General features: G+C 42.6%; 2 protein-coding genes and 1 pseudogene across 2 annotated transcripts; 1 reads left to right on the top strand and 2 right to left on the bottom strand.

The window, feature by feature from the left end:
- Positions 1 to 21058: 21058 nt before the first annotated feature.
- LOC138146159 (small ribosomal subunit protein eS24 pseudogene) lies at positions 21059 to 21548 on the bottom strand (annotated as a pseudogene).
- A 3074-nt stretch (positions 21549 to 24622) lies between these two features.
- Positions 24623 to 31328, top strand: SLFNL1 (schlafen like 1). The gene is made up of 3 exons (XM_069068149.1): positions 24623 to 25717; positions 28618 to 29301; positions 30450 to 31328. Exons 1-3 carry the CDS (start codon positions 24857 to 24859, stop codon positions 30591 to 30593), a joined length of 1689 nt encoding a protein of 562 aa, XP_068924250.1. The 5' UTR covers positions 24623 to 24856; the 3' UTR covers positions 30594 to 31328.
- Positions 31329 to 34207: 2879 nt separating this feature from the next.
- Positions 34208 to 68879, bottom strand: CTPS1 (CTP synthase 1). Its single transcript, XM_069068137.1, has 19 exons — positions 68710 to 68879; positions 64732 to 64912; positions 61806 to 61976; positions 59065 to 59165; positions 57750 to 57866; positions 57419 to 57502; positions 56080 to 56160; positions 50510 to 50661; positions 48076 to 48208; positions 45189 to 45277; positions 44498 to 44592; positions 43683 to 43745; positions 42714 to 42757; positions 42353 to 42449; positions 41359 to 41414; positions 41181 to 41277; positions 37094 to 37238; positions 36357 to 36447; positions 34208 to 35072 (listed from the first exon to the last, which is right to left on the bottom strand). Exons 2-18 carry the CDS (start codon positions 64895 to 64897, stop codon positions 36363 to 36365), a joined length of 1776 nt encoding a protein of 591 aa, XP_068924238.1. The 5' UTR covers positions 64898 to 64912; positions 68710 to 68879; the 3' UTR covers positions 34208 to 35072; positions 36357 to 36362.
- Between the last annotated feature and the right edge of the window lie 2786 nt (positions 68880 to 71665).

Genomic DNA, 71665 nt, shown 5'->3' with positions numbered 1-71665 from the left:
CTTTTATGTTTATGCACAGGTTCTTGCATGCAGTTGGCACTTAGTAGATATTAATTGAATGAACAAATGCAGTCAGGATCCACAAAGGCTAGAACACTTAGCAGAATCTAATTGATGAAATTTAATTTAATAGGGTTAAATGTAAAGCTTTGTATAGACATAGATATGTATATTATGTATAATGTACAGATGATATACATATATACATACATATATGTATGTGTATATATACATATATATAGACAGAGTAGTTACAAAGTCCATGTGTAACTTAAAACTTTAATAACTATATGGATGTACATGATAGAAATACATGTTAAATTAGATGGAATCTTAAAAGTTTTAAAGCCATATACAGTTTGCTTTTTTTAACTTTAAGCATAACTACCATTATTTTTAGTGGTTTTTAAATCAATTTCCCAAATAAATTCCAGTGAAAACCTTTCTCAGTTGTGCCTCAGTAAAAATATTAAAAATTAACCCAAAAATTTACAATAATAATACATAAAATTTTAAGAATTCACCATACATGTGCTTTTATAGTTTGCCTCTATCATGTAAATTTCTAAAGAACCCTGTGCTTATTTTACACACAAAACACAAATGGAGAGAGCAGTGAATGAGTTCTATAGGTTGTTCATACAACTGTATGTATATCATAGTCTGGACAATAGATATTCTGAGTTGGGTCTCTCACCAAGCTTGCTTTAAACTGGTTTGTTTGGTTTTTTCCACTGCATGCTATTTTATAAGGTGATACTGTTCATAAATTTTCCACTATCCATAAGATTTTATAAATGAATTTTTATTCTTAATCAGTAATGCACTTGTGGCTCCTCATGGGTAACTAAGTCAAGCGTTTGCTGATTAAGGTCATTTTATAGACTCTTTAGGTGTCCTCATTCTGAAGAACAATCTAGATTGGTGAAACTTCTGTATGCAATTGTTGTGGTGATTGTCATTTCCTCCATCTTGTTCTCATTTTTCAGATCATGATCAAGAACTTGCTTAACTAAATCACATCCACCAGCTGTTCCTGGTTATGTCCTCTGATACTAAACAGAACAAACTTAATTCTTCTTCCACATTACTGCCCTTTAAATATGTAAAGAACTAATATCATGTATCCTGAATCTTTTCTTCTCCAGGCTAAGCCTCAGACACTAACTACCTGTGTGACCCTGGACAAGTCATTTATCCCTACTTGCCTCTGTTTCCTAATCTGTAAGATGAGCTAGAGAAAGAAACGGCAAACCACTACAAAATCTTTGCTAAGAAAAGCCCAGATGAGGTCACAGAGAGTCAGACATGACTGAAACAACTGAACAACAACAAACTTCCTCAGTCTCTGTCTGATTGTCATCTGCCATGAGTTTGAGGCCCTTTTGTATCCTGGCTACCATCCTTTGATCATTATCCAGTTTATCATTGTACTTCCTACTTTGTGGTGCTCAGAACTGAACACTGAATATGGTCTGATCAGGGTTTGGTACCACTGAACATTACCTCTTTATTCTGAGAAGCGGTGAATCTCATTGCAGTTTAAGTTTGCACTGGCGTTTTTGGCTACCACATCATGTTGGATGGAATGGAATTGAAACCCAGGTCTTTTGCAGACAAACTAATGTCTAACCATGTGTTCTCCATCTTCTACTTGTGAAGTCAGGTTATTGAACCAATGTAAGATTTTTTATATCTTTTCCTATTAAATTTCATCTTATTAGATTTGACCCAAAATTCTTGCCCATCAAAATTTTTTGGAGTACCCTTGGCAGAGAATAGAAGCAAGATTTGAGTATTAGTTCCTTCTCTTTTGCCAATTACCATTGACTTAAGTACCCCAAGCAATGGTCCTATCCAGTTTTGATCTCCTGTTTTCCCCAATATCTTTTTTTTTAATCTAAAACACCATTTTTATTGCCCCAGTTTTACTTGCTATCCTTAATCCTTTCTGCATTTTATCACTCCTGATGCTGTTCTTACAGGACTATTTCCATTTTTTTTTATTGATCCTCTGTTATATTCCCTTGCTTTCATCTTCTGTACACCTCCTTGAAGATCTAAGTTGGTTGGTAAGTTGATCTTAAAGGTGACAGGGAGACCCTGGAGGTTATCAAGCAGGGGGTGACTTGGTCAAGCCTGATTTTAGGAAGATCACTTTGACAATTGAGTGAAGGATGGACTGGAATAGAGAGACACTTGAGACAGGGAAGCCAACCAACAGGCTGCTGTAATAGTCTAAACATGAGGTGATGAGGGCCTGCATAAAGATGGTGGACAGTGTCACATGAGAGAAGGGTGCATAGTGAAAGAAGTGATGAGAATTAAACCAGTAGGTCTTAGCCATAGATTAGATATGGTGGGGGGAGGGGGAGAGTGGAGTGAGAGAGTACAGAGTTGAGGATGATACCCAGGATGTGTGCCTGAGGGATTTAGAGATCGATGGTATCCTTGACAAGTAATGGGGACGTTTAGGAGGAGGGATGGTGCCTGGGTGAAAGATGATTTCAGTTTTGGATATGTTTTAAGATGTCTACAGGATATCCAGTTCAAGCTGTCCAGTAGGCAGTCGGAGTTTTGAGACTGGAGGTCAAAAGACAGGTTAGGACTGGATAAGTAGATCTGAGAATTACAGCATAGAGATGGTAATTAAATCCCTGGGAGCTGATGAGAGTGAAGTAGTATATAGAGAGGAGGGCTCAGGACAGAGCTGAGAGGGATACCCGGGGTTAGTGGGTGTTATCTGGGCGTCGATCCAGCAAAGTAGACCGAGGAGTAGTCAAGTAGGCAGGAGGAAGACCAGGAGAAGGGAGTGTCCCAAAAACCTAGAAAGAAGAGATTATCAGGGATAAGAAGGTGATCAACCCTGTCAAATACTACAGAGTTCAAGTAGTGTGAGGACTGAAAAAAGGCTGTTGGATTTTGCAATTAAGAAATTGTTATGGGAGGGTGGCTAAGTGGTGCAGTGAATAGAGCACTGGCCCTGGAGTCAGGAGGACCTAAGTTCAAATCCAGTCTCAGACACTAACACACTAGCCATGTGACTTTGGCCAAGTCACCTAACCCCAGTTGCCCTCCAAAAAAAAAAAAAAACCAAAGAAATTATGGGAATTTTTTTATTTCATTCTATTATTCAGGACTCAGGGCCATAACCTCCTATAAATTTTGATTAACCAAAGGTCTGTCTTAATATTAACCCCAACTGATCAAAACCTGTTCCATAAGATATAAAAATTTACTAAGTGCTTAAGCATTCCTTAGATAAGAAGCTAGAGAAGAATCTCAACTGCCCCTGATTCCTTGGTTACATGTAAATCCTCCTCTTCAATCAGCCTATTTGTGAATCCTCTAAATGTAATCTGTAACCTCATTTGGTTTCCCTATAGAGTTTGTTTGATGAGGTTTGTTTCCTTATGACTGTTTAATTTTTATGATGTTCGAAAAAACATGGGATTATGGATCTTAATTTATATAGCCTAGTAAGAATGTATAGGATTGCAATATATTAAAAAAATCATTTTTCTGCCATTCTGATATAATTTTGTCTATAAGAAGCCTTGTTAGAGTCCCAATCAAGGTTCATGTTTTCTGAGGCCTGAACCTATGCTTAAGCATAATAATAAAACCTAAGTTTCTACCTTCATAATTTCTGCATTGTGGTAAGTATATATTTGGCAGAATTACCCACCATATGAACTCAGAGAGGAGATATTTCTCCCATTAGATTTGGCAATTAGGAGATCACTGATAACTTGAGAGAGAACTCGCAGTTTCAATTGAATAATGAGGTAAAAAGCCAGGCTGTAGAGAGCTTAGAAGAGAGTGAGTAGAGAGAAAGGGGAGGAGACAACCTTATTAAAGAGTTTGACCACAAAAGGCAGCAAATATATAGGATAGTAGTTTAGCATGGATCAAGTGAGTTTTTTTGAGGATGGGGAAGATGTGAGCATGATTATAGACAGTAGGGAAGCAGTCAGTAGACAAAGAGAAATTGAATATAAGTGAGAGAATGGAGATGTTGAAGAGGGTAGTGTCCTGGAGAATACAGGATGGAATGGGATCACTTGTGCATATAGAAAGGTTTGCCTTGGTCCAGAGAAGAGCTACCACATGTGAGACAGGAGTGAAGGTAGAAATGGTGGCAGAAGGCATCTGGGAGATTTGAGGAGGAGGGGAGGCATCTTGGCAAATGGTTTGTTTTTTCAGTGAAATATGAGATAAGGCTTTCAGCTGGGGGCCAGCTATGGGAGACTTGAGGAGGGGTGAAAAGGTTTGGAATTGCTGCTGGGGTGAAAAGGATATAGAATCGGTTAGGGACGTATAAAAGAAGCAGTGAGGGCCAACCCAAAATTACATGAAAAATTTGTAGTGGATTCAGTTAGCATAGGCTCATAATTTTTCTCTGGCTTTATTCAGCAGCATATGAGCAGTAAATGATGGCAGTAATCCAGGGCTGAGGCTTGGCGGGGCAAGATTGGCAACAGGATAAGGGGGCAAGGAATTGAAGAGAAGAGGACGGTGCTGGGTTAAACTGGGTCAGTAAAAGTCAAGATGGGAAAGGGAGGAGGTGTGATGGCCTGGAAAAGAACTAAGGGTGTGAAGGATTGAGGTTTCCTTGAAGACAAGGAACAGGGTTTGAGGTTACAAGGCCGAGGGAAAAGTGGAATAGCAGTAAGATTCTGATCAAATGGTGTGGTCAGTGGTGTCAAACTCAAATAGAAATGGATCCCTGGGGGCCACATATTGACTTAGAAAACCACAAGTTAACATTATCTGGCTTATGTTGTATTTGTATTCATTTTTGTTAAACACTTTCCAATTACATCTTTATCTGGTTCAGATTTCATTCAGGGAGGTTTGCTGGCAGCAAATTTGACACCTCTGGTGTAGATGTAGTTTACCTAGATTTGTGCAAAGCATTTGACAGAATATTTCGTACTAGTGATGTAGAACAGATGGAGCTATATAGGCTAGATTGTAGTTAACTTCAATGGACTAAGATCTAGGTGAATGGCCAGGTTCAAAGAGTAGTTTGAGACCAACTTGGTAGAATGTGGCTTCAGTGCAGTGTCCCCAGAAGCTCTGCTTGACTCTGCTATTCAACATTTAAATCAATGACTTGGACAAAAAGCATCAGATTTGCTGATGACACAAAACTGGGAGAGATAAACAACCGGACAGTAGAATCAGGACCCCAAAAGGCTAGAATACTGAGACCCTTCACTTTTCTGAGTGCCCTCCTCTCAATTCTCTCTCATCTATCAGTGTGCTTCCTAAAGTGCAGTGCTGCACATAATGGCCTTCACGTGTCTGACCCCAGCAGAGTAGAGTACAGTGTGTCTATCAACTCTTTCTCAAGAGCCCCCAATTCCTGTCGTGTGAACATTACATGAAAGGATTAGGGATATTTAGTAAGAGGAGACAAGCCTCAGGAGGAGACATGATACTGGTCTCCATGTGGAAGAAGGATTAGACCTGTTCTCTTTGTCCGCAGAGGGCAGAAGCAGCAGATAGAAGTTGCAGAGAGGCATTAATTAGGATCAGTGTCATGAAAAACTTCCAAAAAATTAGAATTATCCAGAAATGCAGTAGGTTGCTTTAGGTGTGAGTGGTCTCATCCTCACTGAGAGTTTTCAAGGGGAAAAAACCTGAATGCCTGCTTGTTGGGTATCCAATAGATGTCTGTGGTTTTGTTTTTGTTTTGGGAGGAGTTAGAGGGCTGATTGTGTTTTGTTTTTCTTTAAGCTATATCAAGGTCCCTTCCAACTCTGAAATTCTGTTATGTTGTGATGTCATATTGCTGATTCATATCGAGCTTGCACCTGCCAGACTCTGGTGATGGGATGGATGGTGGGGAGACAGGGGCAGATCCATAATCAGGGTACAGTGGTAGCCTCAGGCAGCAGATGATGCTCCAAAGCCTGATTAAGTTCTTCTTGCAGGGTCTCTAGAGTACCTTGAAGACTTCCCTTCCAGTATAATCTGCTGCCAACTCTGCGTTTTCAGTGTCTGTATTTTGTTCTTCCCTCAAATGCTTACCAGCTGTTGTGATCGTGTGCAGTCACTTAGCCTCTGCCTCAGTTTCTTCATCTATGAAATAAGAATGATAGTAGCACATGCTTCACAGCATTGCTGTGAGGTTCAAATGAGATAAACTGTGTCAAGCACTTTGCAAACCTTAAAGTGCTATATAACTTTTAGCTGTCATCACCAGATGATGTTCTAGGGCCGGGACAATTCCACTGCTCTGCTCTTACTTAGTGTAAATCCCTTCCATGAATATTGAGGCCTGGAAATTTTGTTCTGCCATATCTTGAAAAGTTCCTTTGCTTTCCTACACGTGTACCTTTGCTCATCCCGTTCCTTGTGCCAGGAAGGTCCTCCTTCCTTGCCTCTACCTGTTGAATTCACACCTATCCCTTACAGTCTGACCTCTAGAGAAGTGATCCCAGGAAGGCTTCTTTGATCCCTACTCCACCCCCAGTTTCGTGAAGGTCCTACTTGGTCCTCAAATATTGCTTTATTTGAACCTTCCTAATGCATTTGTTATGTAAAATTCTGCTGTAGTTATTTATGTTTCTGTCTTATTCCCTTACTAAACTATTAAACTTCATGTCTCCCCTAGCACAGTGTTCTGCATACTGTAGAAAATTATAAATTATACTAAAAGAATGGATGCCCTGTTCTCAGAGTCCTGGAGGGACAACCCCATGGGGGGGGGGGTGTTTCTTAGCAAAGATATTGGAGTATTTCTCCATTTCCTTCTCCAGTTCATTTTACAGGTGAGGAAATTGAGGCAAAGAGGATTAAGTGACTTGCCCGGGGTCACCCAGCTAGAAAGTGTCTGAGACTGGATTCAAACTCATGAAGATTCCAAGCCCAGTGTTCTGTCCACTGTGCCATCCAGCTGCCCCTTGGCTGGGAATACAAAATCTTTTCTCAGGCTGTTCTGTCTATGGCCATAAAATCTTAAATTTAGAACTGAAAGGGACCCAAGAAGACATCTAATTTATTTCTTCCCTTCCCCCTCATTATACAGTTTAGGAAAGCATAGACCAGAGTGGGGAAGTAACCTACCAAAGTTACATGGAGCCCAGATATTTTAAGTCCAAATTCAGCTCTCTTCCCTCTACACATTCCGGTCTTCTATGCCTGTATCGTTTAGGCATGCAATAATACCTCATCTTTAACATTTCCCTTCCCTGACTATGGACCCCCGACTCCCAGTTTCCTAAAATGAAAGTAAAATTTCCAAATGGAAAACAAATCCAACAGCCATCATTACTATGAACAGCCTTGGACTTGCTGAAGTAGGAAGTTATGCTTTACTTTCTGCATCAGAGGAACTCCTCCCCACCCCCCACCAGCTGTGTGGAGTATAGGAGATAGCCACAGAACCCAAGGCATTGTCACCTGGGGAACCAGCCTCAGGCATTCTGATACACCCTGGGGCTGGGCACCAGCCAGGGTGAGGCTGGTTTTGAGACACCAGGGCACCAAACCCCCTGAAATGGACCTCAGCAGTCCAGCTGGGGGTTCCAACGTTGCAGATGTTTGATGATGGCAGGGGATGGAGGTGTGGGCACTGCCAGGCTGCTGGGCTCTGGACAGGTAAGCAAGACCAGGTGCCTAGGACAAGTGAAATAGTCTGGGACTTGAATCTTTTGAGGTTTAGGCTTACACTATCCAAATGAAGGAATGTGGGCCATAAAGGAACAGGAGCATAGGACTGGGCTAACATTGGTGCTCCAGCTTTTGGGACATGCTGAGTTCCTTAGTGGCCTTTGGGCATTTACCTTCATGTAGGGTAGCTTTTAAAGGCACAGACCCTGCCTTTTCTCTGACCAAGCTCAGCCCAATCCTGACATTTCCATCTTTCTGTGAGATCACAGTAGGGGCCCTGACAGGGAGGCACCCACTTTCTATTTCATCCACTGCTGCCCACCAGGGAGCTGAGTGAGTCTGAGCCCCAACTGCGCCTGAGCACTTTAATTTCAGCTGGGAAGTCAGGGCAGTAGGAGCCCTGGCTGGACCCTAGGGACAGCTTGTCATATGTTTGGGAATTAGCCAAGCTGGGGAGGTTTGGGGTAGGAGGAATGATGAGTTAAATGGGTTCTGTGCTCTCATACTAGCCCTCCTGTACCTGTTTTTCTGCCCTGCCAGAAAACTTGCCCTAACCACAAAGGTCATTGGAGACTACTGGGTCCCTCCCACAACCCAGATGTCATTCTAGATGAGGCTCCCAAGAGCACTGCTATCTGGGGAGGGAGGGGAGACAGAGGCTGGAGCACTAGCAGGGAAGGGCTGAGTCTCCTTAGACAGGAGAGGAATGATGGAAACTTGTTTTCAATTCCATTCAACATTTATTAGCAGCACATACAAGGTCTTGTGCTTGTTGCTGAGATAAAAAGACAAAAAACAGACCACTACCTCCTCCCCAGGGTTTATATTCTACTGAATGAGGGAGGATATATAACACAGAAACGAAAATACTGTGTAATATGAGGAGGGAGAAAGAGCCTTAACAAATGGAGGGGTGAAAGAACACTTCACAGGAATGGTGGCACCTGAGCAGAGCCTTGAAGGAAGATTCTAAGAAGCAGAGATGAGGAGGGATGAATTCCAGGCTTAGGGAACAGCCCATGTTCAAAGGCAGAATGTGAGAAGATTGAATGTCAAGTTCAGGACACAGCTCGTAGGGCCAGTTCACCTGAATGTAGAAGCTTGTGAAGGGGACTGAGTTTCCAAGCTTCCAAAGCTGGAAAGGTAGGTTGGAGCCAGATTGTGGAAGACCTTAACTGCCAGGCAGGCTCAGTTTTGTATTTTATCCTAGAGGCTGTAGGAATCTACTGAGGGGTTTGAGCAGAGGAATGTCATAGAAGGTTATCTTTGGCAGCTGTGTGGAGGTTGGAGGTAGTCAGTATGGAGACCAATTAGATGCAATATTATAGTAGCCCATGTGAGAAGTGATAAGGGCTGTTCAAATAAGCCAGGTGAATGAGATGATACAAGAGATATTGTGAAAGAAGAATCAACAAGGCTTGGTAACTAATTGAATATGTTGAGAGTAGGGGGAGGGAGGGAGGACCTTTCAGGTTACAAAACTGGTTTGCTGGGAAGGTGGTGATTGCCCTCAGTTGAAAATAGGGAAGCTTGAAGGGTAGTTTTAGAGGGAAAGATGACCAGTTCCATTTTAGACATAAGGAATTTGAAGTGACAGGGCATCTGGGTGAAGATGTCCACAAAGGTTGTATAGGTTACTCTAGGTTATATACAAGACTGAAGCTTGTGTAAGAGAGTGATCAGGGCTGAATTTTATAGATTTGGGAGTTACTTTAATAGAAATGATCATTGCCAAGTTTACTTTTTTATTTAAAATTTTAAAAATAGGTTTTATTGTCAGCCTTTTGTTTTTATCTCACAATCTTTTCTGACTATAATCATATGGTGATACATGACAATAGAACTTCTTTTGTAACAAAGAAAAACAGTTAAAAACAACTGTTCTAGTGATTGTATCTAACAGTGGGTGCAACGTTCTGGTCCCATGGTCCCACACCTCTTTGCCAAGAAAAAGAAAATATATTATCTATTCTCTAGATAACTGATCGTTACTGTTACTTAGAATTGGTTTCCTCTTAGTTTTTTTTTTTTTTAACAATTTACATTATTGTTGTAAATTCATTATATTTATTGTTCTTGGTGAATTTTTTTTCCATTTTACTCTGCATTGGTTCATTTTAATCAGCCTGTGTTTTTCTGAATTTCTCATATTCATCATTTCTTTACTGTACAATAATAATCCATTATTCATAAATAACAGTTTGTTCAGCCATTCCTTGAACTGATGAGTGTCTAATTTGTTTCCATTTCTTTGCTACCAAAGAAAAGTACTGCTATGGATAGGCTGGTATGTTATTGGACCTTTCTTTTTGTACTTAATCTCCTTGGAGCATATATGGTAATTGGGTTATTGGGTCAAAGGATATGGGTAGTTTCCTTACTTTTCTCACATAATTCTAAATTGTTTTTCAGGATGGTTGGACCAATTCACATTGCTATCAGTACTGTATTATGTTTCCCTGTTTTCCCATAGTTGAGTCTCCAACATTGCTTTTTTTGTCATCTTTGCCAATTTGCTTTGTGTAGAGATGATAATTGAACCCATATGAGCTGATATCACCAACAGCAAGAATATAGAGAGAAGACAAGGACCCAGGACAGGAAATTTAAGAGGAATGAGGCAGAAGAAGAGATAGGGGGAAAAAAAGAAGTTCATGATGAGAAAAGGGAATTTCAGAGCTTAAAAAACTTGAGATTGAATGATATGGCGAGATAGCAGGCATAAGTGTGTGTATCAGATGTACTGCTTCGGTTTGTGTGCTGGTATGAGTCATGGTAGTTAAAGAGGTCCAACTGAGAGCAACATTTCTACAACTAGGAAGTCAGAATAAATCCATGGGGTTGTCCACAAAGAGAGTCTGAACCACAACCAGCTAAATTTTGTGGTGTCTTGAGAAAAACCCATGAACTTATATATTATATTTGTGAGCTGTTTGGCAAATTTGACCTCATAGGTTCACCTGAGTCTTGGTGGTTGAAACTCATAATTAAAATATGACTTTGAATGGAAAGAACTTAATTCCTTTAAAAAATAGTGTAGGTAAAGATGAAGATAGAGCATACTTGTGATGAAATCCACCAGAGAGAGGGGAGAAGCATAGAGCATAGTGTTTGGGTGAAGGTCAGTGGAGAGACAAAAATGATCTTATCATTGGAGTACACACTACATACTACCTGAATGCAAAAAAACCAGATGAGGAGTATAGGAAACAGATGGTGAGCCTGGCAGAGGAGCATGTGCAGCAATGAGAGGGGCCTTGGGTTATCTAGGCACCTTTTGGAGCTCGCTCTTTCTCTACCAAAAATATAAAAACAGGACAATTAATCACTTCTTGATGTATCTTAATGTTCATTTCATCCTACAAAAGGTGAAAAGGATATTCTATATCGTATCTGATTCTTGCTAACATAGAATTTAGTTGATGGGATATAAAGATGTGATGAAAATTTGTGATGTGATGTAAAGATGTAATAAAAAAAAAAAAAGGAACTTGGGTGGGCAATGAGGAGTGGCACCTCCCCCCTCAGCTAGATGCTGCTGTAGATAAGAGCACTGGAGTCGGGGAGACCTGGACTAAATTTGACCACAGACACTGACTAGCTAGTGTGTCCTTGTACAAGTCATTTAACCTCTATATGTCTCAGTTTCCTCGGGTATAGCATGGGAATAATAATGGTACCTACCTTCCCAGGTTGTTGAGAGGACCAAATGAGACAATATTTGTAAAATGCTTCACATAGTACATAGTAGATATTATAGAAATGTTATCCTTATTATCACTGTCATTATTATCCTCAAATCTGTGATAGAAAAAGAGAAAAAAGTTGAGAATAGTCTAACATACATCTTAGATTTTGTAGAATCCCAAGGATTAAAATTCTACAGGAGAAGTGAACCCTAGAGGGATGGGAGATGCTCAGAAATGAGCACAAAAAAAAACAATCATGAGGAGGAAAAAGGGGAGTTGTCTGAAAAAAACAGATATGAATGCACAGGGAATTCACCAAGCAACTTTAGATTTTAAAAAGAAATGTACAGAAGATAGAAATGAGAGCAGGAAATTGGGTGACTCTAAAAGCATGACACAGCCCTGTTAATAGAGCTTGACAAGAGGTCTTGTTCAGTAGATACTTGTTCAGTGTCCCAAGCAACTATACTTGACCATGAGCTGTTTTAACATTTTTATCAATGACTTGTATAAAAAAATTAGATGCTCATCAGATTTGCAGATGACACCAAGTCAGGAGGAAAAAAACTCACTGACTGATCCTAATAAGAAGAAATTTAGTAGGGATAAATTTAAAATTTTAATTTTGGATTTTAAAAAATGAATTCTGTGAGTACTGGACAGGAAGGCATAGTTAGAAAGCAGTTTGTGGTTTTTAGTAGACTAGGAAAGCTCCATGTGAGCCAGCAATGTGGTATGGCAGCCAAAGTGACTATAGTACTAAAAGAGGCAAACTTGTAGGGATAAGGAGGTGATGGCCTTCCTTTATGCCCCCTTTTCAGACCTAGGACACTGCAGTATTATGTTCATTTCTAGGCATCTCCCTGGTTAAGAAGGATTTGGATAGGCTTGAGAGCATATCTAAGACAGGGAGTCAACGAGAAAGGGCCTTAAAGCCCCTGCTCAGGAGAACTGGTTGGATGGATGGGAGAGGTTTAGCTTAGAGAAAAGAACACTCAGGACAGACCTGATAATTATGTTCAACTATTCAAAGGGCTGTCATGTGGAAGACCATTTATTTAGACTTGTTTTACTTGGCCCCAAAGGACAAAACCAGAAGCAATGGGTTGAAATCATAAATAGACATTTAGTGTAGATGCCAAGAGAAAGCTCCTAGCAATGAGAAATCCCCTCAAGTAGCCCAGGCTGCCTCTGGAGGGGGCAGCGCTCGGGTATGGGTGAGAGCTAAAGTAGACAGCCACAGAGGTCCTTTCCAGCTCTCAAATTCTAGGATCTGATATCTGTTTGTTGGTACACACACACACACACTCTCTCTCTCTATGACTGGTTTTTTATGTATCTGAATGTGTGTGTGAGTACGCTAATACCTCATCTCTGTAAGTAAAGATGATCTTTAAATAAGGTTTATAAGGTACCTTTTGTGCAACCACTATGTAAAATAGAATCATCATCATTTCTGTTTTACAGATGAGAAAACTGAGACTCAGGTGAAGTTATTTTTATTTATTCAAACCCACACAGTTAGGAAATTTATTTATATAAGAGTGAAGACTTAAAGCCATATCTCCTGAGTTCAAGTCCTGTGTTTTTCCATTGTATATGGATATATCTGTGTGAAAGAGTCAGGGTGTACATGTGTAAGAATATGATGGGACCAAGAAATGTGATGGTTTGAGAACCAACTCTTCATTAACCTGTTCTCATGTCTCCTCCCTCCAACCTTAGGAGCTCTCCAGCTCAAGTTTCTGTGTGACCTTGGGCTAGTCTCTTTCTCTTTGTTGGCTTCAGTTTTCTTCTCTATAAAACAAGAGGTTTCCCTAGATGATCTTCTTTTCAAGTATCTTCCCACACCAAAATTCCATGATGTAAAGGATTCCACTCTGCTACTTCTTGGCTATGACCTTGGCACATCACTTGCTCATTCAGGGTCTCAGTTTCCCTCTAGGGAATGGACTATCTGATATCCAAGGCCCTTTCTGCTCCTGCACTCTGTGGTGCCACTAAATCTCCGTTCTCAAGCAGTGGAAGATTATCCTGTAATTTTAGGGTTCCTGTTTTCTCCCAGATTATCTCCTCTGCCTTCTCTCTATTCTGCCCATTACTTCCCTTTAAGTTAGATCGTTGTTGCCAGAAGTCCTGTGCATATAGTCTATACATTGCCAGGAAAGCCAGGGCAGGGAAGTTTTAACAGGTTACAGGAGCCCATCCCAAGTCTTTTGACAATGGTGGTGAGAAAAATAGGTTGTGAAGTGCTTCAGATTAGCCTTGGAGGACAAGCACTAAGGGCATAGATGCCAAGACTTTGTCATTGTAGGAGATCAGGGGTCAGAAAGTATGGAGGCGTGAATGGCTTTCAGGAACCAAAAGTTAGGGAATCTGTGGATGTCTGGTTGCCACCTCCTCAGTCTTGTTATTTGTTATTAACTCCCATTTCTATTGGCTTTAAGGCTTATAAAGTACTTTATTCACAACCCTGTGAGGCAAATGTAGGGCAAGTTGTATTGTCCCATTTTATATATATATATATATACATCAGGAAACTGAGGTCTGGGACATTTAAATGATTTATTTATTTGCTTTTTGGAGGGCAATTGGGGTTAAGTAACTTGCCCAAGGTTACACCGCTACTTTTTGTGTTAAGTGTCTGAGGCCGGATTTGAACTCAGGTCCTCCTGACTCCAGAGCCGGTGCTCTATTCACCTAGCCGCCCCATTTAAATGATTTATAAGCTTATAGAATTTATAGCTAGAAGTGGCCTTATACATCTCTTAGGCACTTAAGACCCTGAAGTAGTAAAGTGGGCAAATCTGTAAATGTCTAAATTCTAATACATAAGGAAGGAAAAGGGGAAAAAAGGAAAAATAATTGGAAATAGATATCTACTTCAGACCTCAGAGACAACAGGAAGGCAGCTTTTATTTGTATAGAGCTTTGGCAGAAATCTGTGATAGTCGGGGCGGCCAGGTAGCACAGCGAGTAAGAGCACCGGCTCCAGTGTCGGGATGACCTGGATCAAATCCGGGCTCAGATACTCAGCACCACACCCAGAAATAACCGGCCATGTAACCTTGAGCAAATTACTTAACCCCAATTGCTTAAAAAAAAAAAAAGAAATCTGTGATAGTTACTGATCACAGGCAGCTATGTGTGCCACTATCACATCTGTGGAAATGGGCTTGGAGAGTAAGTCCATGTCAAATAGCTGTACCAGTCAGTTTGTCGTAAGAGTCCACCACGAGAACAGCAGTAAGGATCTCACTTCTAGAAAATATGGAGGGCAAGGAGAATTTTACAGTGACCCAGATAATGCTTTACGTTTGTGTTTCAGCCAATGAGAGTACTGCTATGTATGATCAAAATGCAACTTATTTTCCCTAATAGAGGAAAAGATGAAAGGGAGACAAGATGGTTTCTCTACTCTCCAGCCTATTAGAGAAAATGAAGTAGTCTTAGAAAGAATGGAAATGCTTCAGAGGGAAAACCAAAAGGGTTGAGAAAGGAACCAGAAAAAGCAGGGATGAATGTTAGTCTGTATCAGGAAGTTAGGACAGAGTATTGAGAGAAAGAAGGACCATTGATCCTTTGGAGCTGTGTGAAGGTGGAGGGTTTTTTTTTCCCCCGGAGAGGTTAGAGCTGAACCTTCCAAAAATGAAGTAGCCTCTTATGCTCCAAGGAATGATTATGTGGGTTCACAGAAGTCACTAGTGAGTAAGCTTCCATTAACAGAAGAAAAAGAGTTGGTGATTTTGTTGAGAGGCAGAGAGAATTTTTGTTGACTCTGTATGAAGAATAAAGAGGTCTTCCTAGGGCATTTATCCAGGATTTGACAGAAGCAACCAAGATACTTGTTAAACCTGACTACATTGCCCATCCCTGGTGATTCATGGGTGGGGCAAATTATACCACCAAAAGGATCCTAGAAAGCATTACTAGGAACTATGAATCCTGGGCAAAAAGAAAAAAATTTAAATAAACATCTTAGAATAAGAGGAGGCAATTTCATCATAGATTTAGATTGTTTCCCAAGAAAAAGTTGGATTTGGAAAATGAACAACTAGTTAAGATGATATCTCAGAGAGAGGATTTGAATTTCTTGGCCACAGCTTAAAATATAGGAATGGTAGGCTCCTGGCCTAGGGATGGTAGGAGCTCAGTGGGGCAGAAATGTGATAAATGAATGAAATAAAAAGAAATGTTCCTAGAGTCTTACGAATCTGATCACAAGGACTTTAAACTGAAAAGGAAGAGGAAAGGAGAAAATCTCCCACATACACCTGCCACACCAAATAGTTGAGAGTATATAACATACAATATAGAAAAAGAAGAGCAACAAAGAGGACCACTAATTTATAGGATACAGCAAGAAAAGAGCTGGCAGGGTTGGGGGCAGCTAGGTGGCTCAGTGAATAGAGCACTGGTCCTGGAGTCAGGACCTGAGTTCAAATCCGGCCTCAGCCACTTAACACAAAAACTAGCCATGTGACCTTGGGCAAGTCACTTAACCCCAATTGCCCTCCGAAAAGAAAAGAGCTGGCAATGTAGCCCACACACCTCAGATATCTATACCCTAATGATCTCAAAACACAAAGTATAGGGGAAAAAACTAGGGATCCTAATGGAAAGAGAGAAATTCAACCTCATAACTATCACCAATACTTGATGGTTGATACTTATGACTCAAATATTGCTATTTGTTCCATCTTCAGAAGGAACAAAAATAAATAGTTCATGAAGCACGTATTAAGAAGATATGTGAGGAAATGTACCAAATAGTGAGGAGAGGGAAAGCATTTGGATGAAGTTCCTAATATCTCAGAATTGAATGGACTCCAGCTGCCATCTCATCCAAACCATGCTTAGCCAACAATCCCCTATGCAGTATTCCCAACAAAGGGTCTACCTTAAAGCGTAGGGTCCAAAAACTGAGCACAATATTCTAGATGTGATCTAACAAGGACAGAATCAAGTGGAACCAGCATCCTCCATATTTTGGACACTATGCCTCCCATAATAGAATCTAAGACTGTATTAGCTTTTTGGGCTGCCACATGACACTCATGGTCTACTAAAATTCTTAGATCTTCCTCATGCCAACTGAGTCTAAGCATTTATCTTTTTGCATACCTACTCTTGTCTAGCTATGCCTCCCTCATGCTAGTTTGTTTTGCAGATGGCATAAAACTGAAAAGAGGTAGCTGATATTCAAGTGGCAAGTCAGAATCCAAAATGGACTCGATGGACTGACTCTAAGAAGATGAAATTTCATAGAGACAGATGTCAAGGTCTATAGTCATGCATTTGGTATTTTTGTTTTACCTCAAGTATAGGGGAGGCATGGCTAAGCAATGGTGTGGGGAAAAAATACCCAACAGGATACAGCAAGAAGAAAGCTGGCAGTGTAGCCCAGCAAAATACCCAACAGGATGCAGCAAGAAAAAAGCTGGCAGTGTAGCCCAGCAAAATACCCAACAGGATACAGCAAGAAAGCTGGCAGTGTAGCCCAGCAAAATACCCAACAGGATACAGCAAGAAAGCTGGCAGTGTAGCCCAGCAGCTGGGGGTTTTAGTGGACTAGAAGCTCAGTATGAGTTAACAGTGACATGATAGGCAACAAAAAAGCCGATGTGATTTTTAGCCATGTTAAGAGAGACATGATTTCTAGAAAGGAATGAGTATCCTGCTATACTCTGCCTAGGTCAGAGGAAATTTGGAATATCATGTTAAGTTGCCAGTCTCACATTTTAGGAAGGACATCTATAAACTAGAAAGTAGAAGATGCCTAGGAAGGTAAGAAGTCCTCAAGACTGTCAACTGAAGGCGGATACAAGATGGTAGAGTAGCAGAAACAATACAGCCAAGCTCTCCTCTACAAAATTCCTCCAAATAGACTTAGAAAATCGGCCAAACCCAATTGTAATGGGGAATACAGCAAAAGTCACAGTGAGTCATTTGTCCAACCTAGATCAGCATACAGATATGACAAGATAGGTCCCTGGACACTGGGAAGAGTGCTGGGGCAGGAACATTCTGCTCATGTAGCGCTCCAACACTAGGGGAGAAGCTGTGCACCAGGCAAGAAGAGGTCCCAGATCTCTGCTAGAGCATGCCTAGATCCATACCAGAGCATTGTGATTGAAAGAGGTGCCAAATGGCAGCTTTGTCACCCCCTTCGGGGACATAGTTCTGAGTCACATATCCAGGGCAGATTGAAAAGGGGGTCTGCACTTGGGGTAGTGTTCCTGGTTAGGGAGACCCTGGACAATGTACTGAGAAAGGGGAATTCAGAAGCAAGCAGCAGCTGTGTGACTCAAACCCCAGGAGCAGAGCAGGATCTCATTTCTAAGATCTAACCCAAACTGCAGAGGAATAACAGGAATCCCAGACCAAAGGGGAGCCTACAGTTCTGTTATTCTGAACCAACAGAGCTTCTGTCTGGCTGATAGGGGCTGAGTCCAGGAGCATTCAACTTAGACCAGAGGGTCAGCAATTAGACTTTGCCCTAGATCATCTGACCACTTTGGGAGCACTGAAAGCTTGCAGGTCCCCAGCCTGTCCCTGAAATCCTGGCATAATACAATATTCAGTGCTCTAAGAAAGCAGGAACAGGACTAATCCAAATCTTTCGTCCAGAAGTGCTGTAGAAACCAGCTCTAACACCAAGCCTGAAGTCAGAAAGTAGACTGGAAGAATGGGGAAACCAAAAAGGAACCCAACCATTATGAGCTATTATAGTGGCAGGGATGCTCTTCCAAAGAAGAGAATGGCTCTAAAGCATCTACAAGCAAAAGCCCAAAAAAAATTCACCTCAGACACAAATTCACCTAGAATTCCTGGAAGAGATGAAGCAAGAGTATAAAAAAGAATTTTAAAATGTTTTTAGAAGAAAATATAAGGTAGCTATCTCATAGCAAACACAACTTGCATGGAAAAGAGATTGAGGAGAAAATTTAAGAATCATTATATACTACCTGAATACCATAACAAGAGAGCCTAAACATCTTATTTCAAGAAATCTTAAAAAGAACACTGCCCAAGTCTCTTAGAACTAGAGGACAAAGTGGAAATAGAAACCACCAGTCACCTCCTCAAAGAAACTTCAAAACAAAAACTCTCAGTAACATCATGACCAAAATCCAGAACTTCCAGGTTAAAAAAAAAAAAGTGCTGGGAACAGTCAGAAAAAAAAAATTCAATATTGAGGAGCCAGTTAGGATCCCACACAATTTTGCAGCCAATACTATAAAGTAGCAGAGAACCTGAAATAAAATATTCCATAAGACAAAGGATGAAGTCTTACAGCAAAAAATAACTTACCAGCAAAACTAAGTTTAATCATAGAGGAGAAAAAAATATATACCTTTAATGAAATTAATTAATGAATGAAATTAATGAATTCCAACCATTCCAGATGAAAAGGCCAGCTCTGCAGAGAAATTTTCAAGTTCAAACACAGGAGTGAAAAGAGATATAAAAAGGTAAACATGAAAGAACAATGATAAGTGACTAAACAACAATAGACTATTTACATTCAAATATGGGAGATAATACATGTATCTTCTCTGAACCCAATCATCTAATTAGACAAGGCCTAGGAATGGTCTTGTTATGGTTTAATGATCTTTAAAAAAGGAGGAAAGGGGCGGCCAGGTGGCGCAGTAAGAGCACCGGCCCCGGCGTCAGGAAACCCAGGATCGGTTCCGGCCTCAGATGCTTGGCACCCACACAAAAATAACTGGCCATGTAACCTTGAGCAAGTTACTTAACCCCAATTGCTTAAAAAAAAAAGAAAAAAAAGAAAAAAAGGAGGAAAGAGATGGAATGAGGAAGAGCAGTGAAAATTGTAGACTGTACAAACAAGGAAGAGGGTGTGGGGGAAGCAGTGGACTCTTCAACCTCATTCTCATCTGAACTGATTAAAGAAAGGAAGAATACACATACACACAAGAGTTGGATACAGAAATAAATCTCACTCAAGGGGGAATAGGAGGGAAACCAGAGAAGGGGGGAGCAGGAATTAGAGAAAGGGTAGATAAATTGAGGGATTGGTCCAAAGCAAAACAAAGTAAGTATTCACAAAAAATATCTATAGCTCTTTTTGAGGTGGCAAAGAATGGAAATCTCAGGGACTGTCCATAAATAGGGGAATGACTGGACAACTTTTGGTATATAAATATGATGGGATAATATTTAGCTGTAAAAAAAATTATGAAAGAGATAGTTTTAGAGAAACTTGGAAAGACTTTTATGAACTGATTCAGAGTGAAGTGAGCAGAACCAAGAGAACAATTTTACGATTCAGTAAAGGCAAACCATTTTGAAAGAATTAGGGATTCTAATCAGCGTAATAACCAACTATGATTACAGAAGATTAATGTTAACACATACCACCCACCTCCTGATAAAGTGGTCTAAAAGAGAATAATGAAAAACATCTTGTTTGGATGTGACCCAATGCAGACATTGGTTTTGACTAATAAAAATGTTTGTTGTTTTTCTTTAGCTCTTAATTAGGGAGAAGAAGGTTAAGAAGGCAGATTTTTGCTAATTTAAAAAATATATAATTTAGAAAAGACTATTCCAATAAACATATAAGAATCACTTGAAGAAACTGGGGATGTTTCACCTATAAAGGAGAAAACTTGAGAATGAAGAGTTGTTGTTCAGTTCGTTCAATCATGTCTGATTCTTTGTGACCCCCATGGACTATATATTGCACATTAGACCCTTCTATCCCCCACTATTTCTTGAAGTTTGTTGTTTCTATGACACTGTCTATCCATCTTATATTCCATCATACCCTTTTCCTTTTGCTTCCTTTTGCCTTCAGTCTTTCCTAACATCAGGGTCTTTTCCAGTGACCCCATTTTCTCATCATGTGTCCAAAAGTAAGCTTCAGCCTCAATATTTTACTTTCAGTAAATAGTCTGAATTAATTTCTTTAAGTATTGACCGATTTGATCTGCTGTCCAAAAGGGACTTTCAAAAGTCTTCTCTAGCACCACAATTCAAAAGCGTTAACTCTGCAGCACTTAGCTTTCCCTATAAGTCTAACTCCCACATCTGTACCTTGCTACTGGGAAAAAAAAAAACAAGCTTTGACTATATATACCTTAGTCAGAAAGGTGATGTCTCTGCTTTTTAATATGCTATCCAGATTTGCCGTGGATTTACTTCCAAGAAGCAAGTGGCTTTTAATTTTATGACTGCAATTGCTATCTGCAATGATTTTTGAGCCCAAGAATATAAAGTCTGACACTGCTTCCATTTCTTTACCCTTGATTTGCTAGAAAGTGATGGAACCACTTGCCAAGATCTTTGTTTTTTGGATGTTAAGCTTCAAGCCAGCTTTTATACTCACCTCTTTCACCCTCATCAAGAGGTTTCTTCACTTTACACGATCAGAGTGGTATCTTCCGCATATTGAAGATTGTTGGTATTTCTACCGGCAACCTTAATTCTGACTTTTGCTTCATCCGGGCTGGCACTTTTCATAATGTGCTTCACAGATAAGTTAAATGTGACAATTTATAGCCTTGTCATACTCCTTTTCCAATCTTAAACCAATTAGTTGTTCCATATTCAGTTCTAACTGTTGCTTTTTGACCCTCGTACAGTTCCTCTTGTCTCCAGATGCTCCCATCTCTTTAAGGATTTGCCACATTTTGTTGTGATGCACACAGTCAAAAGGCTTTAGTGTAGTCAGTGAAGCAGTAGATTCTTTTTTTTTTGAAGTTTTACATAGTTTATTCATGGTCAGATGAAAAATTATCTTCACAGATAAACATAATCCATAGTGCCTTTTATTCCTTTTTTTTGCCAGCACTGACATTTGCCTTTGCAGTACCCCTGACTTTCTTCATTCTGTTCTTCTGTTCCTTTCCCTGCTTTCTTGATGTCTTTTTTTTGTCATACAGGCCATGCCTTGCAGGTCTGTGCTTTGGTTCATTTTTCTTTGCATAGTCAAGGGAATCATAAATCATGCCAAAGCCTGTTGTTTTGCTACCACCAAAATGGGTTCTGAATCCAAAGACAAAAATGACATCTGGAGTTGTCTTGTACATCTTGGCTAGTTTTTTTCGAATTTCAGTCTTAGGCACTGTGGCCTTTCCAGGATGAAGGACATCTATAACCATCTGTTTACGCTGAAGAAGTCTGTTTGTCATGAACTTCCTGGTTCTGATGGTTACAGTGTCATTCATGGTGGCAGCCGGCTCCTTGAGCAGTAGGAGAGGGGAAAACAGCAGTAGATGTTTTTCTGGAACTCCCTTGCTTTCTCCATAATCCAGCAGATGTTGACAATTTTGTCTCTAGTTCCTCTACCTCTTTGAAAATCAGCCTGCTCTTCTGGTAATTCTTGGTTCACAGATTGCTGAAGTCTAGCTTGTAGAATTTTAAGCATAACGTTGCTGGCATGGTGAAATGAGTGCAGTTGTTCAGTTATTTGAACATCCCTTGGCATTATTTAGGATTGGGATATATTGAGGCATCTTTTCCAATCCAGTGGCTACTCTTGAGTTTTCCAAATTTGCTGGCATATTGAATTTGCTGGCAGCACTTTAACAGCATCATCTTTTAGGGTTTAAAATAGATTAGTTGGAATTCCATCACCTTCACTAGCCTTATCGTTAGCAATGCTTCTGGCTGTCTCCAGATCAGTAACCACATCATCATGGTTATTGGTGATACTAAAATCTTTCTTGTATAATTCTTCTGTGTATTCTTGCCATCTCTTCTTAATCTCTTCTACTTCTGCTAATTCCCCACCATTTTTTTCTTTTATCATGCCTATTTTTTTGCATGAAATGTTTCCTTGATGTCTCTAAAATTTTCTTGAAGAGATCTCTTATCTTGCCCATTTTGTTGTTTTCTCCTATTTCTTTGCATTGCTCATTTAAGAAATCTTATCTCTCCTTGCTGTTCTCTAGAATCCTGCATTCAGTCTGGTGTATATCTTTATCTTTACCTTGTGCTTTCCTTCTTTCCTCAGCTATTTGTAAAGCTTCATCAGACAGCATTTTGCTTTCTTGCTCCCCTTTTTCTTTGGGATGTTTTTTGTTGCTGCCTCCTATACAATATCATGAATTTCTGACCACAGTTCTTCAGGTACTCTATCTAGCAGATCTAATCCCTTTAATATATTCTTCATTTCCATTTCATATTCGTAAGGGACATTATTTAGGCCATACCTATATAGTCTGATGGTTTTCCCTACTTTCTTCAATTTAAGTCTGACTTTTGCAACAAGAAGACACAGTCAACTCTAGATCTTGTTTTAACTGACTATATAGAGCTTTTGGCTGCAAATTATATAATCAATCTGATTTTTGGTATTGACCATCTGGTGATGTCCATGTGCAATACTGGCTTTGGGGCTATTGAAAAAGAGTGTTTGCTATGACAAGTTATCTTGACAAAACTGTATGAGTCTCTTCACTTCTCCATTTAATACTTGAAGGCCAAACTTGCCTGTTATTCCAATTATTTTTTTATTTCCTACTTTAGTGGTCCAATTCCCTATGATGAATGTGACTTTTTCATATGTGTTATTTCTAGATGATGTTGTTTTCATGGAACTGGGCAACTGTGACTCCTCAGCATCAGTGGTTGGAGCATAGACTTGTATTACTGTGATGCTGAACAGCTGGCCTTGAATTTGAACAGATATTCTGTCATTTTTGAGATTATGCCTCAGTATTGCTTTTCTCACCCTTTTATTGTGAGAAAAGCAGTACTGTGGCATAATCTCAAAAATGACAGAATTGACTGAGGGCTACTCCATTTTTTCTAAGGTACTCTTGCCCACAGTAGCACATGTAATCATTACCTGAATAAAATTCACCCATTCCCATCAATTTAAGTTCACTTGTCACCCAAGCTGTTGATGTTTAATCTTTCCATCTCCTGTTTGACCACATGTAACTTACCAAGGTAAGATCTTACATTCTAGGTTCCTGTGCAATATTGATCTTTATAGCACCAAACTTTCCTTTGGTTGCCAGATGTATCTACAGCCAAGCTTCCTTTTGGCTTTGGCTCAACTGCTTCATTAGTCCTGGAGCTACTCATGGTTGCTCTCCACTCTTCCCAGTAGCATATTGGACACCTTCTGACCCAAGGGGCTCGTCTTCTGATGTCATCTCTTTTATCATTTTAATACTGTCCATGGGGTTTTCTTGGCAGTGATACTGGAGTGGTTTGCCATTTCCTTCTCTAGTGAATCACCTTTTGTCAGAACTCTCCACTAGGACCTGTCCATCTTGGTAACCCTACACAAGATAGCTCATAGTTTCATTGACCTATGTAAGCCCCTGTGGTTCAAGAGAGGGTGGAAGAGGGATATAAAATGTCTTCAGGTTTTTAAAATAGTCCTAAAGAAGAAGGATTAGACTTTTTCTGCTTAGCCCTAGAGGGCAAAGCTAGGAACAATGGATACATGTTACAGCTGCAGGCAGTTTTCAAGTCATAGGAACATGGATTTAGAACTGGCAGGGAATTTAAGAGATCATCTAATCCAACTGAGGCCTAGAATAGTCAAATGGCTTGCTCATAGTCATACAGATTTTTAAAAACATAGCAGAAGTAGAATCTAAACCAAGGTGTTTGGATTATAGATCAGGACTCTGATGGAACTCCAGAGGCCATCTAGCCCACCTCCCCACCCCTTTAATTTTACAGTTGAGGACATTTGGGCTCTGGGAGTTTTTTTGACTTGCCTACGGTCATAGTATCAGACGGAGGATTGAAGCCAAGTCATCAGACTCTATAACCAGTGGTCCTTTCACTGTATCATGCCACTGCCCATATTACTACATTATTTGTTTGGTATAAGAGAAAATATCTAACGATCAGAGCAATCTGAATAGGAATGGGCTTCTTTGGGAAATAGTAAATTCCCGGTCACTGGAGGTTTTCAAGCAAAGACTAGGTGTTACTGTTCAAGTACAAGTCTGACTAGGAAATCTCCAAATTCCCTTCCAACTATGAGATTTTATCTATCTATTCTAAGTGTGAGATTCATCTATTTCAAGCCACTTACTTTACCAATAACCTCTCTGGGCTCAGATTCCTTAAGTGATTTGCCCTAGGTCCTAGTGGCAAGAATTGGGATTCAAACCCAAGTCATCTGTCTCTCAAGGTCAGCCCTCTTTTGAGTATATCAGATCACCTCTCTCATCTTTCCTGGGGAAGTTTTAAAGCCTCCTCAGCTTTACACTGCCTTCTTTTGTTCTCTAGGACCCAAGCCGGAGCAAGGCCCCACACTGCAGGGCCTCCCCATCAGGCCATCATTTCTCCCCTTCTACCTTCTCCGCACCCGAGATTGGGAGCCGAAAGGGGCCAGGCCCAGCCAGGGCCCATCCTTGCTCCTTCCAACCTGTCACTTGGCAGCCTCACCGTCCCTGGAAAGTGTGTGGGCTTCCCCCAGAAAGCTTCCCTGTCCTGCTGGCCCCAGTCCAGGGCCCAGCTGCTCATCTACTTCAGTCATCTCTGAATCCTTGAGATCCAGAGGCACAGAGCACAGTCCTTAGGGGTAGGAGGACTGAGGAATGGAGAAGGTGACTGTAGGAGAGGAAGCAGTGGGCATTCTCCAGAACCAAAAATCACCCTTGGAGATGAGCTCCACAAAGCCCTCCCCAAAGGAGACAACACCTCAGGGTATGATCCCCAAAGAAACACTCTGGAGGCCAACTTCAGTAGGGGAGGCCACCCCCAAAGAGACCCCCACAGATACATCCCAAGGACAGATTCCAACAGAAGAGACCAGAACAGACTCTTGGGAATCCTTCATGAAAACACTCATGGAAAAGACCTTTACAGAGGAATCCCTAGAGGAGATACCCAAAGAAACTCCCTCAAAAATCCCCAGAGAAACACAGCAAGTAGAGATTCCAGCAGGAGATGCCCTATCAGATACCCTCTCCTGGGAGGCCTTCATAGAGATACCTGTAGCAGGGACAGCCCTAGAGGAGATGTTAACAGAAAATCCCATTGGGGAATTTCCCTCCAGGAACTCCAAGGGAGAACCTTCCCTGAAAATGCTGGCAGAAGAGACAGTCTCAAACCTCGAAGGAAGGCCCTCCGGGGAGCCCCTCCATGTACAGCCCCCACCTCTGCACACCCTGTATGTGAGCCACCTGAACCCACAGTTCTCAGGGGCAGTACTCTCCTGCCTGCTGCGTGACATGTTTGAGCGTCTGCACCTGCCCTTGGAGCGGGAGGCCATCAGGGTGGTGAAGAAGCATCGTCGTGCCCATGCCCTGATACAGGTGCCCACCTCGGTAGTTTCCAGTACTGTGGCCCAGCAGCTCCAGCAGGCTGCCGAGGAACACGTGCTTCTGAAGGACCTTGTGGCAAGGGGCAAGATGCTGGCAGTGAGCGAGGGCCCACGGATCTTCTTCAGCAGAGAGGTAGGATGGGCAGGGCAGGGCTTTGGTGGGAGTGTGGGGAGAATATTGGCATCTGGAAAGTGCTCTAGGATGCATCTTGGAAAAAACCTCAGCCCTAGCCCATGCAGTGCTTTAGAAAAACAATCAATTGGGAGAGTTCTGTAAATGATGATAGAGCTTATATATATGATATAGATAGAGCTTATATATATATATATGATGATAACAAAGTCTTAGGACTTTGATGAGGCATGAGGCTAGCTTTTTTTGGGGGGGGGAAATGGGGAATAGTGTATAATCACAAGACCCACCTCCCTTGAGTGGATGCTCCTCTCCTACCTTACCCTGCTGTCTGACAGCTGGAATGATAGGGGTCATTCCTTGCCTCCTCCCAGACTTTCACCTTGGCTGTTCTGCTCTATTCCCAGTTACTCCATCTCTAGAGAAAGGGGAATGTAGACAGAGCTGGTAGGTGGGGGCAGGGGAGTCCCCTGCTATGTTCTAAGTTGACTGAACCATCAGAGCCTGGAGTTCACATCTGGCAATGCCTGTGTTTTGCTTCCAACATATTAGTGTCCTAAGAGTAGAGAGACCGAGATGGGGCAGGTGGAGGAGAGGGAGGGCATAGTGGACAGGAGGGGAGATAGGAAGGAAACAGATTTCAAAGGAAAACTTCTTCAAACAGCTAAAGGGCAGGGAGGATGCCAGCAAACAATATAAGAGTCAAATAGCTGAATGACTGCCATATAAAAGAAGGAATGGGTTTGTCCTGCTCAGTCCCAACAGCAAGACCTAGAAACAATGAGTATAAAATACCAGGAAACAGATTTTGGCTTAATGTAAGGAAAAGCTTCACAAAATCACATCTCACAGTTGGAAAGGTCCTCACAGACCCTCTAGTTCCAACCACATCTGGAGAAGAATCCCCTCATAGTATTCCTGATTAGCAGCCATCCAGCTGTGGCTAAATGGGATTACCTGCTGCCTCCCAAAGCTACACTTTAGGGAAGCTGTGTTTGGAGGTTTTATTTTACATCATGCCTCAAGCTTCATTTTAGCAACTTCCACCCACTCTTAAAATTCCTTTCAGGTCAGAGCTTGATACGGGACATGTCAACTGCTAACTCCTAGTAATTCCCACCTCTGTCCTCTGAAAGCTTAAAGGCCTGGATGATTTGGCCTTGACACCTTCTTGTAAGCCTCATTGACGTAAGAGGGCTGGGCATGAGATCTGAGACCAGAGTGATCAGAACTATGTAGTTCTCACTGTCACCTAGAGAGCAGTCTGGGCCTGATAGGGGAAAAAGGGTAGAGACCTGTGGGTTTAGTTGGTGCCAGGAGAGGGACTCAGAAAGCCTGATCCAAGAGTAGGTATTGGCAGCTTCCTACCCATCCAGTGGGCATTGACCACGTGAAACCGAGGCATAGGATAGCCGCCTTCTATAAGAGTCTCATGGAGTTGGCAGAGGAGCCACCTAGTCTGTCCCACAACTAGACAGAATTCCATTGAGACCTCTAATGAGAAGGATCCCATTGCTTCCTGGAGCAGCCCATTCCATTTTGGGATGGTTCAAAGTTAAAGATCTTTCCTTTGACCAAGCCAAAGTGATAATAGTGACCACTGAAATTTCCATAGTGCTTTAAGATTACAAACTGCTCTATGTGGATCTTCTCATTTGACCGTCGTAACAAAACTGTGAGATGCTAAAAACAATGCTGAGAAAGCTGGAGTTCAGAGAGTTATAAATGCCTTGTCCATGATTATACAAGGTTCTGAGGCACAATTCAAACACAATTCTTTTTGGTCCTCAGAAGGTAAGGAGTGTCCTTATCTTACTCTGAATCCCATCAGTAAGCAACCTCATCACATTCACACACCTCCTTAGGAAGCTTCTTGGGCCCAGGCAGAGATACATACGTGCGTGTTGGCTTACAGTCTCTTAAGCTCTCCCACCTTTGATCAATGATCAGATGCCTAAGAGCAGGATGAGCTGCCTGGGGACAGAGAAGGTTCCCCGTACCAGCCAGAGATCTTTAAACAGAGACTAAAAGACCACTTTGGGTCATCTGGGAAATTTTAGGAGGGACACTTTCTTTGGGTGGAAGTTGGAATAGATGAACTGTGAAGCACTATAGGGGTTTATGCTCCTCTCAGGGACGTGTCATTTGTCACCACGAAGGTCATCTGGCTGGCTGATTTGATCTCATCCCACATGGGGCAAAACTATGGCCCAGGCCTGAAAGGAGTTTTAGAAGTGAATTCAATTGCATGGAAGTTGCTATAAAGCAAATTTAGGCTGGATATAAGGAAAAACTTCCTAGCAGAACTCTCCCACAGGAGAGCAGAATGCCTTGGAAGACAGGGAATTTCACCATCCAGGGTCCCAAGGACCCCAAGGAGTCAAGTTTGTGTTGTACCCTTTCTTCCTTTGGGGCTATAAAGGAGTCCAAGAAAAGAGAGAAGATCCACCTCACGCTAGATCTAAGCACTCCTGCTCATCCAGTTCCCTTGTGTGAGGGGGCACAATGGCCTAATTTCCCTGAGACCTTAACCTAGACTGGCCCAAGGCTTGGGATTCTGCCAAAATCCTGGGGATAGCTCGCCACCCCCCATCTCCACTCCCACAAGTCCCAGGTTTCAGAAACTGGACCACCTCCCCCCCGCCCCCCAGGAGGCCCTTCCCAGGGATTTTCTGACAGCGGAGCTGTCTCTGCTTCCCTGCTTGCCCTTCAAGGAACAGGTCTGGGCGATGCCCAGCAGCCTTCTCTAGTTTATCCCTTCCCAGCGAGACTCTAAAGAGGGGGAGGAATAAGCCTTATCCCAAAGGATATTTCTGGTAGCTAAGCCCCTCCCTGCATGCTCTGGAGAATGGGAACTCCCTGCTTGTTCCCCAGGCCCCCTTCCCCTCCTGTCCCTCCAGAGCTTCCAGTCCACAGATGATGGCAGCACCCACAACTATGTCTCCCGACCAGTCCCATCCCGGCCCAGCGCTGGGCTCTCATCAGACTGGCCCTCTGCCACCACAGCCTCCACTCTGCCTTCCAAGGGCTTCCAACCCCACTCTCCAAGCTTGCCCTGTGCCGCTCGCTCTGACAGTGCCATTGTGCACCAAGAGATTGTGGGGCAGGAGAAGTTCTTCCATGGCACCTTCCTAGGCAATGAAACGCGCAATGTGGAGTTCAAGCGTGGGGGTGGAGAATACCTGAACCTGGCCCTGAAGCATCATGTTCGCCGCTACGTCTGTGCCTTCCTCAACAGCGAGGGTGGGAGCCTCTTTGTGGGTGTCGAGGACAGCGGGCTTGTGCGTGGCATCCGCTGTGGCCACCACGAGGAGGACCGAGTGCGGCTGTTGGTGGACTCCCTCCTGCAGGCTTTCAAGCCCCAGGTGTTTCCGGATGCCTACACACTAACCTTCATCCCTGTGGTAAAGGCAGGGGGCAGTAACAACAGCCTGCTCAAGGTGATCCGCCTCACTGTGCACAGGCCCAGGGCCTGCTCCGAGCCACTGCTCTATGAGACCGACCTGGGGGAAGTGTTCCTGCGGCGCGATGGCAGCACACAAGGCCCGCTTTCTGGCAGTGCCATTCAGGAGTGGTGCAGGCAGGTAACTGGTGGCCTGTTCCTGAGCAGAGCTAGAAGGGACCTTAGTCCAGACTCCCCATTTTACAGATGAAGAAACTGAGGCCCAGAGAGGAGAAGAGGCTTCCCTAAGGTCACATAGGCAGGTAGAGCTGACAGTCAGACCTGGGCCCTAGGACCTCACTTCCCTAAAATATCTCCCTCCCCGCCCCCTGGGACCAGCACTGGTCTGGGCATTCCTTCATTAAACATTTGTGGTCTGCCTTTGCTGCCCAGCAGTTGGGAGAAGCAGCATGTAGATAAAACCTTACTGCATAGCCGCAGGATACCCTGCTTACCCAGATAATTCTTTAATGCACAACACAGGCAGGCTGCCCCACAGAGGCGCCAGCCCAGGGAGATGGTCGTTTCTAACCAGAATGTCAGGAAACCTTCCTGGAGGAGGGGAAGTCACTGAAAAGCAAAGTGGTGAAGCCATAAGGGGAGCAGCATGTAGTAGATGAGCTGAGGCCTCAGCCTGAGGGCCTACTTGGGACTTGGCAGTGGAGAACATGCTGGCCTGGCACCAGGAGACCCAGCTGAGTCCTGTGGGCTGGCTGTGTGACCTTGAACAAGTCTCTTCCTTCTCAGTGGACCTCAGTCTTTCAGCTTATAATAACATGAGGTTCAAGTAGAAGATAGAGTGGAACACTTAATATATGAAAGGATGGACTTCAAGGGTGGGAGTTGAGGGGCGTGGCCAGGATGGTGGTGGGGAGGAAGTCCTTCTAATATGGGGGATGGCATGAGCACAGATGGAGAGGCTGGTGAGAGCTGGACAAGTACAGAGAAGGGAGAGGAAGTCCATTCTGGTTGGAACATAAAGCAAGCCGATGAAAGGGGTCAGTAAGATAAGGCTGGATACAAAGGCTAGAAGTGGATTGTGCAGAGCCTGGAATGCCAAGATCCCAAGTGTACACTGGCCTCAGTAGGTTATACTAGGGAGCCACTGAGCATTCTTGAGAGGAGTGACCTAGAGCAGGGTCATGCCGAGTGGTGCCTGTGAGGATCGGAGGGGGACGAAGGAGAGGTGCAGGCAGAGCAGTGAGGAGAACCTTCCAGCCGGCCAGGCCACAAGAGCTAGCAGGCTGGCAGTGGGAGCTGCGCGTCCCTAACTGACTTGTATATCCTCAGAAATGGATCGCAGAGCTGAACAAGCTGCAAAAAAGGGTCAGTGTCCTGACCATGGAGAAGGAGCATCTCCAAGAACAGCTGAATCGGGGTCTGTGCCGACAGCTGTGCCGGCAGCCCTCCTCCTGCATCTGCTGCATCATGTGACCCACACCCCAGAGGCAGGGGGCCACACCAAACCGCATCACGCATCTCTTCCGAAAGCACGCTTTCTACCTGAGCCTGACTCATGCTCAGGCCCCTCAAGGGGGCGGCCCCTAGGCAGGCTCCCCCACTGGCCCCTCCCCGATGGTTCTCAGCTGTTTGAAACCAGCGCTGGTGAAGTGCTGTACCGGGACAGGCACAGGTGGGGGGCATGGAAAAGTCACTTTTAAAATGACTCATTATCAATCCTCCACTTCAGGGGAAACTTCTCTCAGCCTCAGCTCTGAGAAAGTTGGCACTGCCTGCCACTTTTCCTTCATCTTCAAGCAACAACATCGGGATCCCGGAGTCCCCTGAGGGAGGAAGCTAGGAAGCAAGCATAGGTTTGTCCATGGAACAATGTTCTCATGTGATAGCCATCATTAGCCTGCTCCCTACACAGGCCAACTGGGAATTGTTCTTTGCAAAGCTCTTTAATAAAGTCAGTCATATCTGGGCCAGCAATAGTTGTGACTTCAATGGCAGCTGACCTGGGTCCTAGATCTAGGCCCACAGGGCAGACTCAGCACTTAGCCACCAGCTCTAGTCTAAGCAGGGGAAAGGGTGATATGGTCTTGTAATGGTCACAATTCCCAAGGAAGATGCTTTTAGGCATAATTGACCCTTCTGAACTCAAAGAGCTAGGCTCAAGTCATCTCTCTTAAACCAAGGAGAACCCAGTTATCAGTCCCATCCAACAAACATTTGCTATGTGTCTTAATTACCTAGTTGCCTTGCTCACAGCTCTGCCCCAACAAAATTTAGACATGATACTGTCATGGGCCTCATAGGCTGCGGGGGAGGAGGGAGGATGACAGCCCAGAATATTATCTAAATACAGAGAGACACAGAGTTAAGTGGAGTCTGAGGTGGACGGCTGTCCCTGATGGGACAGTTGGGTAGGGAACAATGTAAACAAAAAGCACATGGGCCCGAGAGCACACAGGTTAGCTGAAGGGTAGTATGTGGAGTAGGGAGGGTGAGCAGAAAGGTAGGGTCACTCCAGGTTTTGGAGGGCTCTAAATGTCAGGCAGAGAAGTTTGAATGCTATAGATAGGGAGGGCAACCACGAAAGATTCTTGAGCCAAAGAATGACGTGATGTGCTAGAAATATTATTCTGACAGGTCATAGGGCAGGGTGCAGGCAAGAAAAGTCTGCCTATATACTGTGGCTATTGGAATAGTTCATGTCAGTGGCAACATGGAACTTTATACTAAGGTGGCTGAAGTGAGGAAAGAGGAAAGGACGCTGCCAAATCCAGATAACTGATAAGAGATGATTGGGGTGGGGGGAGAGGGGAGGACAGAGATTTTTAAACAGGAAATAAATGAACAAAAGTGCAGGTTTGGGGGGAAAGGGGAGTTTGTAGTGCTGGCTTGTCCCATGGGCAGGATTGTCCTAAAAGCAAACAGAAATCAGTGCGGGGCTGAAGTTGGGGACTAGATTTAGGAGGTGGCTGAGTAGAATGAGAGCTGAAGTTCCAAGAGTGAAACTGGCCAGGTCAGATCTTTAACTAAGGAGCGCCTGTCAAGTCAGCACGTCCACAAGGAGCCAGTGGAAAAGGAGAGAAGTGGTCAGAGATGAGGGAGCAGGAGCATACAGGGTTTCTGAAACCAAAGGCGGAAAACATTTGTGGAAAGATACCAGAAATGGGGAAAACGAGGAATGAAAAAGACGATTGGATTTGACAGTTAGGAAGGTCATCATTGGAGACCTTTGAAAATAGTTTCAGTAGAGTAGTGGGGGGTAGAAGTGATCTTAGCAAAGGGCTGAAGAAAAAATGGAAACTAACAAGTTGTTATTGTCATTTCAGTCACATCCACCTCTGACCCACTTGGTGTTTTCTTGGCAGAGATCCTATAGTGGTTTGCCATCTCCTTCTTCAACTCATTTTACAGATGAGTAAACTGAGGCAAACAAGGTTAAGTGACTGGCTCAGGGTCACACATCTGATCAGTGTCTGAGGCTGGATTTGAAGTCAGGTCTTCCTAAATCGAGGACAGGTATGCTATCCACTGCACCACCTAGCTGCTGTGTTAAATAAGAATTGCTGCAAAGGAACTTTTTCAAGTTTAGTCATAAAGAAGAGAGAGGTAGCTGGATAGACTATTCAAGGGAAGATCTTTCTAGACCTACTTGAGTGCATGGGTAGGTAGATGGGAAAGGGCCAGTGGAAAAGAAAAGCCTTAAGAAGCATGAGATGAAGGGGGCAGGGCCCTGAAAGTGGAAGAAAATAGGATTAAAGGCACATATACAGGAATTAATCAAACACCAGGACTGGGAGGTAACCAGAGAGGAGTAATGGTGATGCTATACTTTAAAGAAATGGAATCGGAGCGTACAGCTGCTTCCTAAAGATTAGGGTCAAGTCATATGCTACAAGTTGGGCAAGAAGAGATTTGGACAGGTAATGGGGGTAATGTCCTAGGGAGCTAAGAAGGACCAAACAGGATTTGGAGTCAGAGGTGGTAGAATGGAAAGAGCATTGGCTTAGGGGTCAGGTCTAGTTTCAAATCCCAGGTCTGACAATTACTACTGATGTGACCTTGGGCAAGTCATAACCTCCCTGGACCCAAGTGTCCTCATGTTTTAAAATGACCATGGGTGGGATTAAATGATCTCTTTAGTCCCTCCTAGCTTTAGATCCATGATCTATGGAACAGCCTAGGTTATATCTCTGAAGCCCAACCAGTACCCAGGCAGCAATCCTCCATGGCAGATCCAGCAAGGGAAATCAATCATCCAAGTCCATTTGAAGACTTTTGGGGTCTCAGTTTGTGACCCTATGGCCTCCAGAGATGAGCGACTGACCACATGTAGCCATGCCCCAATCACCTCCCACCCGGACTACTGCAAGTGTCTCATTAGGTCTCCCCACTCCTGTTCCCTCTCTACCCAGCTGTCCAAGAGATTTTCCTGAAGCATGATCTAACCACGACATTCCTGCTATCTGTCCTGCCTTATCCATTCTACTCCCCTCTGCCCACTCAGGTCCTCACAGATGCCATTCCCCTTCCTTCCTGTTATCTACACCGTCTGTCAGGAGCCCTCTGTCAGTGCTTTGGCCTCCTAGAAGCCTTGGTTTCCTTCAAAGCTGGGCTACAGTGATGCCTTTTCCAGGAAGCCTTTCCTGATTCCTCCCTCTCCACTCTCTTTTGTACTCTATTCTGTATATACTTCATATGTCTTGTGTGCTGTCTCACTGAAAAGAATGTGAGCTCCTTGTGGGGAGAGGCCACTCTCCTCTTATCTTTGAATTTTCCGTGCCTTAGCAGTAGGGACTTAATAAATGCTTGTTAAAGAGTTTTTGGAACCAAAGTTTGCCTCTTTGCAATATTCACCCATGTTGTTAACTCTTCCTAGGGGGACCAAAGCAACCTCTTTCCCTTCCAAGTGTCAGCATTTTGCTGGGGAGTCTCTCCTCTGTCTGGTCAGCCACATATATTCATTCACCTATTCCTTCATGAAGAATCCAGTCTGAAACCCCTTCATGTCTACACTGATACATGGTGGCTTATGGTCATGTACAGATACTTTGTCAGGTGAAGTAAAACAGCCATTGGAGACATAAGACAAGAACTGGGTATTTTGTTTTTATTACATTGACAAAATACACAAAGTCTGGCTAGAGGACTATGGGGAGGCAGCTCCATCCCTAGTAACAGCACATAAGAAAATAGCATCTTACACTTGCATTAACACCATTTGGGAAGAGCTCCCCCCACACTTTTGTTTTTTAAAAAGGCAAAGCTTGTCACTCCCCTCCAAGGGCCTGAGAGGCAGTTCTATGTTCCTTTAAAAGCCACCCCTTGATGCAAGGAGGACTCCCCTGGTCTTGAAGGCAGGTTGGAACAGGCAGCCCAAGGCTTTGGGGTTAATGGCGTTTCACATGATTCACATCAAGTACATTAAGCCCAGGAGGGGCTGATCCCCATCCCAGCTCAGGGCACATCACAATCTTCCTTGGATTTTTTTCTCCCTCGGTGACACGAGAAAGTCTCGAGTCACCTGAACTGTATCATAACACATTGCTTTCAAATGGCCCTGTGGTCCATGCCATACAGAGACTAGAGGGCTGGGCACACAGGACCTATCAGCATCTCCATCAGTGGCAGGAAGAGAAAGAAACAGTACTTTTTCAAGAAAAGGGCTCCCTAAGCCATCCCTGCCACCCACTGCCTCTGAAGCTTTCCTTCTGTTTTCTCCCTAGCAACCCCAACATACTAATTAGGGCCTGGGAATAGGGACAGTATATTACAGAAGGGGGAGAGAAGGGAAACATCCAAGTCTACATGATGGGACATGCAATAAGTGACAAAGTTTGGGAAATGTCTTTTTTCCCCCGTAATAAAATAATTTTAATTAAAAAACATAAATGCTGAGAGTGAATTCAAGGCTGTAAATTCCATCCAAGTCCAATGGATCCCATGGCAGAGTTGTTCCTAGACAAAAACAAAAAAAGAAGACATTTTATACCTCTACTTGTGGCTTCCTCACCCAAAAAGCTTAGCAACAAGTCTGAATTCGGGCCCTAGTTCAACAGAGACTCAGAGAGTGAGCCTGGGACCTCTGAGAACCTAGTCTAAAAGTTCCACAGCAGAGCATCCCTGACAGTCATCTAACTGATGCTTGAACACATTCAGGATCAGGAAGTTCACTGCCTAATAAGAGGCACCCTTTGTCAGGAAGCTCTATTTGCTTCAGATGCTATTCCTAGATGATGGTTTATTTGTCCTGAAGCTACTACAAGTCTCCAAGGGAGGTTTACTATCCCTACCCTTATTACCTACTCCCTATGCAAAGAGCCTCTGATGTATGTTGCCAGAGCTTGGTCAGGAGCTCCATCTACCCCTATCACATAAATTAGTTCCACTTCTGTCTGCTGAAGTGTCCTCTGATTGAAGCAGGGGAGTACAGGGAAGGCACTAGATTTACCCCATATCTGTCACGTGAAAGGTTCTCTCTGGACCTTACAGTTTCCTTACTGTGAAATGAAGACATTGGACAAGATGTTCTCAAAGGTCCTCTTCTAGCTCTAACATCCTAAGATTCTATCAAGTTTAACTTATTTCCAACAGTAGCATCAATCCTCTAGATAGAAAACTCTCTCCCCCTGTACTTGAGATAGGCAAAGCAAAGCAGGTGCCAGAATTCAGAAATTCAGAGAAGCTAAACCAATAAATATACCCTCCATTCACCATAATGAGAATCTATAAGCAGCTCTGTCAAAACAAGGAAGATTTGCACTGACCTGGGCCCTCTGGCCAAGGAGTCACAATTTTAAACCCAGATTCCCTTTGTATTGACTGGCATCACCATCTGTTGCTATCATATCACACAAGATTGCTGGTTACTCATCCCAAGCATAAATGAATAGAGGTTCCCAGATGTCCACCCCAGGTCCAGCACTTTTTACTGACCATCAATGGCTTCCCTGGCTCCCAAAGTCAACAAGAAAATGCCCAACGTTCTCATACCAAGTTTTTGTGGTGCACGCCATATGTGGTATGTGCATGGAAAGAAGCATGTGTCTACCCCTGTGCCTTCAGCAGGCATGTCTCTACTGAGGCACATGTCCTCAATGCCTTCCTAACTTCTGTACTGGAAAAGATGTGGTGGTTGAACTACCTTTTCTAGTGCCAGAACCAAGGCCTTCCCACCCAGCTGGTACTCAGCACTGTCTGTGCATCATGTTTACGCAAACCAACACTGTCAAGGAGCATTACCAGGCATCAGTCATGATTTATCGATGGAAACTTCAACTCGGTGATTTCAGAGTCAGGGGAGCTGCTCCCACTCCGGTCACTGTAGGTGTCCCTGCAGAATCCAGAGAATTCTATTAAATATCTCCTACAAAGGCCACACCTTACCTCACTTGTTCATGGTCACTATCTACTCCAGAACCCTACACAAGTTTGCCTATATCCTTACTGGCCTTTTAGATATGGGGGCAGCAATAGTATCAGAAAAGACATGATTTAAGGTATAGTAACCCTGTGCTCCCCAGAAAACTATGTTGTTGCCCAGCTAATAACTCAAGGCTATCTTTGCCACTTAATAGCTGTGCAACCTCAGTCAAGGCATATCCTTTCTGGGCCTTAGCTTCCACCTCTGTAAAAATGAGAAGGACGCATGAAGATTTTTATATTTAAGCTCCTTGTAGCAATAAATTCTTCCCAAGTATGGAGATTGAGGTACTCCGAGCCAACCTGCTCCACATGGCTGGGACACCATGGCCCAAACACTCTGGAGTACAGGAGAGACAACCAAGTCAAAGAAAAAAGTGCTTTAACAAAGAATAACAAAACTTGGATAAGAAAAAATCCTGACCATAGGAGGAAAAATCTATACACAAAATTAGAAAGGCACCCATGGAATAGAGGGTACATATGTTCCCTTTGGCTTGCCTTCTAAGCTCATCAGCAACCAACTATAAGGAACCAAAGACAAGGAAGATTCGCACCTAGGAGAGAGTCTGCAGCCCTTCTGGAGATAGTGAGTGAGTCTTCCAGCTGAGGCCAACAGGAGGCCAAAGTAAGGGGGAGATGGCTTGATGGGTCTGGACAAGAACTCAGGATGATACTGAACACCAACAAAAAATGGATGATCTGAAAAACAAATTAAAAAGGACTTCTATTATGAATGTTTGTCCAATGACTCACCAAGTCTTGCGCCTAAGTGTCCTCTTGAGTCCCACTACATGTATTCTCATATTCAGCAGGTGAAAACCTGGGCTATCATAAATGCCTCCTAACTGGTGTCCCTGACTCCAGGCTCTTCCCTTTCCAACCCCATCCTCAATAATCCTCCAAATGAAACCTGTAGCAACTGATGCAGAGTGAAATGAGAACCAGAATAATTTGTACACTAACAATACCTTAAAGAACCACCATCTGGAAGGAGCTGAGAACTCAGATCAATACACTAAACAACTATGACTCAAGGGAGTCGTGACAACCCACTTTAAGGGATGTTTGATGGACCTAAGGTATAGAACAAGACAGATATCCTGGACGTGACAAATGAGTAAATGTGGTTTTGGGACTGTGTTATTTGTTACAGGATTTGTTTTTCCCTTTTTATTTTTTGGGGAGCAGCAATAGTGTTGCCAAAAAAAAAAGAAGAAATAAAAGAATGTCATTCAAACACCCAAAGGTAATAAGAATACCTAGAGGGGCAGCTAGGTGGCACAGTGAATAGAGCACTGGACCTGGAGTCAGGAGGACCTGAGTTCAAATTCGGCCTCAGACACTTGACACACTTACTAGCCGTGTGACTTTGGGCACGTCACTTAACCTCAATTGCCCTCCAAAATGCAAAAAAAAAAAAAAAAATCCAGAGTCGGGATGACCTGGGATCGAATCCGGCCTCAGACACTTATCACCCACCCAGAAACACCTGGCCATGTAACCTTGAGCAAGTTACTTAACCCCAATTGCTTAGGGGCGGCCAGGTGGCGCAGTGAGTAAGAGCACCGGTCCCAGAGTCAGGATGACCTGGGATTGAATCCAGGCTCAAATACTTAGTGCCAAGCACTGCACTAACCACTTTGTAAATATTAGCTTGTCTGAAACCACTGATTATCAATTTATTGATTATTAGCTGGTCTAATTAATACTCTGAATATTAATTACCCAGAAAGTTTGTCTCGAAGGGTTTTTTCATTGGTCACATAACAACTCCTGGGAGGCAGGTGCTTTTATAAATCCCAAATTTACAGTTGGGGAAACTGAGGCAGGCAAAGGTTAGTGACTTGTGCAGAATTAAACACTTAAATATCTGAATTCTGACAAACTTAGGTCTTCCTGTCTCTAGGCCCAGCTCTCTATCCACTATACCACATAGCTGCCTCAATAATGTTAAATTAATAAAAATGCTTAGATTTGTGTCTAAAACTCAGAGTATGGTATTGACATTTTCCTTTGTTTGCCAAAAAGACTGGTAACTAATTTTCTGCCCGGTCAGAATTCTTCAAGTATTAGCTCAGGTGCTCCCTCCAAGAAGCCTCCCCTTGTACCCTAAGTTGTTAGTGTTTTTACTTCTTCAAATTGCATTTATCTGCCAGAATGTTATGTTATATCCTCTCCAGTAGAATGTAAATTCACTGGGGGCAAGACCTATTTCATCTTGTCTTTGTATCCCCAGTGCTAAGAATTTAGTAGTTACCTAATAAAAGTTTGTTGAATTGAGAAGCTTTCCCATCAATATGTAGACTGGGGAGTCTGAAAACATACATTCTGTAGGCCTGCACTCAACAGCCATCTAGGCCAACCCAGACATGAAAGGAAAGCCTGACATAGTGGTTGTCCAACTTTTGTTTAAAGACCCCCAAGAAAGAAGCACTTCTCAAAGCAGCCCATCTCACTTTTGTTTGTTTTTGTTTTTGCTTTTTTTTGGACGGGGGGGAGGGGGAAGGCATGGCAATTGGGGTTAAGTGACTTGCCCAAGGTCACGCGGCTAATAAATGTTAAGTGTCTGAGGCTGGGTTTGAACTCAGTTCCTCCTGACTCCAGGGCTGGTGCTCTATTCATTGTGCCACCTAGCCGCCCCTCATCTCACTTTTGGACAGCTCTCTGTGTTAGGGAAATGTTTTCAGACACCAAGCTGAAATGTCTCTCTGCTAGCCCCACTCATTGTATCTCTTTACTCTCTGGATCCAGAAAACATGTCTTATCCCTAATCCATCAGAAGCCTTTCAGGTTTGCTCAGATCTACCAAAACTTGTGCCTTCTGACAAGCCTACATGCCTTGGTGCCTACACACCATGATGAGACAGCAGGGTAGGGCTTTAAAGGAGACCTGACATCAATTAAGTTGATTTTAATAAATACTCACACCCAGAAATTAACTGGCCGTGTAACCTTGAGCAAGTTACTTAACCCCAATTGCTTTAAAAAAAAAAAACCCTAGAAAAAAAATTGCAAATGTATAAACTCCTTAGCCTGACATTTAAAGCCTTCCAAATCTCCTCCAAACTGTCTTTCTAATTTTGTTTTATTCTACTCCTCACTGCACTTACTAGATAAATGGCCATAGCGAAGTCATTTGCCTGAAAGCAGTTTACTCAAATATAAAATGTGGATAATAGTACCTATCTCACAGGGTAGGTTGTAAGGATCAACTAAGATAATATTTGTACAGCACTTAACAGTGTCTGACACACAGTAAGCACTTAATAAATGCTTATTCCCTTCCTCTAGGGCAGCTAGGTGATGCAATGGACCAGGACCACCAGGCCTGGACTCCTCTCCCCAAGTTCAGATTTGGTCTCAGATGCTTACTAGCTGTGCGACCCTAGGCAAGTCACTTAACCCTGTTTTTGCCTCAGTTTCCTCATCTGTAAAATAAGCAGAAGGAAATGGCAAAACTACTCCAGGATCTGTACCAAGAAAATCCCAAATGGGGTCAGGAAGAGTTGGACACAACTGAAAAAAGATTGAATGACAACCCTTCCTCTACCTTTCCCATTTCAGCCAAACTGTTTTCTGATCTTGTTCTGCCCCACCCCATCCGATCCCTGACAGTGCCTGAAATGATCCCTTCCTCATCAGGACCTGCACTCACTCCTTTCCTTCAAGACCCTAAACAACTGAAAGAGTTCTTTCCCTCAATGAACTCCCTTACAGCATTTTTCTCAGATCACATTTTACTCTTTGTGTTGTGCATGTGTGCTTTATGTGTCTTTTAACCCCCATTTTATCTTTGCATCCTCAGTTCTGAGTGTAGTGCGTTGCATGTGGTTGAAATTAATGTTTCGTCTTTCTTTAAACGGATAACCCAGATCTCAAGCCTAGGGAAAAGGGAATAAAGAGTCAATCTCCCTCCACACCCTCGGGCCAAGTTTAATCTCCATTTGGACCTGGCTGGAATATTAAGGATTTTGGACTTATAGAATATTGTACTCTCCATGACTTTTATACTGAAGAAGGAGCAGAACAAATGTGGGAAGTTATCAACACCACTACTCTTAACCTCCTGCAGAATTCACTTTGCTTCTTTCTTGCCCTTTCTAGGGCTAAGGGTCGAAATACTGAAAAATAACTACCAGAGCAGAACTTCAAATAGTCCTAGAAGGAGAACAGAACAAAAGCATTTTTGCTTATTGTACCAGCTGTCTTCGTCTTTAGTTCTACCCTGTTGCATGCTAAAGAGTCTACAAATGTTAAAGAGTCTACGAAAGATTTTTCTCCTTAATTTTATATCTGATTATGTTTGTTGAGAATTAAGTTTTGGGTTAGTTTACCTATGTGGAAGGGATCCATACTTCTAGTCAATAGAGATGCAACCCAGGAGTCACAAAGCCCTAACTAGGTTCCAGTCCTTTTGACACTTACTCCTTGTGGGACCCTCTTGGCACCTAAGATTATAGAAGGTGCCAATCTGCACTGGTTAAAGGAATTGTCTAACTGGGAGCTCCCTACACAGATGAATTCACCAGCTTTGTAATTAAAAACCAAACCAAAAAAAAACCTGTTTAATTTTTTAAAAGATAATTTTGTCAAATCTGAAAACTTATGAACCTGAATTAATCCTACTGCCTAAGTTCTTACCCTCCAGCTCCACAATCTCCATTCGCTCTCCTTCAACATCTTGGCCCACAAACTTCAAGCCTTGTTCTTCCAAACACTTCTTTAAGACTGGATTCACCTGGGGGTAAAAGAATGCTCTTTCAATGACATGGTGCTTCTAGAAAGACAGAAAGGAGGCTGCAGAAGCCCCAGTGCATACCTCAAACCTATGTCGGTGTCTTTCCTCCAAGTAATCAGGATCCCCGTACAGCTTTCCTAGAAAGGGAGCAGAGTTTAGGCCATCGTTTCACACTCTCCTGTAAGAGCCTCAATTCCCAGAATCAATTTATTCACACAGCCCCTTCCTAGCCCAGCATCTGGGTCTCCATGAACATACATCCCCTTCTAGGGCTCTCCTATTGCTAATAGCACTAGAGCCAATCCCAAGACTTGATGACTTCAGACACTCCCAGGGAAAAGACAACAGAAACAACTCATTTCCCAAACATGAAACATCTTGCGTTGGGAGAGTGCTCCCAAGGCCAATACACAGGCATCTGCTCCATGCCATATTCTAGCTATTTCACCAACAGAGAACCCAATGATATCAGGTGGAATGTGCTCATTCACTCATGTGTCCAGAGCCTGAAAGAAACTGAGCCAGTATCATCATAGGAGCACCCTTCACTGCTAGGAGTCACCTTCCTGAGCCGTACAAATATCAAGACACAGCAGGAAACTTAAGCAGAAGAAGGGGCTACATTGTTTCTCTAGGCTGAAAATGGCAGACAGGACACATTTCAGACTGGTTTGGTGGAGCCCCAGTCCAAACCTCATCCAAAGCATTAACTGTCCTCCCTTCAAAACCATCAGGTGATGTTATAGCCTCACACTCAAGCATTCCAGAAAGAATTCCTTCAGAATGCAATCTAGAACTTCACAGAATTTCACCTCAGAATATAATCTAGTTGTAAGGGAAATTTTTAAAATGAACCAAAATCCACCTCCACAAAGCTTTCAGACATCGTTCTGCCCTAGTCTCCTGCTACAAAGAACAAGTCTACTCCCTCTTAGAAACCATGTCTCAGCAAGAACCAATCACATCCGAAGAGGAGCAGGTCTGTTCAGACACTTTTATAGCTTCAAGGCCCCTCAGCACTAGCCCAGCTTGCCTCAGGCTGAAGGGTTAGGTCAAAAGGAGCATGTTTTCTTACTCATGATTGAGTTCTTCGTTTGGAAGAGGGTCCTCCTCTTGCCGAGTCTCATGGTGCCACCCATCTGTCCAGGGTTGTGTTCTGGCATGTCAATTACCTGGAAATTAGACAACACGTAGTCTCCTTGAGAACATGGAGCAGAAGTGACCACAGATTTAGCAGCTATTTTGATCCTTTCCTTCTTAGCAGCTTATAGCCACAGATAGGAACCCCGCTCTGATGTTATGGCACATTAGTGGAGTAAATGATTTATCTCACAGCCTCAATACAGCTAAAGAGGGTGGGATTGCTTGGTATTCCCATTCATTTACAAAAGAACCCCAGTCAAAGAGGGATCAGAGTGTCAATATGAGAAGCTTACCACAGGATGATTTGTCTTAGGGTCAAACTCTGTTGAATTGGCATCTGTGAAAACCAAAATCCTTCTTTTAGGAGAAGAAATAGTTGGAAGCATCTGTTACTGGTACTCTTATTCTTTAGCTAGAACTCTTTCCCTGCTCTCAGGAGGAGCAGAGAGGACTATTTCAGAGTAATTTTGCTTGATCCTGTTTCTGAATCTATAAAATGAGGACAATAAAAGTACCTAAACCTCACAGAGCTGCAGTGAGGACTAAATAAAACTTTTATCATGATAGAGAAATAGATAGTTTATCTCCAGATATGACTATATACACACCTATCTTACACACTCACACACACACACATATATATATATATACACGTACACAAAGCACTACACACATTAGCTATTGCTAACAAAAGAGAATAACATCTCCTTTTTCTCAAATTCGTCACTATCTCCTGAAATCTAAGATATGTAGAGGTAAAAGCAGGACCACTGCAATGATAAAAGCTTTCTAATGTTCTTGCACAACTTTGTGTGTGTGTGTTTCTCGTATCCGCAGTTAGCCTGTAACCTCTGGAACAGTAGGTATGTCTGACATGTGTTTTTAGGCAGCCAGGTGTTGTGAGAAGAACCCTGCTCCACAGTTACTAGCTGTGTGGCCTTGGAAAAGTTGCCTTCCGGCTCTCAGCTTGTTTTCTCATCTATAAATGAGGATGAGACACAACCTTTATTACCTCATAGCGTGGTTATCTTGTAAGTCAATGTGTCCCCCAAAACAGGAACTATTTTTACTACTACTATACCTACTCAGGTGCTTACTACCCCAGAGCACATGGAGAGGGTGCTCAATGAATCTCTGTACTTGATTGTGACTATCAGAGCACAGAATGCTCTGGTGGTAACGACAGCTACTCCAGGTCTGGCTGACGGACTGCCTCGATCCCAGTGAATTGTTAAGAAAGCAAGAAGGTGGTTTAGCCATACCTTGCCAACCCAGAACGCTTCGTGAAAATTCAACCACTGCCAGCTGCATTCCTAAGCACACACCTTCCACAGGACAAAGGAGAAAAGACCACAAATATAGTCAGTAAAGGTTACCTGTGGAAGCTGGGCTCTCTGGGGACAGTCCTACCCTGGGGGTCGTGATCCCATATAACATCACAATTTTCTGAGTCAAACAAGGATTGTTAGCCCACGTGATTTTGACCTCATGCCTTATTAAAAAAAAAAACCCTGGGGCACAGAACATGCAAGAAAAAACTTCTGACTGTGTCAAGCTGGAACTTCAAGGCTTGAACACAAGCAGTGTTCTTGCCATAAAGGGTTTTAGAAATTCAAGTTTCCTTCCTTTCATTAAGCTTCCCATTTGCAACTAATCAAGCTGAAAATTACAACAACTCAATGCACTAAGAAGCCTTGCAATTAGAGGCAATTTGTATCTCAATTTAGGAGCAGATAACACATTAGGTCTCCTGAGCACTGTAAAACAACTGCATTTATTTGGGAAGGGGAAAGAGGAGGGAGCTTTCCAGCTGATATTTCACTCTCCCCAGGCTCTCCTAAAACCTACACACCCTTCCCTTGGGTAGAAAAGAAGGTAAGTTCCAAGGTGAGAAATTCTATTCTAAAAGGAAGTTTGGATTTTTCCCAAGCAGAAACAAGGCTTCCTTCTAGCTGTGCTCTGGAAATGAGGGTACTTGTGTGGCTGTTAATAAACACCCATGCTTTATTGATGGGCACCCCTCCAGCCTGTTGCCTGCTCCAGGAGAGTCCTATATCAATTTTATTGAACCTCTTACCTAAGAAAGGTTTTTTCTGTTTCCGTGCCCAGGAGATGGCTTGAATTTTCCCTTCTGTTCCTCGAACACCAAATCCTCCTGGAACCAGCACTCCACTGCATGAAACAAAACAAGTGCATATATAGGTTCACCTTGCCTATCTCCTTTCCACAGGCTTAATATTCTAGGAACCCTAATGGAGACACTAAAATACTGGTGTATTTTGCTTTTGGGGTTTTAAAAAGCACACTGTTTGACAAGGGCAGCAGTGTAGCACACAGTGAGTGGGAAAGGGTACCCGTTGGCCTTGCAGCCAGAAGTCCAGGTTCGACTCTAGGCTCTGCCCCTTACATGAGCAGTGTGACTTCAAGCCAGTCATTTGGCATCCTCTGTAGAAGGAAGCATTTGGATTAGACAGATGCCCTTCCAGCCCAGACTTGATAAAGTCTCTAAAGAAACCCTGCTGGGGCTAATGGAACCAAAAAGGACCCAGGATTTGCAAAGCTATATATTTAACTGGCTTCTTCATTTCTGGATCCATGTGGTGCCTACTGTGATGCTGCAGAAGCCTCTCACACATCAGTTATTCTGTATCAAATTCCTCTTCATCTTATCAGGAGGCTGACATGTCACTGACATCAGGAAAGCACTTTGACTAAGCACTGCCTAGGATCAGCTCTTCTTAAAACCCAAGGCACAAAGGACTCCTTACTTGGCACTACAGAGTTTCTGCCAAGCTTCATGATATCGGACAGGTTCTTCTTGTAAAGTACTTGGTTCCAAGTCAGCTGAATCTATATACTGGGGGAAAAGTCAGAAAAGGGAAAATTATTTTTAAAAGCAGATATATGAAACTAGTGATTTGGCTTTGTCATGATTTTTATTTCATATTTTCTTCCTCCTAACACAATCAGAAGTTGTGTCTCTCCTGCAAGCTGGAACATATGCTTAATCTGAGATTCATCTATGCCAGCAGGAATTAATAGAGTACTAAATAATGGGAGCTGGCCAAGGAATTGAGGCAGTCAGTCAAACATTTCTTAAGAGCCTACTATGTACCATGTACTCTTTTAAGCACTAGGGAAACAAAAAGAGGCAAAAGACAATGTCAGTCCTCAAAAAACTCACAATCTAATTGGGGGGGGGGGGGGGGAGATAAGAACGACAAGAAAACAAGAACAAACCAGGTACAGGATAAAAGAATTCAAAGGGGAAAAGAAGGCTTCCTCTAGAAGATGGAATTTAAAAGAAACCAAGGAGAGGTCAGTAGTCAGAACAGAGGAGGAAATGGAAGATAGCAGAGCGGGAGAGATGGAGTCTCTTATGTGAGGAACAGCCAGGAGGCCTGTGTCACTGCACTGAAGAGTAGGGGGTGTCATAAGGTGTAAGACTGGAAAGGGAGGTTAGATTATGAAGGGCTATGAATGTCAAAAAGAATGTTTTGTATTCGATCCAACAGGCAAAAGGAAGTCATTGGAGTTTACTGAGTGGGGACATGTTGGAAGGAGTTGGAAGGAGGGATCACTTTAGTGGCCAAATGGAGGATGTATTAGAGTGGGGAGAGACTTGAGGCAGGTAAATGCATCAGCAGGCTATTGTAATAGTAATATTCCAATAGTCCAGGCATGAGGGGATGAGGGCCTGCTCTAGGATGATGGCAGTGCTAGGAGAGAAGGGGGAAAATTCAAGAAATGTTGCAAAAGTGGAACTGACAGGTTTTGGCAACAGCTTGGATATGTGGGTGAGAGATAGTGAAGATCCAGGGTAACTCTTAGGTTGTGAGCCTGAGGAACTGGGAGGATGAGGGTATAGGAATCAGCAAGTTAGGAGGCTGGGAGGGTTCAGGGGAAAAGATGAGTTCAGTTTTGGACACATCTAGTTTTGATGTCTACTAGACATTCAGTTCAAGATGTCTGAAAGGCAGCTGGAGATGCTGTGAGACTAGAGGGCAATAGAGGGGTTAAGGCAAGATCAGTAGATATGAGAACTGTCAGCACAGAGATGGTAATCAAAGCCATGGGAGCTGAGGAGCTCTGCAGAGAAGTTGCTCCCATGACAAGCTATTTCCTTCACAAAGGTCAGCTCTCCTGCCCCACCTCCCCAGGCATATGTATGCACAAGTCTCTCAGCAACCTAGTTCTGTGTGAAGCAGGGGTGCTCCAGCTCTGGGGCGGGGTCCTTCTCTACCCTGGGCTCCTAACAGCCATTTCTCTGCTGGTGCCTTATTGATGGGCTCTGGCTCTCATTCTTGGGGGAGTGGGAGGAGGAACCAGACCATTATGGAGAAACAAGCTCTACCTGAAGAAGGTTAGCAGTTGGGAGAGGGGCTGCAGTATGTCAGGAGTATATCAGCAGCACAACAGTGCTTTCTGCCAGCCCGGGCCTGCTCTATTTCCATGTGGCTCTTAGACCTGGGCACCTGATACTTCCTGCCCCCTAGACCTATCCCAGAATTACCTCTCTATCTTAACTTTCCCTTCACTGTCTCTTGAAGATGACCATCTGCAGACTGAATGGCCAACCCCAAAAAAGTTCTTCCAGAGATGGGAACAATGCTCCAAAGAAAATGATGAATCAGTACTCTTTGAACTCCTTTCCATTTTGTTTTCCACCCTCACTCAGAAACAAGGTTTAGCCAAGCAAAGAACATGCAAGCAACCCACAAGCCCAGCACTAGCTTCCGAACGTCCATGGGGTCAGACTCCACACACACCTCACACAGAGTTTCTTGCCAGAGTTGGTCTGGTCAGAAAAACTGGGTTCCAGTCTTGGCTCCTTCATTTACTAGCTGTATGACCACCAAGAAGTCACTTTTCTACTATAAGCCTATTCAACTTAAAAATGAGAATAATATTTTCCCGACAAGCACAATACAAAAATAAATGACATTTTAAGATTTGCAAAGCACTTTATATACATTTTCTTATTTGACCTGTACAACAATCTTGCAAGGCAGACACAATGGGTATTGCTGTCTGTTTATAGATGAGTAAACTGAGACTCAGAGACATTAAATGACTTGCCCATGGTCACACAGTACACAAGAGAGGATTTAAACCCAGGTACCTCTTATAGCTGAGGATAGTACTCCTAACACTAAGCCATCCTGTTTCTCTAATTGCTGAAAGGGGAAAGAGAGCCGTGTGCATCTGAGTCATGGAGCTGGGCTGGAATCCCAGCCCTGACCAAGGTATCTGGTCTATATGACCTCAGGTAAGTAAAGGGTGTAACTTCTCTGGGCCACACTGCCCTTGGACATAAACCTGAGGAGTTGGACCAAATGATCTCTATGGTCCCTTTCCTTCTCTAAATCAATGATCCTGTCTCACATGGGTATGCTGAGGAAAAGAGGATGGTAAACTGGACATGCTAGAGAAATAAGAATTTTTTTGAAGGTGGAAGCTATTACTAACCGACACCCCAGTTTTCAAAGGTCCTCCTTAACACAATAGCAAGCTTAAAATACATGTCTCTGACACTAGTTTAAGGAACTTTCAATATGAGTCCTTGACTGAGAAGACATTTCCATAGTGTAGGCAATGAGCTTCTCTGTCTGTCCCCTTCCCATACCATCCCATCCCCCCAACCTCCTCACCCACCTTTATCTCCAGCTTGTGGTTGATGGCCAGGGCAGAATGTTCCAGGGCTTTAATGACGGAGGCGTAGGAGTCTGAGAACTTGGTGTATTTTCCAACCAGAGCGATGGAGCAAGTTTCTAGCAGACGATCGTACCTGCAGATCCAAAAGCCAACACTAAACACAAGTGCATGGGAGAAAGGGGCAGAAAGTAAGTCCTTCTGGAACAAGACGTGCTCCGTATGCCATGGGTAGTAAGGGAAAACAGGTCTGACCCGATGTGACTGGGGTCATGGAAGAGGTCAGATGGTGAGAGCTCCCTCAGTCCCTTGGCAGCAACATTACAAGAGGCAGTCTTGCAGAGCATGTTGGAGAAGACGGCTCTTAGATGTGGACAGTATTATCTCCAAAAATGGGCAGCAGATAGGAAGTGGTTTGGGCAAAGCCAGTGGACGCAGAAGGAAATGCAAGTGCCTCAGAGCTCCGAATCCAGGGAGCCAAGCAGATTCAGACACCAACCAGGTCAGGGGATCAGTATCTTAACAAGAATTTGGCGATCAAGGCAAAGTTTAGAAATTAATAAGACAAAGCCCTGGGTCCAAGAGGCAACCTGATAATTAAAAGATCCCTGAATATGGAGTCAGAAGACAAGTCTGAATGCTAACTCTGCCACTGCCTACCTGTGTGACCTTAAGCAAATCACTTAACCTCTCCAGAAGTGAAGTCAAATGAGGCAGCAGAGTTGTTCTAAGGAGGAAGCCATGACGCAGAAGGTGTCTATCCCAGGAAACCAAGGCAACTGAGCAAAGCCTCAAGGCCCAGGGCCCAAGCCTGTCTGACCAAGGTCTGCAGCCCCCTCTCCCTCTGATTGCCAGGGAGTCACTAGTTCTAGTTTTGGAGGCTTCCGGTACCAAATGCTTCTGCTTGTTGCCTATATTTGGGATAGTCCACTGCCACCAAGAACCGTGTTTAAATGACTTTGCAGGGATGGTAATAGTTTGTAGTGCCATCTTTGAAGACGGGGGAAATGGGAGGAAAACTAAACTGGGTTGGAGCCCCAGCTTCTCCTCAAACATAAAATGAGGTTGACTAGATGATGCCTATGGTTCCCTGTTTCTCCTAGCCCTACAATGGTTTAATTCAAATTCTAAATGATAATTGCAGGGTAGACAAAGGAAAGTATACACTGCAATGCAGGTTATAGTGTTTGGAGGTGTAAAGGATATCAGGTCATTTACTCCAACCACCTTGTTTCACAGAGAAAACTGAAGCCCACAAAGCTTCAGTGGTTGAGGATCACACATATAGTAAATGGAAGAAGTGAGATTTATAATTAGGTCTTCAGCCTCCCAAGCTAATGCAGCTCTAATCTAGCTGAATAGCAGCTCCTAGATTGTTCTTATTTTCCCTATTTCATAAAGATGCCATCTCTTTCAGTAATCCTCACCATCAACAGCTGCCAACTTGTCATAGTGACCGTCACCATAGTTACAGTTCCCCCCACCCAATGCACCCCAGCATTCAGCCTGAAGCCAAAAACCTCCATGGTCCAATTGAAGAATTACAGACAAGTAATTGGGAGGGGTTGGGAGTGGAAGGGAAAGAGGCCAGATCATGAAGAAACCTTGCTTGATCAAATAAAAACAGCTCTGAATTCTAATTTGAATTTCTAAAACCTAAAACCATTCTCACATTGAAAATAAAACTTGGGCTGATCTCAGCAAAGGGCCAGAAGTCTCAAAGAGCTAGCTATTATCCAGTTCCTATCAACAAAATTAACAAGTGGCTGGTACATTTAAAATGTAACCAGATTAAGTCCAGAATAGGTTTTCACCATCAGAAACTTTGATCTGATCTGATTCTTTCAAGAAAAGAACATCTTCTAGACTTTCCCAAAGGTGTGTCCCATTCCAATAAATTCAAGCTTGTCAAAGTCTTCCCCAGAGTTGGGAAACATTTAGTGGCAGATTACAGCTCTATTGATCCCTTTGTTGAGTCTTTGCTTTGTTCCAAGTACCTTTATCTCAGTAATCCACACTGCAAATTTAACTGGTCATAGATGAATGGATGAGTACAAGCCCTTAAATGTTACCGAAAAAAGCAACTCAAAAAGGACAAGAGGTCAGGGATATATTCTCCATGTTTGTTAAGTACATCCCAGGGCTCCAAACACCAGGAAAATTCAAGAAGTCTAGTTACTAGCTCTTTAAATAGCAAGATCTCAAAGACACTTTATTTATTAATTTACATTTATTTATTTACTGAATGAATGAGTTTCTGGGGGGAAAAATGAGCACCAACCATAAACAAAAGTCATTAGATTTCTTTTCTCAAAAGATAAAAAGTGACACTGGAACAAGTGTTACAACTTGACTACTCTTTAGTGATACCAGCCCAGTGGGACAGAAAGCAGAATAAGACTGGGTAACCCAAACTCTTTCCAGTTGTGACACTTACCTGTCAGCCATTTCCTTCCACTTCATCAGCATCTTTCTTGGTTGCCTCTCAATTGGAAGGTCAAGCCTGCGAAGGAAGTAATCCACAACACCCTGCTCTTCAAGTAACAGAGGGACTCGGTAAATGGAAGAAACATCATGGACACAGATCACCTGTTAAATACAGGGTCAGTGGAATTTAAAAATAAAGCACAGGAAAATCAATAGGGACGACTGCAAGGGAACATCATCACAATGGTTCTCAAAATTTTTAGTCTCAGGACCCCCCTTTTCCACTCTTAAAAAACTGAGGACACCCTCAAACAGCCTTTGTTCATGTGGGTTCTATGTATATTGGAAATTTAAAAATATATCATAAAATCATTAATTCATTTTAAAACAATAAATTCTTTAAATTAACATAAATAGCATTTGTGAGATAACCATATTTTCCAAAAGAAAAATGACTTAGTTTGAAAAGTGACATTATTTTACATATTTTTGTAAAACTCTTAAATGTCTGGCTTAAAAGGAAATAGCTGAAGTCTCAAATCTGCTTCTGCATTCAACTGATTTGCCACATTGGCCAACATATAGATGTTTCTAGAAAAGGGAGTAATACTTTAAAAGACAAAATAACATCTTAGTATTATTATGAAAATAGTTTTGACCAATCTAGAACCTCCAGGGATCCATGAACCACACTGAGAACTGATGCTTTATTAAATCAACCCACTCTAAAAGGAAGGGACAAGTTGGTTAGTTGTGTGGGAAACAATGGAAGGAATTTTGTTTCCACATAATTAAAAATGCTCCTATCTTTGATAGCAGAATGTGGGGTAGAGGTGACTGGTCCTAATCAAAGCTGTGATCTAGCAGGGCCAGGATCAGGGAGGAGTTTAGAGGGTAGTCCTTATGCTTGACAATCTGTTTGAGGGAAGCATGACCTGGGCAGTTCAGGAGGATGCACCTAGCCAAAGGTGAACAAGGCAGGAAATTCTAATGGAAGCAGTACAAGAGTACTCCCATTTACCTGAGATGGGGTACTCCATTAAGGGAGCTGCCCATTTATTCAGAAAGAATAAATGTAAAATAAACATAATGAAAATCTTCCTGGCTTTCCAACAAAAATTATTCCTAGACTAAGTATATTTCTCAGTTATTATAATATGTATATTACATATATTAATATTATATTAATTATATTATATGTATAATATATATTAATATATTATATGTATATTAATATATATAGTATATTACTAATAAAGAGGAAGAATTCCAAGAATTCATTATGTGGTTGGAAACTTAGTTACCAGAGTAATAACTGGCTTAGGAATATAATTTCATGGCTAAGACCCCTCAATAGAAAAACTCTAACATTCCCCAAAACAGACTTTGGGAATGTGCATTTGTGGGCAGCCCCCAATATCTACCTCTCCCTCTGTCCACATAAGGAATCATACCAACCTGTAGCTATTCTGCCCAAAGGAATATAAATTGATCACTGAAAACTCTAAAGATATCTTGGGGTTTATTGATATATTTCTCTTCTAAAGACCATCCGTGCCTTATACCCAAATCACTATTGCTCTCATAGACTAGCCAACAACAGGGCCTCCCCAAGCCTCACTTGGGCACTGTTTGGCCTACAAAGGCTCAGAGCAAGCATAAATAGCAAGAAGCCCGGAGAGTGAATTCTTTTGGGGATTTTGTTGTTGTTTTTTCTGATGAGGTAAAAGAGGCCATTCTTTGCCTGATTTCTTATTCCACCTCATTGAATGGAGGTTCCCTCAGTCAAACAGACCTGGGAAAGACTTTAGCTTTAAAAAGGCCAATGTCTCCCACTGCATCCGGGTCATCTCCAGTTGTCCTGATCTATATGTGGAGACTGAACCCAGATGGCTCTGGAGGAGAGAGTGAGGCTGGTGACTTTACACAGCACCCCCTCACTTAAATTTAATTCACTTGCATGTCATGGCATCACCTTCCTGATATCATGTTCCTTTTTGAGAGAGAAGCACAAATAACAACAGCAGCTTTCTGGTCCTACTGGACAGACTTATCACCAATGAGCATTTCAAAAGGAAGCAGCTGGTGTATGATACGATCACTAAGAAGGAGGCCTCAATGGCTATCTAGATAGTCCAACCTATAAAATTGGCTAAAAATGCCCTTTTACAACTTTGGAAACTAATCATCCAGATACTGCTCAATATCTCTGGTGAGGGGACACACTACCTCCTGAAGCATCGCATTCCATTTTGGAATAGTTCTCAGAGATCGTTCCTCACATCAAGCCTAAACAACAGAATACTGGACCTTTTTTAGGGCTTTTCAGGCATGCCACATGCTTTATCTCAAGTAGTAGTACAACAGGGTATTATCCCCATTTTAAAGTTGGGGAAACTGGTTCGGAGGTTCAGTGCTTTGCCCATGGGCAGACAGCTCCCTAAATGTCAATGGGGGCATCAAACACAGTTCACAATGGCTCCCATTCTAGCGCTTTACCCACTATGCCACACTGCCCTACAAACCTGCCTCTCTGCACTGTTCCCTAGAACACCTAAAGGTAGCCATCTCGCTGCCCCAAAGTTTGTTCCTCTGCAAGTTAAATTGTTCCTCCAATCTCATATGGCATAATCTTGATGCCATATTCACTATCCTGGTAGTCCCTCCTTTCAGAATTCTCTCAAATTTATCAATTCCTTTCTAAAATGTGATGTTGAGAACTCAACACAACATTTCAGACTGGGTCTAACCAGGGCAGGTCTGACTGATATGAATGAATGAATGAATGACAAAATATTTAAGTGCCTGGTTCCATATACTACACTAGTATCTAGTCTTTCTTGGTTTATCTGAACCCAAAGTCGGGCAGTTATGTAGTACAGTAGATAGAAAACAGACCTTCAGGAAAACCCAAGTTTGAATCCTGCCTGAGACATTTATTATCTTCATGATCTTGGGCTAGTTGCTTAACTTCTAACTCAGTTTCCTCATCTGTAAAATGGGAATAATAACAACACCTACTTCCCAGGATTGTTCTGAGGACAGAATGAGATAATATTTGTAAGACGCTTTGTAAACCTTAAAATGCTATATCACTGCTAATTAATAATAATAATAATAAGCCTCAAATGGAAGAGCTAAGTTTAAGTGTCTCCTTTCCAGGACAAAATGAAGTAACCCTTCCCTTACTGTGATAGAAATCCGGTTATTATTTCATGTGTCCTTAGACATGTGGTATTTGTAAAGGGCTTCTGATGCACAGGCCCCTAATTGATTTTTTTTTCCTAATTAAGTGTTTAATTGGACCTAGATGGTTATCAGTCTAGACCAGCCTCAGAGAAGTAGATTAATGGAACTGGGACAGGAAGAAAGGGGAGGAAAGTCTAATAATGAAAGAATCCCCAAAGTAGAATGAGTTGCCTTAGAAAGGAATAAGTTTTCCATTACTCTAAGTCTTCAAAGAATTTAAATGGCTACTCAAGTACAGATCCATTAATGAGAATTAAAGATCGGGTCCCCTTCCAGCCTTGGGGCATTTTTTTACATACCATACTAAAGTCGCATACAAAACTGCTTGCCAGGAAGTTAGTCATTTTAAGTCCTGAGAATTGGCCTTTCTGTCTACAGGGGGAGGATAAGACTGGTAATGCCTTGCTCTCCAAAGTATAAGACTGGTAATGCCTTGCTCTCCAAAGTATAAAGTACAATTAGATGAATGTAAAAAATACCTTGCCATTTCTATTTAATGCTAATAAACCATGCACTAGCCTTCATGAGGAAAAATGACCACATGAATATTTTTCTGCCTACAATGACAGACTTCCATTAATGTTTACAAAGCTCTTTCTTCCTAATAAGTGTGAGAGAAAGATAGTACGAGGAGTTACTAGGGTGCAGATTTTGGATTGTGTTTATTGCATTTGCCTTGCTCCAAGTCATACCAAAGGCTAAATGGACTGCCATGAGAGATGGTGGGATCCTCCTACTTGAAAGTCTTCAAGCCAAAGTTATCTGTATGTTGTAAGAGCTGGAAGGGAAATCAATTAGCGCTATCCCTCCACTCTAAAATTAAGGAAACTGAGAACCAATATTAATCAAAGCTAAAACAGATGGACTAGTTAACATCTGAAAATTGCCTCACTTGATGACAGTTCAGGAAAGCTGACTTGTCCAGAGTAAATCAGTGGAAGAGCCAGGAAGAAGCTGGTCAGGTTCCCTGACTGCTAGTCCAAAGCACTTCATACAATACTATACTGGACCAACTGCCAAGGTCACCTAGCTAGCCAGTGGCTGGGATGGGCAACCAAATCTCCTACAATGGCTTAAAAAACTGTTATGCTAGATAGAAAAAGTCACACTATGATATATACACATGGAATTTGCCAGTTATTCAACAATCCCTGAAGAAACCCATCATCTGAAGGAGGTAGGGAGAAAAGGCATCAAAAATTCTACCTCTCTGAGCCAGGCAGAGCTCAACTCCACCCTTGGCACATCCATCTCCTAAGAACTACAGAAAATGCAGATTTTTTTTTTATTATTGAAAAACTACAGGAAGAGATCTTAAAATAATGAAAGTCAAAACCTCATTCAATCTCAAGTGACCCAAACTACCCACAAAATTCACTAGGAACAAAGCACAAAAGTAATTGCCATTAAGGTATCGAATTAAACTGAAATTTATATACTTCTGTTAGACTCCTTTATCTCTAAGAATAATACTCTACCCTCGATTTACTCTTACACCAAATACAGCCTGCAGACTAACAGAAGCTAAAATAGTCTGGTCTCATCCCTCCGGGCCATCCCTTTGGCGACCCAGACAGAAGAAACCTGAAGTAAACAACTTTGTATCTCACAGTGCACAAAAACATGTCACATGTAGCAGATAGTCAAGAAATGTTTGCTAACAGGAAAGCCAGACAGCTTTCCTTACCCCTCTGGAATGCTTCAGCAGAGCGTCATGACTTTGAAACGTTATAAATTCTATCAAACAACCATAGGCAAGTACATAAACGCAATCCAAAACTAAATGCGATGACTTTAAACACATAAAATCACAGAACCTTAAGGCTGGAAGAGACCTTAAAAAGATCACCTAGTGGTTCAATCCCTTCATTTTACATATGGGGAAACTGAGGCCCAGAGGCCCCAGGGTAAGATCCTGGCAGTCCCTTAGACCAAAGGGATCCCTAGAAATAACTCTGAAGGGAGTTGGTCAGCAATGTCAGCAACAGCAGTGACTCCTCCATTAATAGAAATAACCACCCTTGTCCCTGTATTTCACTAGCACTCTTTGCAAAGGACTTTTCCACTGCATACCAGCCACATATCAGCAATGTGAGATGTTATACAGGACATTTATTCAGAAGTCATGCAACTACTAAGTGGAAGGGGCCTTCTAATTCCAAATCCAGCATTCCTTCCATTGTAGTATTCCATACACAAAAAGGGACAAAGGTTCCCTTAGTCAAGTGAGTATAGTTAAAAACACAGGAATTCTAGGAAAGGCTGTCTCAAGCTGTGAACTCTTATCCCACTCAATTCCCCAAATAAGAGGATCTGGGACTGAACACTTACTTGCTCTGGCTCGACATGACAGAACATGGATATCTTCTCCTTTACTGAGGTGTCTAGAGGATTGGAACATCTGCACACCACCTAGCCCAAAAGACGAAGACACAATTTAGCAGAGGAAATTAAAAACACACAAAACATTGTCATTCGAGTATCATTCTATTACAGACAGTGTAGAAATGGCCCTACCAGATTCTAGAGAAACTTGAAAGTGCCCCCTTGTCTCTTTTCAGCTGCACAACTCCAAAATTGAAGGCAGGTCAAGAAATGGGAACCCTAATGAAGACTACTTAATGAGCTACAAGAGTAAAATGCCTGTTACTTTTGAGTGATATTAATAGAGAAGAAAAAGCAGAGACAAGATAGTACACAAAACACCACGACAGCTTTCCAAAGCATGTTCTGTGGACTTTGAGTGGGAAGGGGAGGTTCTATGTGGGAAAATCAGATGTCCGCGATACTATTGCCCTTTATAACACTATGTATTAAAATTATATGACCTTTTGGGGAGACGAATAAGAAGATAAGTTTTAACATCTACTATTCTGCTCCAAAACTTGCCTAATCCACCTTTATCCTAGGGATATTCTTCAACCTCAATCCCACAAAAAATTAATATGGAAAATGTTACCGTAAAGTATGTCACTGAAGGAAATTTTATTATCAACAAATACTCCTACACTCAAGGATCTACAATATTATTAGCACATGCAGTTGATCCATACCAATACAGTCCATGTTCCCTTTGTGCCTTAGTAATGGCAGTCAAACTTTCTGGTAATTAAAGTATTGTGCACTTAGTTTGGCTGGCCAGAGGCAATGGAACCTGATTAAAAGTCCACTGCCAGGCCCACACTCAAACTCTTTCTAGCCTGACAAGATATGCTACTAAGGGCAGTTAGCACAGTGGATAGATTACCAGGCCCAGAATCACTCATCTTTCTGAGTCAAGACACTTACTAGCTGTGTGACCCTGGGCAAGTCATGTCACCCTGTTTGTCTGTTTCCTCATCTGTAAAATGAGCTGGAGGAAGAAATGGCCAACCACTCCAGTAGTTTTGCTAAGAAAACCCTAAAATGGGGTTATGAAGAATCAGATATGACTGAAACAACTAAATAACAAAAATATATGCCACAGCCAGAACTGGTACGGAGCTTCAAGAGCTGAGAGGCCATGTCTACCAAGCATGTGTCAGATGATTTTAGAGGGCACTCTATTAAGAGGCATTAAAAATATCCCATCCCATCAAAAAAAGGTTTTGTTCATTTCTAGTTAAGGAAAAATTTAGCCACACATTTAAGAGTAGAATTTAATCTAGTGCAAAGAATTTAGAAAAATTACCAGATCTGGTGAAAGTCCAAGTCCTCTGAGTTCCCGAACACTATTCTGGGTAGGTTTAGTCTTCTGTTCACCTGTAGAGCTTGGCTATTTCACAAGAGGGAAAAAAAAAGGTATTTTCTTTATATGTGGAATTGAAAAGCTGACATTTTCCTTAGTTGCTAAAAGCGTGAAGATAACGTGCATGGTTCTCATTTGCTCTATTAGCCAAAAGAATCAGGTCTTTCTCCTTCCTTTTTCCTATGAAACAGTAGACAAAAATCCAACTACCCCCTTAATGCACAAACAGTCCCGTCCACCCTCTCAGGCTCCTCCTGAAGTTCCAGCACCTCACCTGTGGAACTAGGCTGACATGAATGTTGCAGAAGTTTTCTCGTTTGACTTTGAATTGAAACTGGCGGAAGGCTTCAATGAAGTGCATGCTTTCTATATCTCCTACCGTCCCTCCGAGCTGGAAGCACAAAATAATTTTAGAAGCACATCATTTAAGTCTTCCTCAATTTTCCCATTCCTTTCCTCTCTTTTTGAGCAACAGTTTATTAAAAACCTGCTATTCTCTAAATCAAATAAGCTGAATTAGCCATGGATTCTGAGAACAGTATACACTGTCAATGATCAGGAATAGCACATTTCCCTGAACTGTAAGGTCACTTCTTTTGGACAAGATTCTTCCCCAAGGCTATTCTGGCTCTCTCCACACCTATGTCAGGAAAAGACAAAATTAGGCAAGATAAGAGGACAAGTGATCCTATATATGGGAAAGGGTCAATCACAAAGAAAGCTGCCTACTTTTTCTCTCCCAGGTTAGCCATAAACTTTTGACTGCAGAATGCAAACCAGGACAACTGGAGCACTGGCCTCCTCCTAGCTTCGAAATTACGTTGAGATCATAGTAGTTGGAGTAATTATTATTTCTTACAATAATTAATAACAACAACAATAATATTTCAACATTTCTATGGTCAAATTAATTTAAGAAATGTTACCATAAACTATATTTTTATTCCAGAAAATACTATTAATACCTGCTTCTTATACTTCAGAGCTATGATTTTACTGGTGGGCACTCTTCCTACCAGTTTCCCTGTGCCTTATGATTTAGAAGCAGTTTCATGTTGCTGTAGCTCCCCAAATTCCAAGGTCCATAATTTCATTAGTGTGGATACCCAGGGGTAGATCTCAGCCCCTCAGTCTTTGTCAGTCACTGTGGTCAAAACAATCACCTTATGGCCAATCTCACTAGTGACTGCTCCTCAGACAGATGATACAATGCAAAGCTTCACCCAGACTCAAAGTCTTTCCAGAACTCAGATGTTGGACTTACACAGAACATCACTAAGAGAGCTCCCATCTCTATTTAAAATGTACAAAGGGCTTTCCACACAGGGGAGTAGGTGGTACAAGTATCATCATCCCCATTTCATAAAGGAGGAAAAGTGACTAGTTCATGGTAACATTTGAGTTACAAGCATCTGAGTCAGCAAGTGCTACCTTCCTTTTAGCCGAAACAATGTAATAACAGGCAGGAGGTTTCAGTACTTCCACTGGACCATTTTGCTGGATGTCCAGGGCAGGGTAGGGAGATATACAAGATAAATCTGTGCCCACAGGTGGCCTAGGACTAAGGAAGATTAGAAGAATGTACAAACCTCAATCACGCATACTTGAGGTTTTATGCCATCTTCATCTACAGGAATTAATGCCTGTCTCATTACCCACTCTTGTATGGCATCTGTGATATGAGGGACAACTAGAAAAAAGAAAAAATGTGCAACTTAGACTTTTCCAATAGCAACCAGACTAAGCTAAACAGATGAATTTATTTTTGAACCAGTTACTGGACTTTATCTGCTTTTAGTAGATCAAAAGGTGGAACATTTTATTAAAGAATCAAATTCAAGCTAATTATCCAGAGGTAAATAAGCATAGTACCCTACAACATCAAATTCTTCAGTCTATCCATCCCCCCTCAAGGCCACACCATAGCTCTGCTCTCATATGGCTGTCCTGCTATGTCAGCCTTCTCCATGGTCCGCCAAGATGACAATGTTCCAACCCTTTCAAGAAGGAAGTACTACTACTACAAGCAAATCTGTGCAATTTCTTTCTACTTGGCCTAGCCTAGCCACCACTATGGTCTAGGTTTATAAGGCAAGCAGAAAATCAACTTGCAGTATAATTAATTGGCTAAGATAATTAATTCCTTGGCGCCCAAATGGTTTAGCTCATTTTCTCCAGAATCTAGAAGAGTGCCATCACACCTATGATAGGATCAAGGGCTTTGGAGTTCTAAGGGACCTCAAAGATCCAGTCTGGCACACCTCCATTTTCAGTAAGAATCAAACTGAGGCCTAGAAGTTAAGTGGTCATGTAGGAAAGGAAGTGCTGATCAAAGATCCAGCGTGGCTTCCTCAAGAACACATCAGACTAAGCTCATTCCCTTTGGCAGGCTTTCTAGAGGTTACTAGCCTGCCATACCTTTTCAGTGCTCTAGAAGTGATTTACTTAGATTTTAACAAAGCATCTGACAAGGTCTCTAATGCTACTAAGTAGGAGACAGAAAGATGGAGGCTGTGATAGTACAGTTAGGTGGCTTCAAAATTGCTTCATTGAACTATTTGTTCAAAGATTTTAATGACAATATATGTAAACATGAAAACGTGGAAACAAAGTAAAAGCTCATCAACAGGAGAGTGGCTAAATAAATTGTGGTAAATGGATGTAATGGAATACTATAATGTAATTAAGCCTGACGAATACAAAGAAATCTGGAAAAAGCCTTTGTGAAATAATGCCAGAGCAAAAAGGAGCCAGAAGAATGAAACACTTATTACTAGGACCACATAAAGGACAATGGACAAAGAATCCTGATGAGGTCTTCAGAGAGAAGAGACTGAAGATCAAGATGACACTTTGGATTAAAGTTAATTAATCAGTAAAGAATTGCTTAGCAGAGGTAGTTGTACTGATGTTCAATCTTTGGTTTGGAATAATTTAAAGGGGAACAGATAATGGTGTGCTTAAGTATTTGAAAGTCTGTTGTCATGTGGAAAAGAAATTAGATTTGTTCTGCTTGGCCCTAGGGTGCAAAACTAAGAACAATGGGTGGAAGTTTCAAAGCAGCAAACTTTAGTTTGATGTTAGGAAAACTTTCCAATTAGGGCTGCCCAAGTGAAATGGATTGCCCTAGGAGTAGGGAATTCCGACTTCCTGGAGGTTTCCCACAAAGACTGAATTACTGTACGCACTCTGGAAGGGATTCTTGTTCAGATGTGTTTTGGATTAGATGGTCTCTTCTGGGAAATGCTGTTGGTTCTGGATTGACCAAGGCCAAAGAGAAAACTATGCAAGTCTGAATCTGATAACATATGGCAAGCACATTCCAAGGCTCTGATCCCATATCCAAGTGCTCCTTCTATATTATATTGATAAAAATGCTCTTCGGTATAATATAGGCCTTCAAAAAGGTCCTACATGCTACGGACTATCGTCTAGTCATGGTCTAGACCCAAAAGAAGCAGGCTACTTACCAAAACGCTTGTCTCCAGGCTCACACATTACATATAGTATTAAAGTTACCTTCCACTGTGAGACAATTCCACGTATTATTTAACCTACACACCCCATCCTTTATTACCTTTACACAACACCTTCATTGTCTCATATCCATCACTGGATTTCTTTATAAAAGGTATCTGGGTTTAGATGAGTTATGTTAGTCAGCCTCCAGTGAGCTTTCAGTAAGCCTTCAACTTAAGATAATGCCATCCACAGCACGAGTGTCTTTCAATTTTCACTTTTGAGGGAACTTACACAGAACTAAGAATAAGCTTTACGTGATTAACGTGCAATGAAAGGCAAATGCATGATTTCTAAGCCTATCCCTTAGATCAAGGTAATATCAAGGAACGCCTTGATATTACCTTGAAACATCTGTACTGGAGCCAGGAAAGAACATGAGCACTTAAAGACAAAGCAGGCTAAGAAGCACTCATGAGCAGGTTTTACTTAAGCCACCATCTACCCCTTTAGGTAACACCAGGGCTCGGCAGGGCTCTGCAACATCCAAGGAGTCCCTTCTGTTTTTGGTTTTGTTTTTTTGCTTTTTAGAGAGGGCAAGGGAGGGCAATTGGGGTTAAGAGATTTGCCCAAGGTCACATGGCTAGTTTTGTGTTAAGCGTCTGAGGTCAGATTTGAAATCAGGTCCTCCTGACTCCAGGGCTGGTGCTCTATTCACTGCGCCACTGGCTGCCCCGTCCCTTCTGTTTTCAGACAGAGAGGTGGGAGATGTGCCTGAACCCAAAGAGATAGCCAGCATTACTGTGGACCACAAATCACAGGAAGATCTGATGTTACCTTGGACCTCAAACCTAAGGGTAGTCCTTATTACCTTGGACAGTTTTTCCCAAGTAGTCTCCTTTACGTTCCTTGTTAATAACATATTGGTAAATCTTTCCAGTGGTCAGGTTATTGTCCTTGGTGAGACGGATGTCAAGGAACCGTTCATAATTGCCCAGGTCAAGGTCTACCTCCCCACCATCATCAAGCACAAAAACTTCACCTGAGGAAAATGTTGAAAAAGTTGGGGTTAGTAATCAGTGTACCTTGGCAGTTTCAATAGAAAAATCCTAACACATCACTCTCACAGAACAATTTTTGCATCTTTTCCTTAAAGTAGCAAAACATCATTGGACAGGAAAACAAGAACTACACAAGAGAGGGATAAAGGGCCCGCCTCCAATGGACAAAAAATAAACGTTCCCTCTCTCTTTGTAACTTCTCAAGTACATGATGTATCCATTTATTAGGATGTAAATCCCCTGAGGAACAGTATTGTTTCATTCTTGTCTTTAGAGCCTCAGTGCATGGCACAGAGGTAAGTACTAAATATCTGTGGATCTCTTGGAAGCATATACATAAATTCAATCAACACCTCCTAGGGTGACAGATGTCACTCATGATGGCCTGGATCATTCACAAGAATGTGATGCAAAAATATTCTACTGTCTCCCATCCCCCTCTTTAAAAAGGATACCATGATCAGAACTCTGAAAAGTGAATGTGATCCAAGCTTTGGCAGAACAAGCAAGCAGCAAGGCAGAACCTGACCAGTATCTAAGTGGTCATCTATGTGGGTTCTCCTCTCCACCAAGGCATCTGACATCTTATGAGATGGCTTTATCTTCCAAAAAATCCATCACTTGGTGGCCAACCCTCTTCCAACTTAGCTATGCTGCTGCTCAGACAACAGATAGACCATTTCCCGACCTGTACTCACAGCTTTCTTTTCCAGCTTGACAAAAGCTGGCAAAACCTCGAAGAGCCCAAAGTCACTTTTATGCCACAAAAGGGCATCAAAAGAGAGCTTTAGCAAAATAGTCAAAAAGGCAATTTACATTTTTACACATCAAGAATGAATATTAAACAGCTCCGACATCATTACAATAAAATTCTGTTGTCAAAAAAAACTGTCAATAACTACTATTTCCAATTATTCAACAGGACAAAATTCTAGTACAATCAAAGGGGAAAAAAAGTTATTTTAACCTAATTTTAGATTATAACAGCTGACCTTTTGATGGATGCCACCAGGGCCTCCCCTAAAGTCCTGTTTACTTTTTTAAAACCCTTCATAACTTAGCTCCTTCCTACGGTTCAGTATAGCTCACACCTTACTTCCCTCAGTGTTCAGTGACACTAGCTTCCTTGCTGTTTCACAGAAAAAAGATAGTTCATTTCATCTCTTGTCGCCATGCATTTTCACTGGCTACCCCCAATGTCTAGAATCCTCTCCCTCCTCTCTGTCTCTTAGCTGCTTCAGGTAGGTACCAGATAAAATCTCACCTTCTGTAAGAAGCCTTTCCTGATCCCCCTTGAAGCTAGTGTCTTCCCACTAAAATTATCTCCAATTTACCCTGTCTCTATCTTGTTTGTACATAGTTGTTTGCATGTTTTCTCCTTCATAAGCCTGTGAGCTTCTTGAAGGGATGGCCTATTTTTCCATTTCTTTGTATCCCTAAAGCTTAGCACAGGGTTTGAGCACATAGTGGGAATTTCTTAAATGCTTACTGACTTGACTCTAAACTAATAAACTGTGTACTAACAGCATTACTTGGGGCAATTAATTTGAAAATACTTTTCGGAAGTGTTTGACAAAAAAAGATGTTATAATCACACTAACTATTCAACAGATTTACAGCATGGGGGAAAAACCCAACTTCAGTTAGCATTCACATGTTTTATATGTATATTCATTTAGGTAATCACTTACCTTCAGCCTAGGAGTTATAGCAAGTCTAAAGCCAAATAACAAGGCATTTATGTAACACTTTATAGTCTGAAAAGCACTTTTAAAGTATTTTCTCATTTGAAACTCACAGCAACCCTAAAGGTTATGTATCATTATCCCTATTTTACAGAGGAAACTGAGGTGACCGGCCCAGGGTCACACAGCCAATAAATGGCTAGTAAAAGGCAGGGTTTGAACTCAGGTTTTACTGAGTCTAAAACCACCTAGCTGTACCACAAAAGGATTCAAGGATTATGAAAATTATATCTGCTTCTCTTCATTAACCTCTTGGTACTGCTTTTCCCAGGACAGTGCTAACTGGACTATCCTTGTAAGGAATAAGCTTACAAAGAAAAGGAATAACATTTCCCTGAAACATTCTTCAAGGCCCTATGCAAATTATCTTGCTATAGAGGAATTTTATGTTAATCACTATTCCAATAAGTAGACCTAGTTTTTATGTATGTTTTTATTCAGAGGATTTTTGTTCTAGGAGAATCTGACCTAAGTGCTTCAGAGTAAGAGTGTACAAACCTTTCAGATTTAGAGCTAGCTGTATGCTATAAAATTTAACCCTGTTGTATCTTGAACAATGTCATAGTCTAGGGCAATCAATGGTCCAGGGAAGTTGGTGGACCTTCAGTTTCCCATCTTCCTAAGTTCCAAATGCCTACTTTCTTAAATTCTTAAATATGTGGGCTCTACTTCTTAAATCCTGGATCTGAAAATTTTCAGCTGTACAACGTGTTAATACCAAACCTAGCCTAGCTACAAAAATCTACGTTCAGCAGTCCTGCCAGCAACTCTCAAATTCAGCTACCAAAATGAGTCTTCCTACTTCAGCTCCCACAGTCCCCCAAATCTTTGAATATCTTAATACACAGGCTCTCTCTGACCTGCTGAGAAAGAAAACATTCTGCTAGCCAAAGTACCTATAACAACTCAACAGGTTTTTTAAAAAGACCTTTTCTTTATATTCCTACACATAAATACTATTTAAAAAAAAAAGAAAGAAGATATTGCTTACCATGTTCATAAGGGGAGAATGTCCCAGCATCAATATTAATATATGGGTCAATTTTAATTGAAGTTACATGTAAGCCACATGATTTCAAAATTGTTCCAACACTACTGGCAATGATCCCCTTTCCAATTCCTGAGATAACACCACCAGTGACTAGAATGTACTTCATTTTATTCAAAAAGACCTGAGGAAAAGAGGGAAAAAGTCTTTTTTAGAATAAAAATAATTTATTACAAGGGAAGAAGGGTTCTCTAAGGAGTAGGTATCCAAGAATCACCAGGAAGTGACACCAATATAAAAATGAGTAGCATTAAAATATTTTTAGAAAGTCAAAATTTTTTGGAGAAAATACTAACATGATTAGTTATATAAATAACTGATAATTATATTCTACATTTGATTAAATAGGTACAGAAAAAAGTGCAATGAAATTATAGATTTTCCATAGTTTTTGACATATTTATGGTTAATTCGCCAGAGATCCCAGTTCGGAATACTTGAGAAACAAATTTCAGAACTGAGAACTTGGGTATACATACTTTGGGAACCAAATACTAATGTACTGTCAGCCACTGACAAATATTCCTTAAAAGGAGATTCAATCAACAGTATGGAGTGGTACCAATGCCCTACTAAACCTCCAAAACCTAAAAAAAGCTATTAAGCCAAACTGCAGTGTATCACCCAGAAAACACAACAGAACTAGATTACATTCCCAGAATTTTTTATGCCAAGGTATGGATGTTCTAACATCAATATTAATATGTAGATCAATTTTCACTGAAGTTAAATGTAAGTCACATAATTTCCACTGACGCAGATCCACTAAGCAACACACTAGACAATATTGAAGGACTGCTTCAAGAGGAAAATGTATTAATTATCCTGTGCTAACCTAGTAAGTGAACCTCTCTCAATTTAGCTAAGCTGATCCCCAGTTGATACACAAAGTCTAATGCTGGCCCATACTAAAACACGTTATTTCACCGGGAAAAAGAGACTTGCTTTAATATTCTAAAAAGCTGCTATACTAGAAAAGAAGTGGAGTGACCAAGATGCTGAGATGGAGAAGCCAAGCGAGATGATAAAGAGTAGAAGGAAAATGGGATGTATAGCCTGGAAAAAGAAGGAGGATATGAGTACTGTCTTCAAGTATATGATATAGCTACATAGCTTTATAAAAGCTGTCATGTGGAAGAAGAAATAAATTTTTTTTGTACATGGCCCCAGAGGGCAGAACTAGGAATAACACCTGTCAGTTACAATAGGTAGATATAGGTTTGAAAAAAAAAGGGAAAAGCTTTGAAGTGCTTAGGGCCATCAAACAAAACAGGTTGTCTCTGCACAGATTAGTAGTAGTAGGCTTTTCCCTCACCAAAAAAATTCAAGTCGAAACTGGATGGCCAGCCAAATTGTCAGCAATGCCCTAATAGGGATTCTTGGCTACCAACAGCTAGCATTTCTGGGATTCTTTAAAGTTTGCAAAGCACTTGAACAGTATTATCTCAATTTATCCTCACAACAACCTTGGAAGGTAGGTGCTAATTATTATGTTCATTTTACAAATGAAGAAACTGAGAATGATGGGGTCACACAGCTAATATGTTGGGTTAGATTCATTGGCTTCTCAGGCCCCTTCTAACTCTTGAGATTCTATGAGATACAAACCTGGAATTCACTTTAATTAAAAAGACAGTTCTGGGGCAGCTAGATGGGGCAGTAAATAGAGCACTGGCCCAGAGTCAAGACCTAAGTTCAAATCCAGCCTCAGACACCTGACATACTTACTAGCTGTGTGATCTTGGGCAAGTCACTTAACTCCAAATGCTTTGCTTTCCCCCCTCCAAAAAAAACTAGTTCTTTTATATTAAAAATAATTAATTTGCCATAAACTCCCCTATAATAAAAAGATCTTAGATCCCAACAAAAATAGAGGCATCAGAGAGTATGCATTTAGAAAAGTTTTATCCCTAATAAAACAAATTTACACATTTTAGAAGCAGAATAGTAAAATGAAAAATTAGCTTAGTCTTAGTTTAAGACTCAGCTCCACTGTTTACTTGCTTACTATGCATACAAGCCTCTAGACACATTGAGCCTGTTCCCTCAACAAGATGGTGTTAATCATACTTGTATTAACTATGCCAGTAGGATCTTGTGAGGTTAAAATGAGATGGGTATATAAAATGTTCTGTAACCATAAATAACCTCAAAGATTTGCTATGAAGAAGGGAATTTCTAAAACCTTCAAGGGATAAAGAAATTCACTACTATTGATTAATAGGGACTATTTTAATTAAAATGGACAGTATGATATAGCAGATAAAGTGCTGGAATCACAAGACATGAGGTCAAATTTAGCCTCTGACATTGGCTCAGAGCAAGCCACTCATTTCATGTGGCTCAAGCAACTCCCAATATCAGAGTTCAAAGATCCTTCCTTTTTCTTAATTATTCATAACAACCTGATGTTTAAATAGCATAAAAACTGTAAAGTCCCTTACATATACTATCACATTTGATCCTCTCAGTAATAAACTAAGTACTATGAGTATTATACCCATATTCCTTTCATAGGTCACCAATCAACAATAATCACCAAGCATCTATTAAGCACCAAATGTGTCAGGCCCTGTGCTCTTCAGAGAACTTAAGGGACTTACTGCTAGTGTCAGAGGTGGGACTTAAAACATGGGCCCCTCCTGATTCCTAATATAGCACTCCAAGAGATCTTGAGGTAGCATCTAGCAAGTGGGGCTGTTGGTAAAAGACAATCCAGCTAAGGGAGAGCAATTCCAAAGAAGGTGGAAGAGGCCAGGATGCAGAGATCGAATGAGACACCATGGGATGAGATGAAAGAGTATCAAAGAAAGGAGAAGTCAGAGGCACTGAACTACTCCATGGCATCACAGAAAGTTAACCCAGCTCGGGGCTGCACCACTTTCCTCCTGAAACAGGCAAAAGTGAAATCAGCAAGAACCAAGCATCCTTACCCTTGGAAATCTCAACCGAGGAGAGAAAACCATCACAGAATCCATCTAACCGAATAAATACCCTCTTCTCAAGAGGAATCCCCATATTTATCCTTGGGTCACAATGCAGAAAAGTAAAAGCCCTGGACGGAAGCTGAGGTCCTGGAGCAAAGGCTTGCTAAGCATTTTATTACACTCACTAGGTGCTGAGTGGATTTCAGCAATTCCCTTCCACACTCTGAATCCCTTTCCTCATTAGCAAATTGCTAACATCCCTTCGGGGTCTAAGTACCACGACTCTGGGTTCCAGCAACACCTCCACATCTATCATATCACCTGACACCCACAAGAACCCTGAGAGAGAGACAAATCTGGGTGCTGTTATAATCACCGTTTTACAGAGAGGAAAACTGAGGACCAGAAAGGGGCAGTGACTTGCCCAAGGACACACAGCAAGTTGGTGACAGAACCGAAACTAGCCCCCCAGTATCCCATCTCCCTAAACCCAGACTCTTTCGGGACAGTTCCCGGGGTTTCAATATGAAGTGGGGTGGGGGCTGAGAGAAGGGGTGGATGGAGAGGGTCCGTCGGAGTGGTCTCCCCTCCCACTTCCCCGCAGCTCTCGCAGCAGACCGGAAGGAAGCCGGGCCCCCCGAGGCGCCCAGACCCCAGCGGTGGCGGCCACGAGGCCGGCGCGAGAAGCCGCCAGCCCGCGGCCCCAGACGACCCGCCCCCAGCCCGTTACGCAAGCAGTCCATTGGGCAAAAGGCTCGGCCACCTAGCCCCCGATTGGCCAGCGAGACGCCCGTCACCGAGGCCGGGGAAGGCGATGGGGGGGCGAGGAGGTTGGGGGGAAGAGGGAGAAGGGAGGGAGGATGCCGGGTGCCGCAGCCCCGCGCTCCGAAGCCGGTTGCCTTGTTCTGCTCAAGTCAGCCCGTCCCAGCCCTCCCGGTCCCGGCTCCAGCTTCGGCTTCCAGCTGGGAGCAGAGTGAAGCGCGGCCCTGCCTACCAGACAGTGGCAGCTCCAGTCCTGTCAGTGCTGCCGCCTGAGTGTGATCATCCGCGGCCGCCGCGCGCAGGTCACTGAGGAGCCGGGCGGGCCGTAGCGGGAGTCTTTGAGGGAAGGCGGGCGCGAGGCGGTGCGCGCGCACAGGTCCCGGGGCGGGGGCCCGCCGACGGAGGGGCGGGGCCCGGAGGGACAGGGAGGGCCTTAGTGCGCAGGCGTGGGCGGGGGCTCCGGGCTGACTGGTGGTCGAGCTCCCGGGGAGAAGGCGGAGCCCGAGGAGGACCCGCCTACCTCCACTATCTCCGCCCCCTTCCCCTCCACCGGCCCTCCAGACCTCGTGCCCCAGGTACATAAGAGTGTCTGCTAGAAAGAAGATACTTAGAGATCATCATTCTAGCCCAACCTCCCCAGTGAATGAATGAGTTCTGACCTCTATGGATACCAAAGGGAGCTTAGTCCCTGCCCTCAGGAAGCTTACCTTCTAATGGCAGAAAACTTTTTTAAAAGGAGGGTCACAGGGGTCACCTAGAAGGGCGGCTCAGCAACCCAGTGGAGAGAGTGCAGAGCCTGGAGTCAGGAAGGCATGAGTGCAAATCCAGCTTCAGACACTCACTAGCTGTGTGACCCTGGGCAAGTCACTTCACCTGGTTTGCCTCAGTTTCCTCATCTGTAAAATGAACTGGAGAAGGAAATGACAAACCTCTCCAGTATCTTTGCCAAGAAAACCCCAAATAGGGTCAGGAAGAGTCTTGACATGACTGAAACGACCTTACAACAAATTCTCTGGAAGATCAGTAGGATGGTGTGTGAAGATATAGGCAAAGAGCTTAACAAACTCTTTCGGAACACAAGGGCAATATTGATTTGATGATGGTTCTCGGATTGGAAAGGAGGAAGAGGGAGTGTCTTCCCACCGTGGTTTATTTCCCATTTGCCATGTATGCAGCCTGTTTGTACACGTTTTCTATCTAGTTCCCCCCATTAGGAGGTGAGCTCTGAGAGCAGGAACTGCCTTCTACCTTTCTCCCAGCACTTAGCAGGATGCTCACTTAGTGAGCCGTGAATAGATGCTGATTAACATGAGGAAATTTGGACGCAGAAAAGGTCAATGACTTGCCCAGGGTCAAACATACAAAATGGGGGAGCCAGCACCCAAACCCAGGTCATTTTGATCCAACTCACTTAGCAGTTGTTGAAAGAGCAGGTAGGGTAGAGCTAGGTGTTTGCTAAGTTTCCTTTCAGCTCAAAAGCCTGGGATCTCCCCTCACACCTCACCTAGTGCTTTGTTTTTGAGTCTTTCTGATGCTCTTGTAAAAATAGTAAAGGATCTGTGATTATTTTTTTGTTTGTTTGGGGTGGTGTGGGAATGACTTCTGGAGCTAAGCCACAGGGAGCTGCACAGAGAGTGACTTGCTGGGATTACCTAGCTGGCTGTCAGAGGTGGCACTTGAACACAGGTCTTCCTGGCTCCAAGCCAGTGTGGTTATTATGTAATTTTGTGTAGTAGTAATAATGTTGTTCAGTTGTGCCTGACTCTTCATGACTCTATTTGAGGTTTTCTTGGCAAAGATTCTGGAGTGGTTTTCCTGTTCCCTCTCCAGCCCATTTTACAGATGAGGAAACTGAGGAAAACAGGATTAAGTGATTTGCCCGGGGGGTTATACAACTAGTAAGTGTCTCAGGCCAGATTTGAACTGAGGAAGATGAGTCTTCCTGACTCCAGGGCTAGAGCTCTACCCACTTCACCATTTAACTGCCCATTTATGTAGCACCTCATGAAAACCTTGTGAGGTGGATGTTATTATCACTGTTTCACAGATTGAAGCTCAGTGGCTTTGATAAGTCATATTAAGTTACAGATTAAACTGAGAAACTGAGACTGTTTAGAGGTGACTTGCTCAGGACAAGCACCTGAGATGGAAACGTAAGCCAGGTATTCCCAGACTCCAAGTCCAGCGCTCACTTTATTCACTCTATGACAATGCTGGATTTTACTTAATTATGTCTGTGTCTTATTCCCTTCTTGATTCTCAGCTCAAAGACTGAAGGGAGCCTGTTTTACATAATTTTGTTTCACTCCCTGTGCACCTTGCCCATTGCTCTGGACATAGCACTCAACAAATTTGTATTGATCCATCACTTCCTCCCAGAGCTGAGACATGGCTCTTTCCAGATCACCCTTGGCTTTAGGGAAACCCTCATTGCTAAGACATTTGGACTAGGGAGGGAAGGGCCATTACACTCAACAAAGTCATTATAGAAAGACCTGATCCCTTGCTTCTCTTTTCCACTCCCACATTTGGGAGTCTGATTAATTCCACCTCCATAACATCTCTTGACTCCATCCCTGTCTTTCCATTCTCATAGGCTGGGTTCAAGGCAAGGCCTTGATCACCTCTTCCCTGGGTTATTACCATAGCTCCCTATTATGATAGTCTCCCTGCCTCAAATCTATCACCTTTCCAATCCATCCATTACATCCCTGCCATGTTGATACTCTTGAGACACAGATCTGACCATATTACCTCTTTTCCAGAATCTTCAATGCCTTCTTATTGCTTCTTGGACAAAATGCAAACTCCACAGCCTGGACCCTTCACAGTCTGGGTCCCACCTCCCTTTCCAGTCTTATTTCCTAATACTCTCCTTTACCAGTTCTCTGTTCCCATTAAATTGAGCCGCTAGCTGGTCCCCATACACTACCTTCTGCCTTCTACCTACTGTGTTTCCCTGATAATAAGACCTATCCCGAAAATAAGCCCTCCCTTTACTGTGTAAGATTCCTCTAAAATAAGCCCTCCCCCGAAAATAAGCCCTATTGAGATTGCTACTGTAGTGAAGGTGATCCCCTGCGCTACACGCTACATTACGGTACCCTCTGTATGCACCGCCCCCCCCGGGTGAAACGCACGCCGCGCTCCGAGCTGCATCCAATCAGAGCTGCAGCAGTGAGCGCGTC

The sequence above is a fragment of the Petaurus breviceps genome, unplaced genomic scaffold, assembly GCF_028583685.1.
Source record: "Petaurus breviceps papuanus isolate PSGF00001 unplaced genomic scaffold, PetGlider_PUasm1.0 90760, whole genome shotgun sequence".
NCBI classification, from domain to species: Eukaryota; Metazoa; Chordata; class Mammalia; order Diprotodontia; family Petauridae; genus Petaurus; species Petaurus breviceps.
Note: the sequence above shows the minus strand (reverse complement) of the source record. Positions and strands in the feature narration are given on the sequence as shown.

Coding starts and splice junctions, on each gene's coding strand:
- CTPS1 (XM_069068137.1), bottom strand. CDS start 64,897: ATGAAGTACATTCTAGTCACTGGTGGTGTTATCTCAGGAATTGGAAAG. Junction 45,278..48,075: donor ACCACAAGCTGGAGATAAAG/GTGGGTGAGGAG, acceptor CTTTTCCCCCAG/TATATAGATTCAGCTGACTT. Junction 41,415..42,352: donor AACGAAGAACTCAATCATGA/GTAAGAAAACAT, acceptor CTCCCTTTCTAG/GAAAGCTGTACGGGGATCCT.
- SLFNL1 (XM_069068149.1), top strand. CDS start 24,857: ATGGAGAAGGTGACTGTAGGAGAGGAAGCAGTGGGCATTCTCCAGAAC. Junction 25,718..28,617: donor GGATCTTCTTCAGCAGAGAG/GTAGGATGGGCA, acceptor CTGTCCCTCCAG/AGCTTCCAGTCCACAGATGA. Junction 29,302..30,449: donor TTCAGGAGTGGTGCAGGCAG/GTAACTGGTGGC, acceptor GTATATCCTCAG/AAATGGATCGCAGAGCTGAA.